Here is a 72,089-nt window from a genome sequence, read left to right on the forward strand (position 1 = left end):
TCAGCTAACATTCAAATTAAGGACATTGTGCCAAGCAGTTGGGGATCAGACGATGATTAGGCAACTTATGAGCCTTATCTTCTAGAAGTTTGGAAGGAGGATGAGAAGAAGATAATTATGGCTATCAACATCTGGTGTAGTTCTGGGAATGAGTATGAAGTCCAAGACACTAGGGCCAAGGATATCTAGGTAGATAACAACTCTGACAAAGAAGTCAAACCGGTGGGTAAGAGTGAAAATGTGAGGGTACAAGAACTAAAGTAGGTCAATAAAGCACCTGAAGGGGATAATAAAAGAGGCTTTAATCCCGACCTTTTCTAGTATAAGTATTAGCACGGTAACTACTCCCAAGAAAATGATTAAAATAGTAATTGACAAGACCATCGGGATGATCACTTTCTCGAATGAAGACTTACCGCTCGAGGGAAGAGACCACAATAAGGTTTTTTATATAGCAGCAGAGATCAATAGGAAAAGAAGTCCATATGTGATGGTGGATGATGGATCAACCATCAATATGTGTCCTTCTCACATACTTCCTAAGTTGAGGATGACTGTAAAAGATATGGAATTATCAGATATGGTTATACAAGCCTGTGATAAAACCAAGAAAAATGTGGAAGGAATTATCTCAGTATTGATAAAGATGGGTCCTATCAAATCTTGGGTGGAGTTCACTATCCTGGATATCCTAGTAACTTTTGCACTAGTATTGAGAAAAATATGGTTTCATACCCTAAAAGGAGTTCCTTCCATCATGCATCAGAAATTCAAGTTCCCTCATAAAGGTGAAATAGTGTCTATTAGTGCTGAAGGTTGTAAGGTTGTCTCGACCATTCCAGAAGCCGTTAAGGAGCTGTAAGCCCTTACTGGATTCCGAGCTATTATTCTCTATGAGGACTACATGGATCCTAAAATAGCCAGCATGTTCAAGAAGATGGATTTCATGCCTGGAATGGGGTTAGGAAAGAACTAGTAGGGTATCACAGAGCTACCAGACATCAAGGGTTAGAAGACTCGACACGAGCTGGGGTACCGTGAGGATGAAAATGAGAGAAAACCAAAGGGTAAGACTCTAAAAGACATATTCATCCAGGAATATAAGCCCTATTCCAAGGAGCCTGAATCTGTTATAATAGCTGGGACTGAGGTGCCATGATTTGAGATATTCAAGAACCTTATAATCGATAGGATAGTCGAGCTGAGCATCAAGGAAATCCTCGACAAGGTCGCCACCAAGGTTGAGGAGTTGAAGTTGGAAGAGTTCATTGCTCTTCTTAAGAAGCTGAGTCAACAAGAGTTAGTTGCCCTAATAGAGGAGCATATTATTGATGTGTTTATGATAATGTAATAATGTCCGATCTTTATGAGGATGATGTTTCTTTTATTTCAAAGATAAATGAAATGAACAAAAAAATTTACTTGTGCGATGTTTTTCCTGATGTTAGTGTATATTTTGATTAGTCATGACATGTGCATGTTTGACGTTAATTCCATATAAATTGATTCATTTAATTTAGGCGTAAATATAAATCCAAGAAACATTTTGATAGCTCATGATATAACTCCTGAGGAGAGGAGAGAATTAGAAAAATAATGAAAAAAAAGAAATATTTGCTTGGTCCTACGATGACATGCCGTGGTCAGATAGAAAGATAGTAGAGCATCACATTCCTATTATCTGCACATGAAGCAAATTAAACAAAAAATGAGAAGAGTAAGACCTGAATGGGTAGAGAAGATTCAGGAAGAAGTTGCTAAGCAAGTAAAAACCAATTTTCTTGATATAGTTGATTATCATGAATGGTTGGCAAACATCGTTCTAGTCCTGAAGAAGGATGGAAAAGTAAGGGTGTGTGTGGATTATTGGAACCTGAACAAGGCATGCCCTAAGGAAAATTTTTTCCTTCCTCATATAGATGTGATAGTCGACAGTTCCACTTCAAGTGTGATGTACTCTTTCACCGATGGTTTCTCCAAGTACAACTAGATTATGATGGTGGTAATGGACAAGCTGAAGATGTCGTTCATCACCGAATGAGGTACGTACTACTATAAGGTTATGCTTTTTGGGCTAAAGAATGCAGGGGCAACTTATCAGAGAGCAGCCACTATCTTGTTTCATGACATGATGCATAAGGAGGTGGAGGTGTATGTAGACAATATGATGGTAAAGTTTGAAACAAGGGAAGGGAATTTTCAAGCTCTTGATAAGTTCTTAGGACAAGTGGAAAGGTATACCTAAGGCTCAATTCGAAGAAAAGGGTATTCGGGGTAACATTGGGAAAGCTGCTAGGGAAATAGAAGTTGATCCAGACAAGGTAAAGGCTATTCAAGAGATGCTAGCCCTAAACATAAAGAAAGAAGTCAAAATATTTCTAGGACGTGTGCAATACATTAATAGGTTCATTTTTAAGCTTACAATGGTTTGTGATCCGATATTCAAGCTTTTGAGGAAACATCAACCTATTGTATGGGATGAACATTGTCAGAAATCCTTCGACATAATAAAGAGTATCTGATAAAGTCGCTAATAGTAAACCTTTTGAAAGATGGAAAACCATTGATTCTATACTTAGCCTTAGAAGAGAAAGCCGTGGGGGTAATGGTAGCTCAATGCAGGCCTAATGACATGGAGCATGTGGTCTATTACCTCAGTAAGAAATTACTGCCTTATGAGTTAAAGTATAACCACATAGAAAATATGTGTTTAGCCATGATATGGGCTATGAGAAAATTGAGACACTACTTCCAATCTTATAGGGTACAAACAGTTTTAGAAATAGACTCATTGAAGTATCTGTTAGAATCTCCGTCTCTTATAGAAAAGCTGACAAGATGGTTGGTACTTCTAACAGAGTTCAACATCGAGTACATCACAAAAAAGCAGTCAATGGTAGGATAATAGTAAAACATTTAGCTCAAAATGCAATTGAGGAGAACAAACCTTAGGATCTAGAGTTTCCTGATGAAAATCTAGGGGCAATCGAGATACATGAATGGAAGATGTACTTTGATGGAGCTATAAATGTGAGAGGTGTCGGGTTAGGAGTAGTTTTGATAATGCTGGAAGGAGAAATGCTGCCAATAGCCAAGAGATTAGACTTTAAAGTGACTAATAATATGTGGAGTACAAAGCATGTTTATTTGGATTAGAAGCGGTCGTGGTAGCAAGAGCGAAGTAGCTTATGTTCTACAAAGACTCTGTGCTAATAGTTCAATAAGCTATCGAGGACGTGAAGGAAGAAAGGTTGAAGCCATATGTTAACTACCTTGGGACTTTAGTCTGCAACCTCTATAAGTGCTCATTCATACACTTGTCGTGATATGAAAACTAAACGGTGGATACTTTGACTACCCTATCATCAATGTGGGATAACCCCTATATTCCAATGAAGCCGTTGGTGAGCATGAAGTCAGGAGGGCCTTGTTATTAAGAGGATCGGGTGATGCAAGTCCGCATGGGACTAAAAGAGAAGCCTGAGTTTTAAGATCTGAAGAGGTTTGTAGATGACAAAGGATATCTTAAAGAAGTAACTATAAAGGAAATATATGTGTTGCGGATATAGGCTAGGAACTACCTCAGCCATGAAGGAGTGCTATACAGAAGAATAACTTCGGGAGTCCAACTTCGATGTATTACTAAGGTGGAGGTACAAGTAGTGATGGAAGAGATGCATAAAGGGGTGTATGGCCCTCATATAAATGACATAGTATTAACTAGAGATGTTATATGTCAAGGTTATTTCTAGTTAATAATGAAAAAGAATTGTATAACTCTAATAAGGAAATGGCATGAGTGCCAGCTTTACAATGATTTAAGTCACATACCTCTGACTGAGTTACACAATTTGACATCCCCATGGCCTATTGCAGCTTAGGGAATTGATATCATCGGAGAAATAAAACCTACTTTAAACGGTCATAGATATATAATAGTAAGGCTGAGTCATTTACTACTGTGGGGAAGAGACAGATGGCTAGGTTTATAGAGAGGAAATCTGATATACAAATATAGAGTCCCATATCATGTTATGATAGATAATGGTGTGCAGTTCATGGGGGGGATTAACAAACCTATTAGCTGAATACAAGATCGAGGCATCATAGATCTTTTCCGTACAAACCTCTGGCAAATGGAGCAGTGAAAGCAGCCAATAAGAACCTAAAGAAAATACTATCAAAGATGGTATGGAATCATAAGAATTGGTCTTCTCGGTTATCCTTTGCACTTTAGGGATATCGAACAATTGAGCGGATGTCGACAAGATAGGCTTCGTACTCTTTAGTTTATGGGACTGAAGCGGTCTTGTCGATCGAATTGGAGTTGAAATCTTTAAGAGTTATATTGGAGGCTGAAATACTAGAATATCAGTGGGTCGAGCAAAAGATACTAGCAATTGGCTCTGGTCGATGAGAAAAGAATGAAAGCCTTATACCATATGCAGTTGTACCAGAAACGGATAGCTAGGGCATTCAATAAGAAAGTGAAGCTAGGGAAGATCAAAGTTGGTGATTTAATGTTGAAGGACACGAGACCTCTTACAGGTGTACATCCAAATCTCTTTTCTTTTATTATTTTTGCCTTAATTTTTTTCTAAGCTGCCCTTTCGAATTTTCAACTTAGCTTTCTCTTTCTTTCTTTTTCGTTTTCTTTTCCTTTTGCAGATTTGGTTACGCGAAAAGCTCTAAATACTGACCATCTCGTGGAACATTAACAAATATGAGGCAAAGCACATGTAAGTTCAATTAATTGTTACCTCATGATGGTTGGATTTCTTGGATGAAGGGCATCCCAAACACGCTTATTCATTGCACATGTCCCTGGTGGAGAATCATGCATGTCACATTTAAGGTATACATCGATTATGTGCCTTTACTTGGATTGCAGGCATCCACTTTCTACACACCTTCGAGACTTTGCCACCAGTATAGGCAAAAGCAAAAAATCTTAGAATTCCTTCATGAATTTGAAGGCTTTCTATGTAGACAAGATTTTCTAAATAAGATGGAGAGACTGTAGCCTCGCCAGGATATAGAGCGTAACCTTGACTTTAAAGGCGATATGATCACAAATGATAACTATAAAGCTTAGGTCGAGCTTCAGATTACCACTTTTTTAAGATTCGCAAGATTCAATAGGACTCGAGAGCTAGCTGCTGATTCTAAAGATGCAGATGCAAATGCCAAGAAGAGGAGAAGATGAAAATATCAGTTTTTTAAATCTCATTCATTTTGCTTAGTGCTTTAGCTTATCTTTTTCATTTCAGTTAGTGCGCAAGGTAATAAACAGACATATGTACATTTGATAAGAATTCTAAACAATTTATTCATTTAATAAAGGCCCGAATATGTATGTAAGAACCTAGAACTAGATCACATGAGATATTGTCCATTTTGGCCCCTACTGGCCTCACGGTTTTGTCCCTTTGGTAGGTTCAAGAACTTTTCAAGACGTCTCCTATAGGGAATTTCTCTAAACCAAGCACGTTTAACTTTGGAGTTCCTACAACTCCACAGCCAAATAACTAAGAGGCGCATCATATGATTAGTTCCAACTCTTTACATATATCTTGTCCCTCAACCATATTTAGCTCTACCTTTGCTAGCTTGGCATTCATGTCAGACACAACATCCCTCGACCTTCCTCTCTCCTTGTTGGATGGTTTTGACCTTTTTGGTTGGTCCTTCTTAGAGTTCCTAGGCTCTTCCATAGACTCACTGTGAGGTTGCCTTACCTTCTCGGTAATTCTGGTAGTCTCATTTGCTCCTGATGTCTTTGCCATACTTGCTTCTTCAAGGATTGTGCTAACCAGGCTCTAATACCAACTGTCACAGACTTGGTCTTACTAACAATGAACTGCATGGCACTAGCTACTTTCTATACTCAAACAAGTAAGCTAGTCAACCTTACTCCTCAAATGCTAGGCAAAATGCTAGCTAAGATAGCAAGAAAAATAATAAAGAGCTTAAGATAACTTGGATAGCTTTTATTACAAGAGAACTTGCTTAATCTTTTTCTTGATATTTGCTTAATGGTTAGAAATAAAGTTCCTAAGGTATTTATAGGCCTCCACCTCCTCAATGGATGATGATGATTGATTTGATCTAATGGCTAAGATTAAGTGTCTAGAATTTTCTATATAATTCTGTACTTATCTGCATATTCTACTTGTCTCCAGATTATTCTAGAATATTTCTAGAATCCTCCTTGTCTTTCAAAGAATTCTAGAGACTTCTTAGGCCTTTGAACCTCATTTTAATTTAGGAAGCTTGTGGGCTGTGGCAATGTGCATTCACAAATGTACCTTCGGTCATCTTGCATCAGAACAATTCCTTTAAGGTCTCATACCTTCCATTCCTTGACTGCTCATTAAACATTTCCTTCAAATGTAAGATGATAGTTTGAGCATCCATATTTTCATGTTGTCCTTGTAGTTTGGAAGTCATACTTCTTAACATCACACAAACAACTTGGCCATCATCTTCTTAACGCTTTTTATACTCTTGGAGCACCTCTTCGAGTGCATCTCGACGAGGAGACGCAAAAGAACAGTGGTGTGTCTAGCACATAAAGTTTCTTTTCTTGTTTGAGAATAATTCTCACATTACAATGCCAATCAAGAAAGTTCGGCCCAGTAAGCTTGTCAGTGTCAAGGATGCTACGCAAAGATAGATTGCCACTCATTTTTGCTTACAACCTTTTAATATAAGGATAAACGAATATAGGTTAATTTATACAAGTAACTAGTAAAGGTCTTGCAACCAGTTACTTATGCTCCCACTTTTTGTTGATACAAATTAATAGCCCTCGCTATCGATTTGGGATGCTTATAATTTAGTTATCCTAGTGGGCTAGAATCCCATCTATTTTAATATGACGTTGAGTTTGCTCAACAAACCATATTAAAATAAATTAGGTAGACAACTGTTTGTCAACTATATCTCTATACATCTTCTAGATCAATTAGACTACAACAATGTTTGTCTAAACATATATTATGATATTCTAAACATCATATATATTTCACCTAATTCATGCCTCTATCTTCATATAATCAAGGCTTTGCACATCTGAATTATATAAGATAGTTAAGTAAGACCCATTAATTAAAATAGAGAACATACTTAGGTAATAGCCAACCCTGAGTTTGTTCAACAAATTGACTTATGAACAAGGTTCTCGTTCCTATTTTAATTATGGAATGCAACTTAATCATGTCCTTAACATGTGACCTAATATTGAACGAGGGATTTATTAAAAAGCAGTGATTAAGGTCTCATACTTTGGCATGAACATACAAATATAGAATGTAAGGGTTTCATGTTCTGGCATGATCATGCATATATCATATGACTAGGATTAGTAAAGTTTGTATGGTCAAAGTGTGGAAACAAAGATTTAATCTTAGTTGAAGAAAGTTGTAGAGAATTAAAATTAATTAAATCAAATTTAGTTAATAACTAAATTTGATTTAAAATATCCTTAATTTTAATTTTATGTCCTTTTAGGATATAAAGTCAAATATTAAGATATAAAGTCAAACTTATGTCTTAGTTCAGACAAACAACCTAGTTATACTAAGACACTAATACATAAGTCCTAAGCTAACCAAAATTAATGAGAGACCTTATTTAATTAAATCAAATTTAAAAAATAAAATTCTCCTTTAGTTCCTTAAATGGTCGACTAGGTCTAAATTTTAGGACAAAAGTCAAACTCTTGTCTTAATCTAGACAACTTCCTAGTCCAATAAGGATTCTAAAATTACAAGTCCTAGTCCCAAAGGGTTTATAGTACTTGTATTAATTAAGACAACCTCTTAACTAATCTCCTAATCATACTAGGACAAATAATTATAATCCTAAGACAACTAGGATATATCTTAAGTCATATCCCACCTAGGATACTTCATCTAGAAATCTCTACAAACATGGACACTCCTTAGTTAATAAGATTTAAATATCTAACAAGGCTAATTAATCACATTAATTCCAATTGAATTCATTAAGATTCATCAAGATCCATCATCAAGAGAATTAGATTTTCTATCAAACAATTCCAGATAATCAAGATTCACATGGCAATCATCAAGAACAAAGCAACTATTCAAGAAACATGATCAAGATTCAAATCAATCTTCAAGATTGCTTTAAGAACTCTTCCTATATATAATCTAGATATGATGTTCTTCCTCAAAAGACTTGCTATCAGATCAAGAATCACACATGTGCCGGATTCTAATAAGCAACCCATACTATGCGTATAACTCATCACATCAACACTTGATTTGTATGTTGTGTACATAAATGGTGTTCATGAAGATCAAAACTTACATTTTTAGAAATCTAAAGGTTCATTATTCAGCTTCTACATCATATTCATTGCTATCCAAAATCAAATCAAAATTCATACATACATGCACATGCCAAAGCCTTAGGATGTGTAGTATTTGCATAGTTTTGCTTTGATCATCAAGAATCCAATTCTAAATTGTTTTGAATGAACTTTTAACATCTAATATTCAAGAAACATTTTTATAAAAATTGCCGATGCAAGTATTTCAATTAATTTGCCCATCCAAATCTGACTAGAGATTAGGTGTTGTTGATCACATCAAAAGCTATCTATATAGATGGTATAGATTTCAAATGTCCAAACCCTAATCAAACGAGATTCAAAAAGTTCTAAAAATACTCTAATCATAAGTTCTATCCCTTAGAGTTAATATGCAATAAGAATCACCTAAAAATTCGAAGTATAGCTATGAAAACCAACAAAGACTCTAAAACAGTTTAGAAATCCCAAATTTGCATGCTTATGATCAATTAATAGTTATGCAACCATAATGATTAAATTAATCAATGGAGGCTCTAATACCTTGTTGGGAATTGAAATTAAAATATAAGAAAAGGTTCAACATAAGCAATTTAAAGTTTTTCTTAATTTCCACCAAGGATCTCATTGATTTAGATAGTCATAACATAAAAAAGAGAGCAAAAGATGGAGAAGGCTTACAAAGGGTGTGGCCTGCCGATTCCAAAGAGTATTTCTTGCTTTGTTGATTCTTAATTCTTTAAGGATAATTGATACACTTTAAAGCTACTCAAATGACTAGCCTCTAATGGTAATCCACACAAGCTTCAAAGTTGGAATCTCCTATGAACAATCATTCGCAAGAGAGAGAGTGGAGATGATGAGGAGTGAATGCAAGTTTCAAGCTAGGTTGAATCTTAATTAATCTTACTAATTAAGTTTCTATGGGATCCTCCATTAACTCTAGCCACCTATCATATACTCCATATATATATACATGGGATTTAACCTAGTCTTATAACAAACAAGGCCTTACTTACTCTTAAGTTAGGCCTTAACTGGGCTTGTTTAACTTAATTAATACATAAGCATAGTTATAGGGGCCTTATAGCGAATATCATAGGCCAATATGTATTAAACTAATTAACTTTTAATTATGCCCAATATATATAAGCTTAAGCCCAATCTTAAGCCTCATTTTAATATCAACTTTAAGCTCATTTGTGTGTGACCCAAAAGGTTTCCAACATATTGACAATGAATTATGAATTAAATCCTTGAATTTAATGCTAATTCTCTAATTAACTTAATTCATATTTCATAGATCAAGATTGGCAACTAGTAATGCATCATGACCACACAAATATAAGGAAGGATTAAAGTTCTTTAATCAACCTTTACAGTAAACAATCTCACAATGTAATTCAGTCCTTTTATTGTACTTTTATCCCAATTAATTTATAGAGCATGGATGCAACTATCAACTCTATAATTGAATCAATCATATTTGTTCTTGATAATTACATATAACATCTTGAATAAGATCTATGAAATACTTTTTATAATCTTTGTTAAAACAATCATGACTAAGGATTTCCATGTTAAAAATCATATCAAGAATCATTAGGATAAGGTCCTGTGACATATTACCTTAGGCAATAAATTCTTTATTGATAATTTATTATCTTCATATGACTATTAGTATACTCGATGACTATCCCTTGAGCGCTGCATAGATAGGAGAACATAAGATAGTATCAAAATATAGTAATCCTCATACAAGATAATATAATGTTATCTCAAGTCTAAGGATCACGTCTTACATGATTGTCACAAGAGTATTGTCCATAGACATTTGGGGAAAATTCCATATAGACTACTCAGTAGGGTCGTGTTCAATGAACTTGTTCCTGTTACAAGCACCCATATGCTTATCTCGGAATCCCTATTCCTTAACCTTTTAAGACAGATTGCTTACTTCACAAGTGATAACACATTATGGTAGTTTCGAGCATTTGATCAATATCCAACGATCAATATCTAATTCTTGATTAAATATCAGTTATGAACAAAGCTTAGGAACATATGTAATGAAAACCTCATCATTATAAACTCGCTTTATAATTTCTCTTACATTTGTATTTACATTCCATGGTGTTCATCTCTAATAGTTTGGATTATTCCTTAATAAAACCTAACTACTCATACTATTAAAGTCGAATAATGTCTCTATTAAATCCTTTTTAATTTATCAGAGGTTTAGTTTGATAAATATCAAAATAAAATCTTATCAAATTCAAATAATTATCAATAACATATCGAAAATCAGGTTAGAGCCAATCATCTTAACATAGAGCCTATTAGCTCAAGGGCAAAAAAGTTCTAAAAAAATTTACAATTTAGTCCTTGAACTCCTAAAAGTTTCCAATCCACTCCTCAAACTAATTTTTTAAAGTCAATTAGGTCCAAATAAATTTTAGAAAAGCAATTTTGGCTTATTTACTCACAACCCTAGCTATGATTTACCCTTCTTGACCTCCCAAGACTCGAGAAAGGCAATAACTCTCATCGAATTTTTCATAATTCCCTTGATATTTAGATCTAGAAAATTGGTGCTGATAATGGCAATTGCTAGAGGCATCCTTAGAGCACTGCAAGATGTTGACTAAGGCCCTGGACTGGATAATGGTATTAGTGCAGGGAACCTCGTAAGAGTTAGTTTTAGCCTTGAAGGAGACTTCAGAAGTAATTTATTTTATGGATGAAGAGCTGCCACTCGAAGGACGAGAGCATAATCAGCTATTATACATGTGCAATGGTGGACAATGGATCAGGGATCAATATATGCCCTTTGAGATTCTTGGGCAAGTATGGACTAGAAAGAGCCAATCTAGAACCCATTTTTACTATTATCAAAGCCCATGATGAATAAAAAAGGAAAGCCTATAGGACCTTCAAGGCCTTGGTGAAGGTAGGGCCTATCGAGTTTATACTCTTGGACATTCCAATCTCATTTGAAATTCTTTTGGGCAGGCCGTGGTTTCATGCCTTGGGGGCATTCCTTCCACCTTGCATCAAATGGTCAAATTCATGTATGAAGGCAGGTAGTAACAATTAAAGATATTAAGGTAGGGGTGAAAGGTAATAGACATCATCAAAGAGCAGGTCTTGATAGGGTTTTAAGTAGCCATGCTAGAGCCCAAGGTAGGGGAAGTAGAAAGGAAAAAGGCTAAAAAAAGTAAAATTGAGATATTATTGGCCCAAGTCCAAGCTAGGGACACCCAACTATGAGAATGATGAGGCAAATTGGGCGGACCCCTAGATTCAGCCTGGTTAGAGGCCACGGTAGAACTAGCTCTTGGGACGACCTGGGAATTGAAGGTAACTCTAGTCCGATCAGTATGAAAGGGAGCGAGCCTCTATCCAAAAAACTGAAGTTCATCCAGTTTGTGAAAGAGGGAGCTTTCTCATTGTATGATGGGAAGCCTGAGCCTTGGGTTGATGGCGAAGGGAGGTCGTGCTTGGGTTTTGAAATCTTTGTGGAAAAGTTCCAAGCCATGAGGTTTGAAAAGGTTGAGAAGCTCTAAGAGAAAAATCTCGCCATCGAAGTTAGGGTAGAGACAACTATCAAGCGGAAGCTAAAGGAAGAAGAGTCGATGCCAGCAAATGAAGAACATACCAATGTGGGCACTTTTATTGAAAGAGCACCACACTTTTAGTTGTGTGGTGTTCTGTCTGATGGTGATTTGCATTTTGACAATCATCATATACGCATACTTGACATTAATTCCATGCCATGACATTCGTTAAATTTAGGCACAACTAATTCTCCTCAAGAAATCCTGTTGGGAGCTAATTTGGTTCCTGAAGAAAAAGAGAGAATAATAAAACATTAATAAAAAGACAAAAGTGCTTTGCTTGGTCGTATGAAGACATGCCGAGGTGGATAGGAGATAGCGAAACACAAGATACCCACCTATCTAGAGGTCAAACCCATTAAGTAGAAACTCCACAAACTCCATCTGAAATGGGCCCAATTGGTTAAGGAGGAAATCCAAAAGCAGATAGAAGCCAAGTTCCTAGAAGAGGTAAAATATTTGACATGGTTAGCCAATATAGTCTCGGTTCCCAAAAAGGATGGGAAAATCAAGGCTTGTGTGGATTATCGAGACCTTAACAAAGCTTATCCAAAGGATGACTTTCCTTTACTGCACATAGATGTCCTAATGGATAGTGCATCATCCTGTACCATGTTCTCCTTTATGGACGAGTTCCCAGACTATAACCATATAATGATGTTAGTAGTGGACAAGCTCAAGATAGCCTTCATCATTGAATGGGGGGTATTTCGCTACAACGTCATGCCATTTAGATTAAAGAATGCTAGGGCTACTTATTAGTGAATGGATGTCATAATGTTCCACGATATGATGAATAAGAAAGTGGAAGTGTATGTGGATGATATGATGGTCAAGACTAAGACCCATAAAGGATATGTAGAGGCCTTGGATCAGTTCTTGGAGAGGGTTGAATAGAACAACCTTTGGTTGAACCCTAAGAAGTGCGTATTTGGAGTTACCTCGAGAAAACTACTAGGATTCTTGGTAAGTGAGAAAGGCATTGGGGTGGACTCGGAAAAAGTGAAAGCCATCCAAGATATGTCAGCACCCAAAATAGAGAAAGAAGTCAGAGGCTTCTTAAGAAGAGTACAATATATTTGACGGTTTATCGCCAAACTTACGTTAATATGCTCGCCCATTTACGAGCTACTGAAGAAGGGTGAGAAGGTGGTTTAGGACAAACAATGCCAAGTGCCCGTTGAACGAATCAAGTAATGCATGATTGCCCAACCAGTCTTGCGACCCCCATAGCTTGGGAGAAGCCTTATCCTATACATAATGGTGGAAAGAGAAGCCTTGAGGGCAATGCTGACACAAGCATCGGAGGAAGGGGTCGAACACGTTGTGTATTACATTAGCAAGAAGTTACTGCCCTATAAGAGTAAGTATAAAGTAAGTGTTTATCGATTAGAAAAGATTTTGATAAAGCCATTTAATTATCTTTAATTCTTAAAATTATCAATAACTAAATGGAGAGTATATCATGTCCTCTAGAGTTTCCTACACTCCTCTATAAATAAATAAAGAAACTCTAAGCAATGGGTTGGCCGTTGAGTATAGAATGATTGGTAAGATTTTGGCATACGCATTTTGATTTCCAAAAGCAAACATAAAATCCACTAAACACTTTAGATCCCTACCCCATCTTTAGATCAATTTCCTCTTCTACTCCCGAGTTTAAGGATCTACTCAATATGGTGACAACCTGAGGGTTTCAAATCATATCATCATCATATCTCTATCCATTTTTTGATTTCCTTCTCATCCTATTTAATTGTTTTAACTGATAGAAACATGTTAGGAATAACATGATTCTATTTCTTTTATGATTAGCATGCTTTAAAATTAGGTTCTTTTATGAATGAATACGTTTATGCCACATGCATGCTTCATGGGATTTTGAATATGATAACATCATGTTTCTAGGTTTTGGAGTTTAATGATTATATGAATAGTTTAATATGCTCGATTTACCTTCCTTTGGTGTTAATTCATGAATATGAGAATGATTAGATTAAGTTTTGCATGATTTGCATGATTAATTAAATTTCTCTAAAACTATCATGTTGAGGTATTTACTTATTGTAAGTTGCACTTTATCTTTTTATGTATTTTTATCTCAAATTTGGTTATTTTACATGATATTTATGTGCCTTTTTACATATACTAATCGTATTTGATGTGTTCTGTATATGTAAATTGAATTTCAAGCGAGGAAGCACCTTAAACCAAGCAAAGTTGGCTTGAGCAAGAGCCTAGAGCCGATAAGTTCAATGCTAAACTGATCGGTTATGCGTTAAGCCGGTCAACTCTGTGATGTCATCAATCAACTATTCATCCTAAATTGCCCTCATTCATGGATTTTTGAGCCTGCTGATTTTTGCTAATCTTGACTTAGTTTAGTTATTTTTCTTAACTTTATTAGTTGTAGGAAGGGTTGTAATAGTTAGTTGTATTGCTTTCTTTATTTTTACTTTATTTTTGCTTTATTTTGATGAATGAATGATAAATAATTGACGTTTGATTGTAAATTAAAAATTAAAAACCTAGACGTAGGCTTAAAATTAGGCTTTACATGAAACATGGAGTCCATTAAGTTAAAAAGAGGTAAACTGGGCTTAAATTAAAATCCATATAGACTTAGTAGCCTTTTGCCATATTTAAAGTTAATTAATTGACTCACTTAAAATAAAAAAATCTAATTAGGTCTTAGCATGTAAAAGAATAGTCCATTTAAGTTAAAGATTTTATAATTAAATCATAACATGTAACTAGGCTAGACTAGGTAGGCTTCATGCATAACTAAATAGTAAAAATAGGCTAACAAAATAAATAGGGATTGGGCTAACTAAATGGGATAGACTTAAGTAAACCTCACATGTTGTAGTGATTTTTTGTAGAGTTATAATTGATGTGTTCATTGGAGAATAGCTCATTAAACAATAAAATTAAAAATGAGGATAGATAAATAAGGAAGTTGGCTTTCAGATCCATCTCTAGATGTGGCGAAGCTCCCTTGTGGAATCTAGAAACGCCACTCAATTATAAAAGTGTGCCGAAGAGTTACCCAGATGGTGACTCCCTTTCTCCGTGCTAGTCTCTGTGATTATTTAGCGTGTTCCCTATTAGGTTGAAAAGTCTTACAATGTGGTAGTCGCTATAGATACTTGGTGCGTGTCCAAAACCGCTGCCCACACACTAATATATGGCCTATTGATATAAAACCCAAAAACGTTCTTAAGAAAATAATGGTTTTTAGTCCTGAAAAGGGTTTCAGGTAGCCCACCATGAGGAGGTGACAAATTAATATTTAGCATAATGCATAATTACACAACTAAACTTTAATCATTAGTTACTTTAATACCTTAACGTTTAGTTTAATATAATAAATACTTAAATTCTATTTTTATAATCTCTTCAATACTCTTAATTTCATTTTAACCTAACAGGTACCCGAACTTTATTTAATGATTACATTAAAACATCTATGCATAATATATATGGATATATTGAATGAACCCACATGTCAAATAGTATTTAAATATGATAAAGTAAATACAAATCCAAGTGTCTATTATGTTAATTTGAAAATTAAAGTATTAAAAGTGACCAAATGGTTAAAATTTAGGTGTCCAGATATGAATTTTTGGCTTAATATTTTAACAATAAAGAAGATATATTAATAAAAAAATTAGTTGTGTTGATTTCTTCATGCAAGACAAAAATATACTTAGAATACATCAAATAGAGACACTAAGGTTAATATAGATATAGCTCTTTGTTATTAGTTCATTTGTTAAGTAAGAAACTTCATCATTCATAGGCTAATTATTACCAACCATGTGGGATGTCTAATATAGATATAAATATAAGAAAAGTTAATTAAACTATAGAATTTAATCCATGAAGCCATGGAGCATTTTTTTCATTATTATTTTTAAAGTGAATTCTCGAGCGAAAATTATTTTTTAATGTTCATATTTGTTTATCTTTTAAAGGTAGAGATTAATTCATACCTTAATGCTTGTGCGATTGATAATGTCACCATCTTGGTGCATCCAATTTAATAGAAAATTTTTTATATTAATAAATAGATATATTCAAATAATCAAATAACTAATTAATTGAATGACTTATAAAAGTATAAATCTTTTTAAATGATATCTAATTTGTATAAATTTAGGTAAGGTCAAAGATGTTATATGGCTTAGTACTAATATTTTTATAATAATTTAAGTTAATTATTGTAGTCAACATCAGCAATACACACACAATTGCTAGTTTTTCTATGTTCATGCTTTACAAGGAAGGGCGCATACTACTATTATATACTCAATTAAAATTTGACTTGACCAATAATAATAAAGGTGCGATGAATGAACCTAATCCACACAAGACATATGAGTTCATATTATTTGTATTTTTCTCTTGAAAAAGTTTTATAATTTAGTAACCATAAAACCACTACGTGCATTAACAATTATTAATCCAAATTATAAGAGACATAGATTGGACAAGGACTACTCTAATACAGATTCAATAATAAGGTCCACTTTAAACCATGCCTAACTTGACATAAGAAATCACCACTCATGTTATATTTTCATGATTAATATAAACAGTAAAACTAGTATAATTAAAAAGTGCATAACTGGAATTAGCTTAGTCAAGTGGAAAAGAAATTAGATTTTATAAAAGACTTAAAAAAAATATTATCAATCATGTCTCCCTATTCATCAAATCCAAAATTAAAGAAACAACAATAGTAACAATCAATACTTTAACAAGCAAGTTATTGAACTACTTTGGAACCAAGTTTTTGAAAGGAGTCCCTATATTCAGTAAATTGTAAAATACATAAAATAATTGCTACTCACTTCATATAAAAAACCTTAAACACGTCAAAGCTAAGAGATATTTTCAAATTACTTGAGAAAAATATAACTAGCACCAAAAAAACATAGTTCAAATTTAATTGAGTTTGCTTGGTTTAATTGCCCTAAATCCTAAAATAAATTCGGATCAAAATCAAATCATCAACATAAGAAAACGTTAGACAATCAAATAAGAAATTTAAAGCATCAATTAAGAAAAATAATCAAACAATTAAATTACCTAATAGCTATTTTGTATTCACAGTAGACTGTTGAGCCTACAAAGTAGATAATAAATAGTGCCAACTGGCAGTTGAGAGGAATAAAGAAACTAAAAGGTTAACAATCAACAACAACCAAGGGCAGTTGAGAGGAGTGAGGAGACAGAAGGTTGACTGTCAATGATAGCCATTGCTAAAAGAGAGGAGTGAGAATAAACTTTTCATTTTTGGAATGAGAGAAGCCTAATAATTTTATGGAGATAAGAGTAAAAATATTTAATTATACAGATTTAAGAATATATATTCTTTACTTTTTTTTATAGAATAGGTATTCTAGAAGAAAATAGAATTGTAATTCTATACTAAAAATGTGAACCAAAGTAAGAAATATTTAATCCTATGGAATAACTATTATATTCCTTGTTAATTTTGTAAACTAAATATGATCCAAATGTAATTGGGTTTATTTATTTTTAGAGACAAAAACTCCTACTTAAAATTTAAGATTTTAAGTGTCTGTTTACTTGTAGAAAATTTTTCTATTTTCATTTTCTATTTACATTTTCTAATTTTTAAGGAAAATTAAAACTTTTCATTTTTATAAAGAATTTATAAAATTTGTTTATTGTCTAAATTTTTTTTTTCTATTTAGGTAACATTTAAGTATAAAGGGTAGACTTGGAATAAATAAAGTGAAAACTTTTTGTTTTCATTTGAAATTCTTATATAAAGAAAAACATAGAAAACATGTTAAACTTATTTTTAAAAGTTTTCAAACTTTAGTTATAACTTTAAAAATATACAAAACTATTTTTTATTTTTATTAAAAAGAAAATATAGTATAAATAAATATAAAATTCTATTTTCTGTTTTTATTTGAAATTTAAAAAAAGAACGGATATAATTTTCTACAATTATTACACAGACCTAAATTTTTTGTTCAGTTCTCATTTTTAACAACGTCACGTCTCTAATTTGAGTGATAAGTTAACTCAAACATAATATCCGTTTTATAGAAGGGTACAAATAATAGAAAATGTTTTGTAAGGTATATGATTCAAAATTTACTCGAGGGGCGACGTATACACCGTAGGGCAAACGTTAGGGGCAAAAATTGCACCTTCTCCGATGAAAGTATTGACTGACGGATATGACTAACTACGTTTAGGGTTTGATTGTGAAATAAAAAGCTCACTGGACCATATTGTAAAAGGGACTGAACTACAATTATAATTTCTCTGATTCAGCTAAATTCAGATTTAGAGTCGGAAATCAAACGGGTTCATAGTTGGAGAGCAAGTGATTTGATCTTAGTTTTAACAAAAATATTCATTCAGCTGTAAACGGGTTATTATGAAATGAAACCAAGCGCTTTTCTCTTATCTTAATCTGGTTATTGCCTCTCTTCTTATTCATCTTGTCTGCTGATACATGTTACAGTCTGATTTCTAACCTTTTTCTTTTGCAGGAAGTAATTGATATTTTTAGAATTATGTTGACACCTCGATTTTCATTATTTGGGAGCGGGGTTTCTTCAAACAAGGTTAACAATAATATAAGCAATCCGGATGATGCCTTGAAAACAGAGGTTTCACCCACAATTAAAATGCAATTAGATAAAGATGTATATAGACCTGGTGATTCCGTTTTTGTTACTATTGACATTTCCTACCCAAGCAACACTGAAACCACCACTCTATTATCCTCTTCTTCTTGTTCATTATTAATTGAAAGGCTTGGCTTTGAAATTAAAGGTATTGAGAAGTTAGATCCTCAGTGGTTTTCTACTCACAAACCCTTGCCTGGATCCGCACATTCAAGAGGTTTTTTTTCTTTCTTATTTCTCTATACTTTTATTTTCATTACTCTAATTTTCTTTATTAATTTTACTTTTTCTTAACTGTTTCAGGTGAACATGTTTTCATGGTCTCTTCAATACCATCATTAGTTTCAAATCAGATTTTGTCCTCAGCTGCCTCAAAATCATGTACGCTTTCATACATTTCATGATAATCCTTAATATAGTGGTTCTTTGATTTTAAAATTGAAGTCAGTCATATTTCTGTTATTATTTAATGGCATTGGATTAAATAAATTTGATGGAATGTAACAGATGTGGTGCGAGTTGAGTTGCCTAGCATTTTACCACCAACTTTTCGAGGTTCTACCATTCGCTATTTCTACTATGTTAAGGGTACATTGTGTGGACGATGGCTAACATTGGAAAATGGCCACTCTCATAGGGAGTCGTCGAAAGATCTCATTGAATTGGTTAGTTTGCTCAGTTATCCTATGCTTCCAAGGTTCACTAATGATAAATGTTAGTTTACTGGGTTTGATATCTCACATTTTGGATTATGCATTACATTTTTCTCATTAGTCAGGCAGCTTTGAATTATTATGTTATAATCCTTTGCTACCAGGTTTTGTTGTTTATATAAAGTGGCAAGTCTATTCTGATCCAACATTGTAGACATTTTTTGCTTCTTGTTGTTAGATATGCAATTTAATTTTTATTTTTCTTTTGATGTTGTTGGTGATTAGAAACTGGCCATGCACTCTCTAATGCATGCACATCAATGTAAAATCTGATGAAAATCCTCATGTTTGTACTATCCACTGCCTTAATATATTTTAACCGTATTTTTTCATATGGAGTTCTTCAATTTCTGGTAGGATGCTCGTGTTCCATTGAATATATGGGTGACTCAGAAGAGTAATGGCCTGCTAATGGAAGAAGATCAAAGTGATGGTGATTAGTTTTCTCAGTCCCATTTACTTTCTTTATTTCTTCCGTTGGTTATTTCTAATGACAACTAAACATTTCTACATATTATTAAATCCTACATCTTTTGAATAAAAACTTTACAAGAGGCATGAATTTTTTGGCTGATAATTGGATCAAAGTTCCTCCTAAATGTTTAATTCTCCAAATGCTCTCAGATTTTGTTTATGTTACTTCTTCAGAGTCTCTGCCCTTGTTTTAATTGTAAAAAAAGTCCATGTAGCAAACAAGTAAGGCTAAGATCAGAGATAGAAGTTTCAATTATATTGACCTCAATTTAGCTGGCAAGCTACTTGCGCAAAACTTTAAATAACAAGTTGTATTGGCATAGAATTGGAAAATTGTTTTGCCAGATAGTTGAAGAGGCCATTCTTGTTGGAGATTTTGACCCTCTATGATCATTATAAAATATTGCAGTGAACTTCCAGCAAATTCAAGTAGCATCCATTTATATGACTTTTAGATCTTTCACCAATTATTAGGGAAATATTGGTCTTGAAATCTAAAATATGAATATTCTAGCATTACTGTTGAATGAGTAGGAACTATGACTTTGCCCTTTAAGTTCTTTTTGGGTATGAAATACTCCTCTCTTCTGATCAATACAAGGTTTAGATTCTTTAGATCCAGAATAAATAGTTAGAGAGATGCTGTCTCAGACTCTCAGAATGTTATTTAACTTCTGTATACTTTCTTTGTACTTTTAGTTCTTTACTGCTTGACCAATGACCAGACCTGGCTGCAATTTTTCTCTGAAAATAACTTGCTTAGCTGTATCCTTAATGACCGCGCAATGCATATATTTTATGCCCAATTACACCACAAAGTTGGCTTTCTAATTCCCTGTTTTTGATCATTCTCTTGATGCTCCTACACGTGAACTTGAGTCAAAGTTTCACGAGATATTCTAATTTCATTTCTCCATATTTTATTGGAAATACTTCAATAGAAAAAAAAGCATTTATGATTAGAATGTGAGATCTAATTTGCTTTTATTTAATGTTATCAGGAATTGTTCCTGCTACAACCCTCCAATTGGATGTGTACTGGAAAGCAATGGATGGAGATTCTGAATGGGTAGGCAGTTTATCATGCAGTCTATTGTGAATGATGTGTGCGTATGATTTGTGAAGCATGCATATGCAAGTGCAGTAGTATGCAAGTGGAGTCATTTCTACCCTCATTTTCATTCACGCAATGTGTTCTGCTGGTTATTTGGAAATATTTGGTCCTATTGACACAGGCTAGAGTAAATGATAATGACGATGGAGTTGAGGAGGGTTATGACAGTTCCAGAGATGAAATCTCATCTGTTTCTTCCTACAACCCAAGTAAAGAAAGCATGCATAGGACCTTTGGAAGTTCTCTGTCCTTGCAATCATTTGCAGCACGTACAAGTTTATCATCAAATGTGGGATTTCCTCGACTATCTGTGGCTGAGGTTTTACATGATCCAAGTGCAGGTGAGTGGAGATTAAACACGTGATAATATCTGTTCTGATGTTGAGGTTTTCATTACTTTCAAGTTAAAGCAATGAGTGTATCAAGATAGAAGGAATTTAACTATAGGTGGTGGAGAAAAGAATTCCTTCTAAACAAAGATGTAAAGCCAACAGATATATTTAAAAAACAGCTCTCCTACTATCATGTTGACTATTGACTGATAGAAACCCCGCTGGTTATACCTGAAAAAGACCACCATAACAATGTCAAGATTAGGGGTGAGAAGAACTGAACCAAAATCGAAAAAACAAACTGAACTGATCAGTTCAGTTATCATTGCAAATCAGTTTTGGTTTGAAAAATTACAAACTGAAATAAACTTTTGTTAAGTACGGTTTTTGTAAAAAGGAAGTCGGTGAAATGGAACCAACTGAAGTGTGTATGTGTCTTTAAAGTGTTTTAATATGTTATACTATATACCTAGAAAAAGGAGAACCAAACCCTAAATTACTATATCTCAGACGCCTCTTTGAAGTCTCATCTCAAATCTTCTCCTCTTTCATTTACCACTAATTGTTCAAATAAAAAACCAAATGGAAACTCCTTCCCTTCTCACTTTGTTAAAACATCCTTCTTGTTTGACTTCACCAAATGAAAGCCAACAAGTCTAGGCCTCCACCAGATTGGAGCAACACGCCATAGAGCACACGAGTCTCAATGTTTTATAATGCAATGGATTCACATTGACCTTATTGAAAATGGGATTTTATTTCATGAAAGTCCAGATTGTTCTTTGTTAAATGAAAATCTTTCTTTGCTTTTTGGTACTATCCTTTTTTCATTTCATGATCTGATTTCATCTTTGCTTTAATTAATAACCTTATCAAAGTCAAAGCCATTTAATTGATTTAGTTACTTGGAATTTTGTGAAAGAATTTCTTGCATGGTGGAGCCACTGCTACATTGGTTGACTTGGTTTGGAAAAGAACATTTCTTAATTTTTTTTTTATATTTTTGAAAAGAATGTCTCTTATGTTGGTGTTCATATTTTTTCTTTCCTCTTTTCTGCTTCCTATCTTTTTTCTTTCTAATTTCATGTCTCTCAGTTTCAACTGTGTCTCATCATTATATATCAAAAAATAAAATGCCAGAGATCCCAGAGCGGCAAACCAAATCCAATCAAATCAACATTATTCAGTTTGGTCTACTTTGTAAATCCGGTTTGGTTTAATAAAATTAGGAAGTTCGGGTTCTCAGTTTTTGGTCTGAACTGAACCAAACCAGCCAATGCTCACCCCTAGTCAAGATAGACAATTGTATTAATTTCCTATGAGCTGCAAAGGGAAATAACGATCTTTGAAAATTCCAGTGTCTGATTATAGATAAACACGCCATTTCACTGCCAACGTTTTGTGCTTCTAAAAGGCCTATAAGTTGACTCAATAATGAGATTCCACGCTTATAGGATTAACCAATTGTTAATTATATGCGAATGAAAAATGCGCCAAGTAGAAAAGAGTGGCTGTTACTCTCACCTGTATAAGAGGGAACATACAGATTAGGTGATGTTCTCTTGTCCTATGCTACTATAGAAATTATTGATGTTGTTCCTATAACTTCTATATTCGGATTTAACAAGTATCCACTTTCTTAGATAGCTGAAACGAATTTTCCACTATATTAGGAAACAATTGAAGCTTATATTCCATCACATTCCTTTCTAAAGCTTTCTGTTTGTTTAGCAGTTACTTTCCATCCAGCTGAAATACATGTTTTTATCTTTTTCAACACACTACTACCACCACCACTATTGTTAATAGCATATGAACCCCATAGCAGCTAGAGACCCCCATCTGCCACCACCACCACCACCACCAGCATCACAAAGGTGTTTCTGCTGTCAGTATTACCATTATCACCACAGTTACACCTGCCACTAAAACACCAACATCAACAGCTCGGTTGCTACTATTAATAATGAAACTGCTATTAGACCAATGTATCCAATGGCATTGTCAATGCCACTGGTACACTGGTGCTGTCATTGTTATCAATACCTACTGGAACCATGTGATCATTGTCTTCCATGAACAACCTCAGCATGTATTACCACTACCACCAGCCTTATCATACTTTAAGGAATAATCCTGATGCTGCCATTGCCATCAGTACCTGCATCAGCAATTCACTGTGTCTACTACTGCCCTTCTTAAAGAGTAATTTTTCCTGCCTAAATATTTAGTTATTTACAGCTTTTAAAATACTTCTATAATTTTTTACTTTCATTTCTCTAATTGCAATATCAATGAAGAAGTAAAAACTACTGTGAACAAAGTAAAAATGAATGGCTTTCTAACTTTTTCAATGAAAAGAAGCCACAATTGATTATAGAGAACTTTTTTCTACTTGTAAACAGGTCCAAAAAAATCCCAAAAGTATTATTAGTCGGGGAAAAAATGGCTAGGAATGGGATTCCTAAAGTTAAAGGTCAAGAGAGACTTGTGTTGAGGGTCCTTGAACTATGTAAAGTCCAACATCCTGATGGGATTGATGGTTTGACCATTGGGGCTACCTAATATGTCTATCTGGTGCCTAAATCTTCAGAAGAAAAATAAGGGTATCATGCAGCAATGGAAGACCATAAGTCTCTGTAGTTGAGGTTTATTGAAATGAAAATATCTACTTGTCTAGAGGATCAAGTGCATATTATTTTGAAATAAGTGATGGGCTTCAACCTTTTGATATGGGTCTTATGATCGGGGCCGTGCCGCTTGCATTTGCGTGGGAACCTATTCAACTTGAAAGAAATATCTGAATATAATGGATGATATAGAAATAACCCCAAAATTTTGAAAAAGCAATTTTGTAATAAATGTTCAAATGAATACTTGAAACCTTATAAAGTAAATTATATCTAATTTCTTAATGATTTCATCCCTTAGATGATGTATGAATCTGTATAGCAGCTTTTGAATTGGTTAGAAAATTATTAGATGAGTTTAATTATATAAAGTGTTAATTTGTTCTAAATTTTTTATATTTGTTCTAAATTTCACTTGCGATTGAGAAGCTCAAATTAGTATATAATTTATTTGTAAATAAGTTTTTTGTTCTTATTTACAAATTGTGAATTATCAAGTTTATTTTTGTAAGGAATAAGGTTCAAATAAGCCCCTAAACTTTGTGGGCGGGGTCAAATAGGTCCTTTTGACTTTTTTGGGCCATTTTAACCCAAAACCTTAATATTTTAACTCAATTTGCCCCTAGATGAGAGAGTGAGAGCCACTCTCCTTTAAGAATAAAAGAAAAAATTAAAGTAAAACAAAAAAAGTTAATGTTTATTAAGATTCATAATTTTTTAATGTTATTCTTAATAGATAATTATTTGTTTGTTAAATTTAATTTTAAAAATTGATTATTATTATATTTTTATTGAATTGACTTTCTTAATACAGATATTGTAATTCACTCTCCTAAAAAAGGGCTAAGTTGAACTAAAAAGGGTAAGTTTTGGATTAAAAAATGGCCCAAAACAGTCAAAAGGGCATATTGGGTCCCACCTGCAAAGTTTAGGGCCTATTTGAACCTTATTCCTTTTCTTAATTGATGACCCCACTGGAATAGAGTTATGACCCAACGCTGCTTGTGATAGCTTGCTTTGCAAGGTCAACTTGTTATGCTATCTATTTGGTTTAAACAGCTTTCTGAACCATAGATTTTCTCTTAAAACAGATGTTTCAAGCCAGCAACAGAACATTGTGAAACCCCAAACTGAAGATGTTGTAGGGGAATCCTCTGCTCATGGAATAGGAACCAATGAAGCTTCAGCATGTAAATTATCGAATCCTATTCTGTCGTTTAAGTTTGTTGATATGTCTCATATCTTTTAGGTCAACCAATATCTGTTAAAGTAGGATGCTGGTTAATTTATTTGTTGCAAACATTTTCTGCAGCAGAAGGCTTTATTCGAGGAAGATCTTACAACATCAGGATGGATGATCAAGTTCTGCTGAGATTTTCCCCAAAGAATTCCGACTCTAATTATTACTTTAGTGACATGGTAATGACAGTTTTATGTTATTTTTTTATTATGCAATTTGACATTCCTACATTCCTAAATTTCTTTCATCCCTTTGCTCTTGTTTTACATAAATGTATTAATGACAGATTGGTGGAACTCTAACTTTTTTCCATGAAGAAGGATGTAGAAGATGCCTTGAGGTAACCGCAAATGACAAGCAGAAAATAATTGTGCAGATGTATAGAAATAATTTGTGAAACTAGAAATACCTATCTAGTGTGAGTTTGATCCTCTATAGTGCTGTACCTTCAATTAATACTTTTAGTGGTATTAAGCGTTGTGTCCAGTGCTTTCTGGAGAGATTGAAGTTGGGAACTATTGTTGTAATTGCGATTGCTAAAATATTTAAGTTCACTAGAAGGATGGTGTCTCGTAGGTCTCAATAACACTGGAAATTTCAGAGACTATAAGTCGGCGCTTTGTTCATTCTTCTCGCAGGAATGCCCCAATTATTACAAAGGTACGATTTCTGGTGTATGCTGATTTCTCAAATTGATTGATTGTTAGATGTGGTATGAGCCATAAAAGTTCTAACTTTAAGAATTAAATTGCCGCAACTTGCATATTTATCTAGTTATGGTGTGAATGATTATTGCTAGTTTTGTCATCAACATCTATCTCAGTGGTAATTCATATTTAATAAATACACACGCAGACACGGATATGACACATACTACTTTTTTGGAGAGCTGACCATCCTTTTGAGTCTTTTCCCATTATATAAATATTTCAAAGCTTAATTAGAACAATCTAATCTCCTCAGTTTTAGTATCTACTACTTATAGGTCTAGCCTAAGAAGGGACACAAAATATACACGTTTACAGCACGTGATGAATATGGTGAATCAAATCCTTGATTTTCGGTGTACAACAAAGATGGTACAGAACTAGCCTGTCATGTGCCAGCTAACATTGACACCTCCCCTCAAATTGATGCTGGTACAGAATCCAGCAGCAATTTGCTAACTGAAAACTCATGTCACTGCCTAGACAAAGCCTTTCTGAAGACGTCAGCTACTTGTAAAATAGTGGAGACATGTGGCAAAGTAATCAGGTATCTATCAAAAGCTTCACATATAGAATGACAATCAACTTCTATATGCTTGAAAGTACTAACTGGATTTACTCCAATTCATATGGCACTTTGTTGTCTTCATGTAGAGGAGTTGGACTAGATTGAATAAATCCAAGTTCAGCAGATAGTCCACATAACCAAATAATTCTAGAGCATGCGACTGACATGGCTCGATATTCTGCTTCTGTAGAGGATTTAGAAACCCTTTCATGAGATCAAAGCAATGCAAAGATAAATAACCACCATGTTGTGGGACCGACGTGTGTTAGGACATCCAACCAATTTGCATCATTGTAGGCAGCAAGAGTGAGGTTAGATCCAGTAGGAAAAGTATAGTCCACGTGTAGGAAAGTTTAGGAAATATCTTATTATTCATCGCACAACAGCCATGTGGAGTTGTCAAGGAGAAGACAAATTGACTAACTTGATGTATTGCATAAGAGATATCTGGCCTAGTGACAGTTAAGTAGACTAGGCTGCCAACAACCCAGCGATACAGGGTAGGATTAGGAAAAGGATTGCCATCTTTTTTCTATCTAACATTCACTTACCAAGGTGTATCAACAAGAGCAGGATCTTCTAAACCAGCCAAGTCAATGAGGTCTTTAGTGTACTTGTGTTGGTTTAGGAAAAGACCTTCAATAGATTTATGCACATCTATTCCAAGACAATAAGTGAGGGACCAGGATCTTTCATTTGAAAACTAGCTTGAAGAGACTCTTGAAATTGAGTAATTAAAGATGAAGCGGTGCTAGTGATGATAATATCATCTACATAAACAAGAAGAATAATAGTTACCCATGGAAGTCTTGTGCAGAAAGATAAAAGTATCATATTGGCTTTGCACAAAGGAAGGCCCGAGAATAGTTTTCCTAAAATTTTTCAAATCTGTGGAGCTTGCTTTTACCCATAAAGAGACCTTTCCAAGCCGCACACAATAGCAATAGGGGTACTTGTCACCCCTAGAGGAAGACACATATAGGTTTCCTCCTTCAATTGCGCATGAAGAAATGCATTCTTCAAAATTGATTTGAAAAATTGGGCAGCCAAAACAAGGATTGTACGAAGAGAGGTAACTTTTGCCACGGGAGCAAACTGCACAGTCCGCTCCATATTCTGGACAATTTCTAGGAGCTACAAGTCTCACCTTTTATTTGTCCAAAGACACATCAGATCGTAATTTTACAGTGTACACCCATTTGCAGCCTATGGCTTTAACTGAAATTGGGAGTTGAACTATGTCCCATGTATCGTTCACCTATAGCATTTAACTCTTGCATTGCTTGCTGCCAGCACTCATGTTTTATGAGTATAATAAGAAGGTATAGGAAGAGCGGACAAAGTGGCAACCAAAGATGTAGCAGGCTATCCATACCCATCAGGTTGCTTAGTTTCACGAATTTAATTGCAACGTGGTTGTGGGGCTAGTATAGATTCAGGTTCAGGTGTTGGAGTTGAATCTTGCAAAGGGTCTTCATGACGGGCACGTCTTTCATACACAACCTGGTTTAAACCTGCCGTAGAAGATTCTAAAGGTGGAGTGTTGTCATTGGAAAAATTTGACAAGAAAGATACTGAATTACGTAGTAGACATGAAAAAGTACTGATTCTCAAGGAATATGACATTTCTTGAGACAAGTATCCTTTTATTTGTAGGATCATGGCATAGGAGCCCTCTTTGACGAGGAGCATATCCAAGAAATATACACCTAACAGATTGGGCTGAAAGTTTCTTTCATGTGGCGGTAAATGGACAAAACAAACCGACCAAAAGTGTGGAGACCAGAATATCGGGGATGAGAATGTAATAGAAATAAAATGGTGACCCAGTAGTGCAGTTTAGGAGTTGGAAGTCAATTAATAAGATAAACTGCAATACTAAGAGCTTCAACCCAAAACTTAGATGGAACAAATAACTCAAGTAGCAAAGTTCGAACTATTTCAAGAAAATGGCAATTCTTTCTTTAGCAATGGCATTTGTGGTGGAGAGTATGGGCATGATCTTTAAGATATAATGCCCTTTTGTTTTAGAAATTTTTGAAATTCATGATGCATGTCTTCTCCACCTAAATATGATCTTAAGGTCTTGATGTAGGCAGACAATTGGTTTTTAATAAATGCCAAAAAAACTCATTAAATACATCAAAGGCTTCATGTTGGATTGAAGAAACCTGTAGCATATTGCACATCACGATGCCTTTGTCATAGAACTCTTTGATACGATGTTGTGCTTGCTGTAATTTAGTCCTTATAGGAGCCAAAGCTTGATCATAAGTAAGCAAGGAGACATGGCGACTCCCATACACAACTCTAAAAGGTGTACTCTGTAGGGCGGTATGAAATGATGTATTTGTAGCAATATTCAGCCCATGGAAGCCAATCAATCCAGCTCTTAGGATTTTCCCCTATGAAACAACAAAGATACATTTCAATTATACGATTCACCACCTCTGTCTGATTTTCTGTTTGCTAATGGTACGATGAAGAGAAGGCAAGCTTTGTACCACTCAAGCGGAAAAGTTCCCTCCAGAAATTGCTGGTGAAATCACATGCGATGACAAGTAATTGTCTCAGGAATTCCATGGAGACAGACAATGTGCTCCAAAAAAATGTTGGCAACTCTAGCGGTAGTAAACGGGTTGCTTCTAGTTGGTGGTCCAAACCGCAAAGAATAGTAGTCCTTGAATCTGGTTCAGTTGATTGTGGGTTGCTTCGATGCCAATTGATGGTACCGTAACTGTGCTTTACCGAGCATGTGGAAAGCAGCCAATTCCACTTTATCCCCTTCCTGCATATGTTGGTTGACAAAGAACTTCTCACACCGATGTAACCAAATTAAAAGATCTTCAGAGCCGTCAAAAGTTGTGAAGTCCAACTTGGTGTAGCGGGAAACGACTTGGTAATCTGGTTGTGGCGCCAAACTTTATTGCTGGTTCCCTGCGTGAGTGCATGAAGAATTCTGTAGTCATGGGTTGCAGCTTGTTGTCCTTTTGTGGCAGTTCCCATGCCACGATTAAACCCATGTAATAGCTCCTTAAATTGCGATGATAACTCCTGCAGCTGACTACTCAATCGCTGTTCAATCTCTACTGCACGTGCTTCATTTGCAACTTGGGCTTCCTGTAGCAGCAATCACAGATCTTCTTTTGTTGGAGAGTCGCCTATTGTGTTAGGCTCTGATACCAATTTGTTACCTCTCTTAGCCAAGGATGTCATCGGACGATTTACCGAGAAATCTGATTCTGAATGCTGCTTTTTCCCTTTACTATGATTTTTTCCTTGACCTATAGTGAATTATTTTCAAACTCATTAAAGGGAGTTTGACACCTTAGACCTCATTAGGGAGAGCTCCAATCTCAATAAAAGTGATTAAAATTTTGTTTAACCTTTTATTCAATTTCAGAGTCCTTTAAATAGGAGTAGTCTTCTTATTAACATAGGAACCTATAGTTTAGGTGGCTGTAAATCAAGGAAACTCCTAACTAAGAGATAATGATAAAACAAAAATAAAAAAACAAATCTAAGCCATTTAATTCTAACTACTTGCCACATCTTTGATAAGAATGACCTACAAAGGAGTCCATAACAAAAATATATCCATGTGAACCTATTATGGTCGTCAATGAAGGTCACACGGTACGTATATTGAGAATGACAATTAACAGGAGCAATACCCAAACATCACTAGAATATAAAGAAAAAGAAATTGTGGAGAAGGAATTATGAGTAGGAAAAGGCAGAATTTTCCTACTCATAGGCTTCATTTTTGGATTGAAGAAAATATATCCATGTGAACCTATTACGGTCGTCAATGAAGGTCACAATATACTTAAATTGAGCATAAGAAATAATAGGAGCAATACCGCAACCATCAATATGAATAAGATCAAAAAAGTTTGTGGAGAAGGAACTATGAGTAGGAAAAGGCAGAATTTTGCTTTTACCTAATTTACAGCTAGAACAATCAAACACAACATCTTTGGAGGAATACTGAGTTTTATTATCAACTAAACCAGAACTCAATACATGAAGCAATGTTTTTGAGTTTGGATGGCCTAAATGAGTATGCCACAATTGACTCTGGTTTTTGGCAAAAATACAAAGGAGAGCAAATTGGAATCATGAACAGTAGCGGGTATGTGTAAAGGATAGAGTCACCCCATTTAGGTCCCTTTGCTATCACCTTCCCCAATACCTGATCCTGCAAAATACAATCAGATCCAGAAAATAGGACATTACAATTATTCTCAATCAGTTGCCCAATAGAGATAAGGTTACTAGTCCAACCAGGAGATAGAAAAACATCTTTCAAAGAGGAGGATACATCACCAATGGCTGTAATTAGTGAAGAGTCCCTATTTGCAGTATGGATTCCTATATACTATTATATTTCTTGATATTAGAAAGGCTCTTGGAGGAGTTGGTCATGTGACTTGAGGCTGCAAAATCAAAATACCAAATATTTGAAGAAGATTTCTAGTACATGAAAGTCCAAATGCTGAAAAGGCGGACAAAATGATCTCCTGTACCATTTCAGGTGCTGACCTGGAATAGTAGCTGTAGATGAAGAAGTTTGTGAAGAAATAGTAGTGAAATAATCTGAGGTTCTGGCAGCTGCATGATAGGGCATGGTGGACTTAGAATGGATGGAATCAGCAGCTGTAGTTTGGAGATTGGCTTGGAAGGCTCTATTATTTTTTTTTTGTGGCCTAAGTGGGCATGTTCTTATGGCGTGCCCCTTTTCTTTGCAATATTTGCAAAATCTCCTTGGATAATGAGTTCCAATGTGTCCAAACTCATTAAAATTATAGTACTTAACATTCTTCATGTCTCTGACCTGTTTGCTTGCTGTATACTGCATTGGCAGAGGAATCTATAGTAGTCCTTTGCTGTTCTGTAGCTGCTTGTGTAAAAGAATGCTGCTCCTCTTTTAGAAGTTCACCCAAACAAGCATCCAGAGATGATCTTGGAGATCGACTCATCAAATTAGATCAGAGAGTTTCAAAATCTGGACATAATTTCATAAAAAACTGATCCCTTTTGCTAGATTCATGGACTGCTTGGGTAGCTGATAATGACTCTGTAGGGACTTTAGCATACACAATCTCAAAGTATTCATTCCATTTGTTGACAAAGCCATAATAATATTCTTGCATAGACAAGCTTCCTTGAGAGTAGTTTGCAATATTGAATTCCAATTGGAATCTTCTAGCACCATTATTATCTTGATTGTACACATGTTTCAAATAATCTCATATCTCCTTAAATGTTTTATACTAAGATTCAAAAGAATATGAGGTTCTACAAAACTCAAGATCCAACTCACTATACGTGCATCCTTTACCTCCCACTCAGCCCCTTTGGTGACATCTTCTGGTCTAGAATTAGATCTATCTAGATGTCCCCATGGTTTTTCCCTTCGAGATACATTTGAAATTGAAATTCCCAATCAAAATAAATTTTTCCCCATAAAACGAGTGTACAAAGACTCAAATCTTTCGAAAGACATGGTTGTTATAATAGATCTTTTGACCCAAACAGATAATAAGTGTATCAAAGCCTAGCAACTGAAAAATGAAAGTCCCAGATAAACTTTGAATCCTTTAGCCATGAAAATACATAACTAATTCTTTAGCTTGCAAGACAGAGAACAATGTAATCACAAAATTAATTACAAGCTCTAATACCATGACAATGTACTACTTTTGTGGAAAAGCTGACTGTCCTTTGAGTCGCTTCCCCATATATAATTAATCAAAGGCTTAATTGCAACAATCTAATATCCTCAGTCTAGTTATCAACTTATAATTGATATTTTGATCCAAACAAATAATAAGTGTATCAAAGCCTAGCAAGCCCATAACAACCCGAATAACCAGCTCAAGAATACTCTGACAACTGAAAACTTAAAGGTCCCAGATAAACTTCGAATCCCTTTGCCATGAAAATACATAACTAATTCTTTAGCTTGCAAGACAGAGAACAATGTGATCACAAAATTAATTACAAGCTCTAATACCATGCAATGTAATACTTTTGTGGAGAAGCTGACCATCCTTTGAGTCTCTTCCCCATATATAAATAATCCAAGGCTTAATTGCAACAATTTAATATCCTCAATCTAGGCATCAACTATATATGGATGTAGCCTAAGAAGGGAACAAGATATACACATATTTACAGCATATGATGAATGTGCTAAATCGGATCTTTGATTTTCAGCATACAAGAAAGATGCTAGCCTGTCATATGACAGCTAGCATTGACACGATGTAGTGTCCGCTTAGTAGTGTATTTATATGCTTTAAGAATACTATTAATGTGCATAATACCGAAATCCTCCGGTGGAATTTTCAGATTTTTGAAGGGTTTGGACCTCTAAGACCTTTTTAGCAAAGCATCCTTTTCTATGAATTTTTATAACATTTCTTTTCAAGGAAAACATACAAATCAGCCACTATCCCAGACCCATAAAGATTATAGGAAGTGTTAGAGGAAAATATTAAAAAGTTGATGCTGGTCTTCTTTAGTATTCAGTGTGAAATTATTGTATCCAATGTGTTAACTTTTGAGAACCCGAAACATCTGGCAGTGTGTAAAAGTAGTAGGAATTTCTGGTGTAAAGATGCTAAGGTCTAATCCTAGGAATATTTTGGTGTGCAACTCTCCATCAAATCCTGATAATTATTTTTCTTGATATCTTTATTTCTATCTGTTTAAGATATTCCATGAGGTTAATAGAGAGAGGGTGTCCACGAAAACCTATACTTGGCAGTTGGCAGTAACCAATTCTGGTTGATCATAGTCTTTTACCTTCTAATTACAATCTTGTTTGTCACTATACTACACTTGTCAGTTCCAACAATGAAATGACAATAATAATCTTTTACTATCTAATCAAGCATAACATTATGATACCAAAGTAGTAGAGAGCTAAATATGATACTATATGGTGGCTAAGAAAGAAGCAATTATGTACTGTTCTGATCTTATTGTGTTCTATTCTTTTGGAATGCTATGCATCAAGCAAAACTTTTAGAAATGTTTATACAAAATGTACTTATATTCTTTTATGCAAAGAAGATAGAAAATGATCCCTCTAGAAGTACATTCATGAGATTCATATTTGAACACCTAAACTTTGATCACTTAGTCACTTTAACCCTTTAACTTTCAAACTAACTTTAAAAACACCTAACCTTGTTTCTATAATCTCTTATTCACCTTTAATCTTTGACTTAACCTAACAGATATTTGAGCTCTTTTCTTGATATCATGTGCACAATACACATGGACTTATTGAATGAAGCCACATGTCAAAAAAATGTTTATATTAATAAACAAAAAAATAAGGTGAGGTATCTATTAGATTGTATTGAAAATTAAGGTGTTAAAGTGACTAAATGACCAAATTTAGGTATCCAAATATACATTTGGCCTATATCTGTTTATCTCGGTAATTTTAGTCACCCATGCTTTTGTATATCAATCTGTGCAAAACTTATTCTTTTGCCAATTGATGAAGAAAAGAAGCATGTCAAACATTGTTTGTAACCGAGTTATCATTATCAAGAGTGCAAAACTGATTTGATGTGTGAACTTGTGGGAAGTGTCCTTTCCCCTTTTTGCTGGAAAATTTAAATTTAGTGAATTTCACTTCCGGCATATAGAGTGTGGGACTAGAGCTGTTATTTGCCTAGTGATGCTCCTTTTAAGTTTTTTTTATGGTTCATATCATCCTTGTAGGTGCAGAGTGATCATCATGAGGTTGTCGCAGATTTGGTGCAGACCAGCTTTCTCTTTTCAGTTCCCTTGGATGGGCCAATGTCCTTTTCCACTCCACATGTGTCTGTGCAATGGGCTCTACGATTTGAATTTTATACCACTCCGAAGAATGTGGACTGGACCAGGTATTTTCATATGACATTTTATGAAAAATGTGTTAAGAGGTTCTTTTGATCTTTATAGACTTGCACTTGGTTGAAGCTTTTTTGTTCTTAAAGACTGTAGGTTTATACCTTGTTAATAATTGTCAGGAACAACAATACTATCTGTACTTTAGCTCAGTTTTGACTAGCTATTAGTTGTTAAGTTGAGATAACAAGTTGAATCTATGGCACATTGACACCAAATTTACAGAAGAATTAGTAAGATACCTGTTTAAGCATAATATAAGTAGAATTACTGAAATCTTGACCTGCAGAGTTTAGCTTTATTAAGACAGTTTGGCATTCCTACAGGGAATATGCTTAATTAGTAATCATGTTGTTGAAGTTTTCTATCCTCAGGTAATATTATGTGGTGAATTACTATTTCCCTCCTTACATTTGGCAAAATACATTAGTCAGTTCCTCATTTTTCATTCAGCAATTTTTTTTTGAAAGGTCCATTTAGCATTTTCAATATTAGCAATTTTCATACTTGATGTTTGTTGAAGATGTAACAGTAATGTCCTTCTGTTAACTGTTAGTATTTCATTATTAATGGCTGAGGTGCCCCTTTTCTTGAATTATATTGATATAATTGCCCTTCTATGTCAAAGATTTTTTTTTTTTTCTCCTTTTCACAAAACAGCCAGATGAAACATTCCTTTTAGTTTTCCTTTGTGTGTGTGTATATGTGTTTGTCTGTTCCTTTCCCTCAATGAGCCAAACAACATTTTGGTTTCTTTTTTGTTTCCTTTTCTACAATTTAGTCAAAGAACAACTTTCTATTTATCTACATTGTTTTATTCTTTTTCTTAATTTGTTTTTTTTCCAATTTATCCAAATATCTTCTTTCTTTTTATGTTTTCTTTTAATCAAATTACAGAAACCTGCTCGACTTTGTTTGAAGAAATTCACAATTGTCTCTTGTTTTGGAATTGAAATAAACCGTCCTTCACGTTTTACTTTCAATACATTTTATTCCTTCAGTCAGAATAATACTCCCTCCGTCCCACTTTGATAGTCCAGTTTCATTTTACACACAGATTAAGTAAATTAGTAATTTTTAATGTCATTAATTTTTGACATTTTCTCCTATAATACCCTTGTTAATATTTGTAATGCAATGCACAATAATCTAAACAGTAGACTTGCCAACTCATCCATTATCTCATTTTATTCGAATAAAATTTGAATCTCCATCCCATTCATCTATTAATCATGAGTGGTAATACATATGCTAATTAATGAAGGGTATGTTTGACAATAACTCATGTAACTAACAATTGTAAAATGAAAGTGGACTATATATTGTGGGACAGACAAAAAAGGAAAAATGGGCTATCAAAGTGGGACAGGGGGAGTATATACTTTAGTCCTGGAGTTTTTACTTTGAACAACATTTAAATCCCAAGTTTTGTGAGATATTTTTTTAATCCCCAAAAAGTTGACAAAAGAGGGAAAATGTTTTTTCATTTGAAATATGAGGGATTAAAATGTGATTTTTACTTTTAATATGGACTAAAATATAATGTTAGGACTAAAATGTGCAACTTTTCAAAAGTGGAGGATGATTAAGTTAGTTCTAAAGCAAGGGGAATGTAAGTGTCAATTTCCTCAAAGTCTAGGGGCTTTAGCAATTTGCTATTTTTTACTCAGTTTTACCAAATATTTGTCTATATTTTTCTGTCTTTTTATTAAATTAGCCGATTTCTTTCCCTTCTTTTTTTCAATTGAATCCAAATGACCCTCCCCTGGACAGTGGAAACCAGTGACTGGCATCTCTTTGCTAAAAATGGCTGCGAAGAAATTTTTGGGCTTGCCTTTGAGCCATGAATGCTCCCATCTAAAGCCAGTCTTGATTAAAACAAAATGAGCTCTGCAGTTGAGAGCACAGGTGATGCTCAACTGATGGCCAGAGGTAGAAAACAAAGGAGCAGGTTTAGCTGAGTGTTTTTAAGAAGTCCAAGAAATTATCAAACATCAAGCTAACATAACGATTCACAATACATAGAGAATGAAAGAGATTTTTGTTGCAGGCTAGGGATCTTAATTTTAGGAAGAGAAAGTCAGTTTAAGAGAGAGAGAGATCATGGGATCGATTAAATGGATTTATTGATTAGGGACTAAAGCTGATACTTCTGAAAATTCTGGGACCAATATATTAGTTAACCTTAAAATTCATGGTAACCAGGCTGATTAAGTGTGGTTCATTATGACTTTGTTATCCATTACCTGTTCATATTCTGCTATTCACAGCCCTGGTATTTGCTCAGTCAAGGGGTGAATAAACTTGCCATCAGTCTCTTCACCATCCCGGTTCCTCATTTCCCTTTTATTTTATTTTATTTTTTTTTTTTTTCTTGCAGCTTTATATAATTTGAGTCCTTACTAGTTCTGGGAAAAATTACCAATCCACGTTACATGTGTGGATGAAATAGATCCATGTTTGTGTGCTCAAAATTATTATGTTTATTTTGTCATGCATGCTTAGAAAGTTATGTAATAAACTTTGTAGACATATGTATGATTAGTTGCTTCTCAGCAGTAATTTAGTATATCTACCATCCCTTTGGTATTGATACTCTTGATCTTTTGAATTCAGATACGAGCATCCTCTTCTGGTAGAGGGTAGAGACAAGAGTGAGTGGGTTCTGCCTATCACTGTGCATGCGCCTCCACCTGGTGCGCTGGCTGCGCATACACGAGATGCGAAGCATTTCTCTTTGGAACCTTTGTGGGTTCGTACTTGAAGGTATCAGTTAATCTTGTTACTTTGGTCATTTTGTCATGGAAGATAACCTTCTTCAGAGAATGGGTTAACATTCTCTTGAGGTTTATTTATAAGAAATTAGTTAGCTTCTGATAATTTAGTAGTAGGCTATTAGCTAACTAGGACCACATATAATTTAATTTTTTTTGGGTTTATTTATATGATGAGAATCCTTACAAGCTTCCATCTAATTCTTTCTTGATATTAAATTCCTTGTCTTTGCTTATTGGGATCTTTTTATTCTGTAGTAGCAGTGCTTTTCATGGATTTGGCGGAGAATTTTATTTTATTTGGGTGTTTAATGTTTTAGGTATAGGAGCTGATCAGAAAAGCATCACAAGCATAACTAGATTGTCATTAGGGAGTTGTGGCTTATGAGGAGGAAGACCCAAGTGGATCCTGATTATTGCCGCGCAAATATACTTACTGTTGCCTCCGACAAAAGATGGGCAAATGACATTGTAATCATCACATAAACCTTACATTTGGAGCAAGTTTTAGTAAATCTCTGGATTCTAAGAGCTTGAGCCTTGCAAATGTGATTGGTAAGATTTTGAGGTGAAAATGTAATTTATTCAATGTTTGGTTAAAATTTATGAAATTCAGTTTGTGAATTTAAAATTTATATACATTAAATGGATTGAAAGTTAATTTCATATTCTATATAATCAAATTTGGTTATAATTATAGTAAATTTTAACAAAATATGTAAAATTTCTAAATGAATTCCACATTAATACATTTTATAGTACTAAAATATTTTTTAATTTTATCAATTTTTTTTCATATTATTTTTTTTAAATGAAATAATTTTTTTTTTATAGATTTCAACTAAATATAATGATAGTAAATTGGTAACCTCTTATAACTATTGTCTCTCGAATGAAAGTATTTTTCTAAATATTCTAGTAATCACTATATATTTTACACATCAATTTTCTGTTTCTTCTTTTTTCTTTAAAAATACAAAAAAAAAAGAAGAAGATTATATAGATTTTCAGCTTGGCTTGTTAGATATGCTTTTGTTTGTTAGTTTTAAACTTTTGAATATTCAGATTGTTTAAATTGATTTTATTTTTAGTGGAGAATGATAAATTTAACTGTAACATGAATCAAACTTTAATAGAAATTATACGTGCTGAAACGAAAATGAGATGTTTGGATTGAAATTTGCACGGAAATAACCCAAATTTTGAATAAAATAAATAAAATAAAAGGGTTTTATATAAATACAGGAAGGTAGAGGTAAAATTTTATTTTTATGATTTTTTTAAAGAGAAAAGTTTTATGACTTCTTATTATACCGTTTTTCTAATAGCGCTATTTAATATTTTATTGGCATCTTTTTAATATATTTTTTATTTTCAGTAAATAACTTATTTAATTTTATCTTCGTATATTTTAAACTGCATTTGATATACTATCATAGATTTTTTAGAATATATATTTTCATTATCATCAAAATATATTAATTGCTATAGAAAAATATATAAAATTATCTATTTATTGATACTAAATATAAAGATATAAAATTAAATTGATAAATACACTCTATTTAGTTTATTTACAGTAATAAAGGTTAAAATAATATCCTTCAATATATTATAGATATATTTTAAATATTTAGATGGCATTTTGAAGATAAGAAGTTCATAATAATATAAATTAAAATATAAAATTTTAGTTTTTTAGAAAGAATTTTAAAAAAATAAAAAAGATATAAAATAAAATAAATTAAAAATAATATCATTTTGATATTTTTTAAATATACTTTTAATATCTTCTTTTAGACGAGATCTTTTATAAAAATATTTATAATAATACAAGTTAAAAATAAATAAATTGTGAGTATATTAAATATACTTTTACTATATTGACTGTTAAAATTCTAAAAAAATAAAAAAGATATAAAATAAAAACTAACTTTATAATGATACAAACATTATACCCTTTCGGTCTCATTTATATATAAATAAAATATATGAAAAGATCATAAAGAATAATTTTTGACTGTAAAAATAATTTTTTAAACAAAATAATATCCGTGAAATTTTTCCAAAATAAAATAAAACTCAAAACGGTCCATCTCAATTTACTTTTATGGCTGAAATGGATGGAATTAATAACTTTAGTTTGAATGTAGTTGTTTAGTTTGCAATTAATTTTTTATTTATCAATCTTAGGCCTTATATGACCAATCAGGGTTTACATTCAAATTCTAAAATAGTTCTTCAGCCATTTATGTTTTCTATAAAAGTATTTAAATCATACTTGGTCAAGTCTCTTTTATTTTGGTGCTGCAGTTAGAGTTCGAGTCTTGTCTCAAAGTCTCATCTCAAGCTAAATGTAATTCTGAATATTTTGCCGTGGAAAAAAATCTATATAATTATGCCCAGCAGAAATTGTTAGTTGTTAGTGTTCTCTCTTTTCTTATGATAAAAAAGAATACTTGATAAATTCATTATATATAAAGAAAATAGGTGGGTATCAAAATACCGACGCGAGGGATCCTCACCTGGCGTAGGGGTTGTCCTCTTCCCCCAAATGGAAGGGTGAGGCTAGCAAATGGTCGTCTTACGATCATGATACTCGGAGCCTGAAGTGAGCTCCCGGTAGGCTAGGTTAGGTGTAGCAACCTGACGACACGGTAAGCACCCAAAGTCGCCAAACGAATTAGCCTCTCCTTCTCTCTCAATATACTTTCAATAAGAAAAGCTTGGCGGTTACATAATCTGGCTTCCAAGCCATAAAATCTGGTTTAGTATGGTAAATTTCTTTTTCTAATTCAATTAGATCAATATCGGAGTAGCTATATGTCCTCTGTTCCATGGCAAAGACATCTATGAAATTTCGCTTTCCAATATGAGGCGCACATGGGGACAGAATCCTGTTTTCCTTCAATTAGTCTCCTATTGAGGTTGAGAACTTCAAATTTTTGTTGAATATTTATTTAGATGCTTTGTATTTGTCTGAAGCTGTAGAGTCAATGGGAAACAGGGGATCGTTCAGTTTTTCATGTCATTTTCTATTTCGAGCCTCTAAAATGACCCATGTCCACTGCATTTCTTTCTGACGGTATACCGGAGGATTGAAAGAGAGCCAAGCCGGTCTGAATATCTCATTATTTAGGTTCAGCTTAATGAAGTTATATTACTAATTAAAATTAACTCGAGTGATTAAATTTTATAGAGCTTAAAGGGGTTACACAGTGAGTCAAACAAGTTTCAACCATTTAAAATATTAAAATGTTTAACTTTTTACTTATTTTTATTATATAAATTGATATTAATAAAAGTAAAATAAAATTTATTAATATTCAAACTAATTGAAAAAAACAAGTAATAATAAAGTGAGTGATAGAAAAACCCCACAGAAGCAGCTAGATAAAAATATTTGATAAAAAAGACTATACAGAACTAGATAAAAAAAATTTATACACAACTAGATAAAAATATCTTATTTTATTGAACTAGATGAAAAAAAAAAAATTATGGATAATAAATAAATTTTTTAAAAATGCAATCTTATTTTATTATCCAGAACGAGTCTAAAAACTCATAAACATACCGAGTCGATAATTTATTTTTTCAAATTTAACTTGAATTTTAACAAATTTAAAAATAAAATCAAATTTGAATTATTATATTTTTTTTAGACGACCTCAAACAAATAAAACAGTTAATAGAATCTGAATCAAATTCAAACTGTTCAATTCGTATTACACTTTTACAAAAAGATAAAAAATTATTATGATAATTTTCGATTATATTGGATGTCTATCATTATGTCTATGAATATATATTTTTTTGTATAAATAGAACTATCTTTGTAACCCGTTACACCTATAAATAGGTGTTATAATCAATAAATAACACATATACATATAGAAAAATTACTCTTCATTCTCTCTTTATTTACTTTGTTCTTAATCTTGATTTTACAATACTCTTTATTATTCTTTTTATTCTTTATTTTATATATGTTATCAGTACGATTGTTTAAAACAAGATTCAAGGTAAAATTATTTTTTTCTTTTTATATTTTAAAAAAATTGCATGAAGCTATACTCTATTTTTATTGAATTCATTATTAATTTCACAAGGATCCATTTTGTTTGTCCTAATGAATATATAGCACCTATTTTTTATTTTGGTTTTGTGGCTTTTAAATTTTTATTAAATTCCTTTGTTTTAGTTAAATACTAGTTTATATTGCAATTATAATTCTATCTGCATTCTTTGTAGGATCATAGTTTTATTTTATTTCTATCTTATTTTAAATAATTTATTATAGATATATTATATGATATTAGTTAATGTTAATTAATTTCTAGTTCCTAAAAAACTTTTATTATAAATTGTTGTTACTGAAAAACTTAAATTATAAATTTTAGTTCCTGAAGAACTTGTATTACAAATTTTAGTTCATGAAGAATTTGTACTATAAATTTTAGTTATTGAAAAACTTGTATTATAAATTTTAGTTCCTCAAGGAACTAGTGATATATAGTTTTTAGTTCATAAAGAACTTGTATTATAAATTTTAATTCTTGAAGTACTTATATCATAAATTTTAGTTGTTGAAGAATTTGCATTATAAATTATAGTTCCTAAAAGACTAATATTAGTTTTAGTTCTTGAACAACTAGATAAATAAATAACTAAAAGTATAAATTTCTGAAGAATTTTGATCGTAAGTTCCCAAAGAACGAAGTATCTTGAAATCTAATATTTCAATTAATTAAGAAATTAATATTTTATGTTCCGGAAAAACTAAATATATTAATTTTTAAGAGATTGATACTAAATGACGTATTATTTATTTTTCTTTGTATAGAAAGGTAAAATATTATGGATCCTACTAAATCGTTAGTAGGATTAAGAACTAATTATTCAGATTTATGTCTTGCACATAGTGCTACCACATACACCATATTAAGAGATAATAAATATTTTTCTCACTTAACAATGGGAGAAACTTATGTGAATACAATATCTGGTAGTAAAGAATAATTGAAGGCTCCGGAAGACCAAATATATTACTACCTGGAGGTATATATTTTTTATTAAAAATGCATTATTCTCCCCAAAATCTCAGAAAAATTTATTGACCTTTAGAGATATTTGCTGAAATGGATATAATATTAAAAATATAGAATATCTCTATATTACAACCTTTACAATGGGAAAGAAATGTGTATTGGAGAAATTATTTATTTTCTCTTATGGCTTATATTACACACACACACACACACACATATACATACATATATATATATATATATATATATAATCGTTAAAACAAATGTGGTAGTAAACCATAAGTTTACTGACCTAAATATTTTTCTTATTTAGCATATGATCGATTAGATCATCCTGGATCAAAAATGATGCAAAAAATTATTAAAAGCTCTTATGGCCATCCATTGAAGAACCAGAAGATTCTTCAATCTAATGAATTCTCATGTTTAGCTTACTTTTAAAGAAAGCTGCTTATTAGGCCTTCACCAAGCAAAATTCAAAATGAATCACCTAGATTTCTAGAACGTATACAAGGTGATATTTGTAGACCAATTTATCCACTATGTGGACCATTTAAATATTTTATGGTGTTAATAGATGCATCAGCAAGATGGTCACATATATGTTATTATTAATTCGAAATTTGGTATTTGCCAGATTACTTGCTCAAATAATTCGATTAAGAGTACAGTTTCTAGAATATGCGATTAAGACAATTCGTCTTGATAATGCCGGTGAATTTGGATCTAAGGCCTTTAATAATTATTGCATGTCAATTGAAATAACTGTTGAACATCTAGTAGTTCATATTCATACTCAAAATGGTATAGTAGAATCTTTTATTAAATGTCTTCAATTAATAGCTAGACCACTACTGCTTATGAAAACAAATCTTTCAATAATTGTTTGGAAACATGCAGCAATTATTATTCGCACCAGGCCAACTAGTTATCATAAATTTTTACCATTACAGTTGGTTTCTAGCCAGAAGCCAAATATTTCCCATTTGAGAATTTTTAGATATTGTTGTTTACGTCCCAATTGAAACCCCCCCCCCCCCCCCCCCCCCCCACATCGCACAAAAATGGGACCTTAGAGGATATTGGGAATATATATTGGATATGAATCTCCATCTATCACTAAATATCTTGAGCCATTAACAAGAGATGTCTTTACTGCAAGATTTAATGATTGTTATTTTAATGAGGCTTTGTTTCCTAAGTTAGGGGGAGAGAACAAGCAATTAAAAAAATAAATTATTTGGAATAAGCCATCATTAAATCATCTTGATCCCTATTCAATACAATGTGAACTAGAAGTTCGAAGGATCATTCATTTGTAAAGTATAGCAAATCAATTGTCATGCATTTTGTGATCCAAAAGAGTTACTAAATCTCATATACCAACTGAAAATGCTCCAGCTAAAATTGATATCTCAATAGGACAACATATTAAAATAATAGCAAATGAGTCCATGACATACCAAAAGTGTGGTAGGCCACTTGGTTCTAAGGATAAAATTTCAAAAAAGAAAAGGAAACAAAATTAATGTTCTTGAAGAGTCTATAACAAAAGATATAGATGAACAAGTAATTCCAAAAGAGGTCCAAGTGCATGAAGATGATAAAAATAATGAGATATCAATCAATTATATCACTTTAGATAAGAGATGGAACTGAAGTGAAACTATTGTTGACAGTATATTTGCATATATAGTGGCAATTGATATTGCAAAAGAAAGTGAGGACATTGAACCTAAGTCCGTCATTGAATGTCGACAAAGAAATGATTGGTCTAAATAAAAAGATGCAATCCAGGCAGAATTAAACTCATTAGAAAAATGCCAAGTTTTTAGGCCCATTGTTTTTAACACTTGATGATATTAAGCTAGTATGCTATAAATGGAATCTTGTGCATAAATGTAATGAGAAAAATGAGATTGTGAGATACAAAGCATGACTTATAGCATAAGGATTCTTGCAAAGATCTGCATTGATTATGAAAAAAGTTATTCTCTAGTAGTGGATGCAATTATATTTAGATTTTTAATTAGCCTGACAAGTTTAGAATGACTTCATATGCATCTTATAGATGTCGTTACAATTTACTTATATGGATCACTTGATAATGACATTTATATGAAAGTTCCTAAAGGACACAAAAGGCCTAAAGCATGTAGCTCAAAACCACAAGAAATGTATCCAATTAAGCTACAAAAATCCTTGTATGGATTGAAACAATCTGGACGAATGCGGTATAATTGAATATCTTTTGAAGAAAGGATATACTAGCAATTCAGTTTGTCCATGTATTTTTATTAAGAAAACAAATTCTAGTTTTGCTATAATTGCAGTATATGTTAATGATTTAAACATCATTAGTACTCCTGAAGAGTTGACAAAAAAATAAATTTAAAATTAAAAATTTGGGACGAACAAAATTTTTTCTCTGCTGCAGATCGAATATTTATTTGGAAGAATTTTTACTCATCAGTCAACTTACATTGAAAAGATATTGAAACGTTGTAATATAGATAAATCTCATCCAATGAGTTCTTCTATGATTGTTAGACTCCTGGATGTGAAAAAAGACCATTTTCATCTTTAGGAAGATGGTGAAGAAATACTTGATCCAAAAGTACCATATCTTAGTGCTATTGGAGTATTAATGTATCTCGCTAATTGTAGAAGACATGATATATCATTTTCTATGAATTTGCTAACAAGATATAGTTCCTTACCAGCTTGAAGACATTGGAATAGCATGAAATAAATTTTTTATTATTTACATAGTATATAAGATATGGGCTTATTTTATCCATAAGACTCGAAGTCAGAATTAATTGGATAATGCAGATGTTGGATATTTATCTAATCCACATAAAACTCAATTACAAATGAGTTACTTATTTACATATGGTGGCATTGCTATATCTTGTCGTTCTATTAAATAAACTCTAATTGCTACATCATTTAATCATGCTAAAATATTGACAATGCACGAGACTAGTAGAGAATGCATATGGTTGAGATCTATGATCCAACATATCAAGAAAACATGTGATCTTCCATTTGATAAAGGAATCCCAACAGTGCTATGATAATGCTGCTTGTATTGCCCAACTTAAATGAGAATATATTAAAGGAGATAGAACCAAGCACATTTCGCCAAAATTTTTTTTTTTTTTTCACACACGAGCTTCAAAAGCAATGTGTTTTAGATGTTCATCAAATTCGATCTATTAATAATCTGATAGATGTGTTTACAAAAGCACTCCCTACAACAATATTTGAGAAGATGAACAAAATTGGCATGCACAGAATAAGATATCTTTATTAGAAGTCATATTTTCATGAGGGGGAGATTTTAATGCATTGTACTCCTTTTTTTCTTAGCTTAGGTTTCGTCCTGTTGGATTTCCTAGCAAGGTTTTTAGCAAGGCAATGTTATGGCGCAAGCTTCTATATGAATAATGTACTATTTTTTCTTCGCTAAGATTTTTTCCCATAGGATTTTTCTTAGTAAGGTCTTAACGAGGCATATTCATTGTAATAGACATTCAAGGGGGAGTGTTATAATAATACTTGAGTTATATTGGATATTTAACATTATTTCTATGGATAGATTTCCTTGTGTACATAAAACTCTATCTCGGTAACCCTTTAACCTTTTACATCTATAAATAGGTGTTACAATCAATAAAATGAAACACATACATACATATAGAAAAATTACTCTTCCTTCTTTCTTTATTTACTTTGTTCTTAATCTTTATTTTACAATACTCTTTATTATTCTTTTTATCCTTTATTTCACAACCAATATAAAAATAAATGAACTGATAACAAAACAAGTTTGGCTTAATAATACAACAATAACACATTGATTGAATCAATAAGATGAAATAAAAAACTTAATTAATATTGTTAACACTTGAAGTAAAAAGAATCTTTTAGTTAAGAATTTTTTTAGGATAAAGTTCAAAAAACTATTATGTGGTTTGACGCTTTTTTACTTGAGGGATGGAAATATTTTTTGTATCAAAATATTACTACGTGTTTTGTTTTTCTAATATTTTTTAAATATATATTTATATTTTTATTATTGCTTACATAATTTTGCATGTATTTAATATGAACTAATACTAAATTATATTTTTATAAGTAATGCAGTATCTAAAAATGCATTAATAAATTCATAAATATGTTAAAATTTTATTTAATAAAAATTATTTTTTTATTTTAATTAGAATTAAAAATATATTTTTTAACATTTTTATAATCACAAAATATCTAGCTGGATGCTAAATTAATTAAAAATATTTATTTTATTAAATATTTATAATCTAAAAAATAAAAAAATATTAAATATATTAAAAAATACTAAAGAAATCAAACATATGCTAGTTATTTGATGTGAAAAATACATGTCTCCCTAGTATATAAAAGTATCAAACCACCGGATTGATTTTTGAGCACTAGTTTTTTTTATTTAGCTGGTTTACTTGAAGCCTCATTTAAGTCGAAGCATACCTGCTATGAGATGAAACTTGTGGGTGGGATGGATAGTCTTGATTACCTGTTTTGAAGGGCTCTTGCCCAAGTTAGCAGGCACACAATGGCCCACATTTAAATCAGCCTAGAGAAATAGGGATTTTTTAAAAATATTTTAAATTTGTAATTTATAATATATATATATATGAAAGACAAGTAAATTCTTAAAATAGTTAAAATATATTTTTAATTAATTACTAATTATATAAATTAGAGCAAGTGTTTAAGAAAATTAAAGACGAAAATTTAAAAAAAAATTTTAATTTAATTTTATTAATATATTAATTAATATATTCATTATTATTATTATTATTATTATTATGCTTCACTACTAGAATAATTGTAAGTGAATTATTTTATGTAGTCAATATATTTTTATATATTAAATTAATTAATTATTAAAATGTTTATATATATATATATATATATATATAAGTTTCATTGTTATCTATTATTAAGTTAAAATTTATCAAATGTATTATATATTTATGAATTTCTACTATAACGATAAAATAGTAATAAAATAGTTAAATATATTTAATAAATATTATGTTATATTATATTATCAAATATATTTATATAATAAATTTTTTAATACTAATTTATGTGCATAATGGGTGTAACAAACAATATTAGTATATATAAAAACATGAAGATGATAAATTCTTTAACTGATTAAAATACCTATAGAGTTAATCAATAATTACTAATCTTTTCTATCTTAATTTTATATGTAATTAATTTAATTTTTTTAATCCTAATCCTAATAAAATTAATTAGTCATAAATCTAATTCAATCGTAATTCTATCAAAATTTCATAAAAATACTATATTGCAATAAATATATATATAATATATATGTGTGTGTGCAATGAAGTTTAAATAACTTAATATATATGAGTTCCTACTATCTCACAATTTTTTTCTTATAAAATAGTTAAATAATTTTAACAGGTATTATATTATATACAAATTTATTTTATATAATTTATATTATAATTTTATAATAATAATAATTTATGTATGTAATACACGTGATGAGCAATACTAGTTAATAAAAGATATATCATTTTTACTGTTTAAATATTTTCTTTAAAAGCACAGATTTATTTATTTTTTAAATATTTATAGTTTTGTTATTTTTTTAATTATTTTCAGTTATTTTTTATTTATTTTGCAGTAATTTTCGGTTATTCAGTTATATTATAACAAATAATTAAAAATAAAAATAAAAATCAACTAACTGAAAATTTACAAAATATTGAGAAACTATATTTTGGTATTTTACCACAATAAAAATAAAAAAATATAAATTTGATAAAAAAATAAAAAAAACATGAATATTTCTTATATCTGAAAAATTGTTGTGCAACTGTCTTACGTAAACCTGATGTGAACAACTAATGAATATCAAAGACAATGCTAATACTGTATTTATGATTTATTTAAATATAAAATTATTATAACTATTATCAATTAATAATAATTTTATTATTTTTTATAAAATATATGTATATATTTATATATATATATATAAATAAATAATTAATAAAATAATAAAAGAATAGAAATCTCAAATGTAGATAATTGCTCTTGGGACAGACAATAAAGTTTTATATTGTCCAAAATTTGGACTATGTTTCTGCTTAATATAATCTCTTTTCTTTTTCCTAAAAATAAATAAATAAATAAATATTTATGAAAAACTATATATTTACTTATATCCTAAAAAATAATTAATTTTCAATTTACATGCATATTAAACAATGTAGATATTTTTAAGGCTAGCTAATATTTTCTTGTAGCATTTTTTTATATTATAATAGTGATCTCTTAATATTTAAAAACTATATATTTTCATTTTTCTATTTTATAATTTAACAGTAAAAATTCTTTTCGTCAGAATTTCAATTAAACAATCATTAACTAAATTTGATTCTATACTATTTATCTCCTGATTTTTAGTGTAATATACAAGTTACCTCTTATTGTTTATTTATTATACTAGAACTCTCGTCTTTTAAAATAACTAATTGTTACTTCTTTCATCTGAAATCAAGACAGTTAAAAGACTAAATCGACAAAAAAAAACTCAATTTATTCATTAAATTTTTTTTATCAAGCATTAGATTCTTCTAAACTTATTTTCAAATTAAATGAATCTAAAATTATATTTTTTTAAAAAACTAATTTGTGTTGATGAAAAAATAATTAACTAGCATTACAAAAAATTTGTGGTTTAGCGACTAACGAAATCCATCGCTGGAGGTAAAACCGTTGGTAACTACAATCAGTGACATAATTACAACAAGAATATTTCCATCGGTATATTGATCCTTGTTCATCATTTAGTGACAGATATTTTATGTCTATCGCTAAATCAACGACAGATTTAGTGATGGAGAGTTGTCATTAAACGGTTGGTAGGATTTGAACTTGTAGCCATGAACCTACTCATATTAGCAACGGATGGACGAGTAATGACGCTATTAACTGAATATCGATGGACGCATATCCCTCGCTAAAGAGCAAGGGACAACCCCTCGTTATTTACTAGCCATTAGCGAGGGATATTAATCTGTCGCTATTTGTTATGACAATAGCAAGGGATGTTCCATCGCTAAAGGCAAGTATGTCCATCCGTCGCTAATAAATGATAGGTTGTTAGGAGGTAGTCTAACGCATGGCGTTATAGTCACATCATATTTGGGTGTCCATCGCTAATTTTTGTTAAAATAACTTCGCTTCTAATCCATTGTTAAAATACTTATGGGCGACGGTTTCGGGTGCGCATCCAAGTGCATCTAGATTTATTTTAACTCATTATGCATTTTGTACTCTTAAAGATAAAAAAATAAAAAATAATGTGATCAAACATAACCTTGCATGAATTTAAAAAATATACATTTTCTTAAAAAGCGTGCTTGCAGTTTAGAAAGGCACTCGCGTTTTACGGGTCTCCATGAAATTAGACACTGATTTCAAAAGCATGCTTGCGATTGTAAGGCGCAACTATGGTTTAGCAAAATTATAGCTGTTGTGACTGCTTTTTCAATTATGCTATCGCACTTGCTAAGTGTGTTCGTGCTTCTCCTCAATTTCTGCATAAATCTAGTCATTACAGTATTTTTAAAAAAGGTTTTTAATGCAAATCTAGCCATTTTTACCTCCTTAAGGCTATATAAAGCTCATTTGATGGACATTCACTATTTTTCAAAAGATCACTGTATTTTAAACTTCAAATTACTCCTTTCTACTTTCATTTTCTACAATCTTCTTTAACTTCTTTCACAACCATGAGGTCAAGAGAATCTATTGGGAGAGGTCTTTTTTCTTCTCAAACCATTTAAGAAAGAATGAAGAGCATTGATGATGAGGCAAGGATAAAGTTTATGACAATAGAGAGGAAATAGGTTCAAGCTAATAGATTTTTTTTTTATAAGGAATCTCTTATCAAGCTTGGAGTGTCTCAAGAGGTACACACTTTATTGGATAAATGGGTTTAAGAGACTTCTTTTTATCCCAATCTTTAGAAATAGAATATGAGAATATCATCAAAGAATTTCTCTCCTCTTTGGTGATCACCAGAAAGGTGATAGGAATGCATACTATCGGATTGTATTTAGGTTGTTTGGAGAGAAAAAGAACCTTTCTAGAACTCAATTCTCCTCTATTTTTGGGTTTAAGAGAGAGGCCCTATAGGAATAGTTAAATTTTTTATTGACATGCCTTTCTCTCCTTCATAAATTTGGAGACAAATCTCCACTAAAGTCACCCAAAATAAGACTCCTCCTCTCTCACATCGAGTGGTGCATAGCATATGATTGCCTCTAACATCCATGCAAGGGATAATGGAGTGGAGAAAGTACCCCAAAAGGATCTTCTCTTTTTATATGCCATGATTCACGGTAAAAGGATCCTAACCTAAAATTTCTTTCTTGACCACCTCTTTCATCTTGGGAGTACTCCAAAAGGGGGCTATTCTTATGTCTTCCCACATCACAAGAATACCAAAACACATTCAACTCCTTACTCTTATTAACAAAACCTATCTCACTACTCCAATAGCTCCCATCTCCTTAGGTCTACCTTTTTTTAAGCATGCTAAGGTCATTAGTCTTGGACCTAAGTGGGAATCAGATGGTGAATTTTTCTTGCTAATTAGATAATTTGTAGATGATAGGAGGAAGAGAAAAAAAGACTATAGAATCCCAAGTGATCCCACCCTTTCTACCTTTAAAGGCCAATCATGTTTCTCTTTTGAAGATAAGATTCTCAAACCAATAGAGAGAACTTGGAACTATCTTTATTATTTGCATGCAGACTTAGAAATTCAAAAAATTCACAAGATCCCTCATTGCCATGTTGAAGATTAGGAGGAAGAAGAAGAAGAGGCAACAGCTCCCCAACTCATGCTAGTTCAAGGAGTAGAGGCAAAGAAAATGAGCATATGGTTCAAGAAAAAGAGAAGGATAAAGAGAATAAAGAAGAAGATTGACCATCCCTTATATTTTCTCTTTATTATTCTTTTCTTTTCTTTTTAAACATATCTTTTCATGCATTAGCCTTTCCTTGATCACACTATTTCTTTTGTTATTTTTTTCATTCTTATTAATACAATACTCACTTCCTCATTTGTCCTTCTATGTTATGCTCTTTCTTTTATCTTATTCTCTATCTTTTTGCTTTTGCCAAAGCGGTAGAGAATGACATAATTGATTATTTAAAAAATAAACTAAGGACAATAATTAAGGGGGGAGAAATAAAGATGAAAAGAAATCTCATTAAGGGGAGCAATTTAAATATGCTTTTTCTTTTTATCACAATATAGAACTCAAAGAGATTTCTTTCTGACTTTTGAAGCTTATTCGTTACCTATCTAATTATACTTATAAACATTCAATTTTATCTTTCTTATCAATTTGGTTGTCAAAATTAAAAAACGAGAGATTGTTAACCTAAGGATAAATTGATCTTTATTTTGATCTTAACATCAAATTGAATATGGCTAACATCATGTTTGAGTGTCTATTTGACAGTAAATTAAGGGTTCTTTCATAAGGTAAGATTTCCTCAAGCTCTCAAGTAAGGTTTTAGAAAAGACTTGAAAAGTGCGAGGGCGCTTTTCATATGGTCAAAGTTTACCAGCCACGTGGAAAGACCTTCGAAAAACTCCCAAGGATGGAGAGGTACCTAACAGTCAATAAGTCAACCTTGCAAGAAGTATAAGGGCGCTTCAAAAACGCGAAGGCAGTTTAATTTGCATCAAAAACATTAAAGTAGTAGGCGATTTTGCGATGAGAAGCGCGAGGGCGCTTCTGAGCACGCCCATGACCAGCACAAGCACAACATTGAGGCGTGAGGGCATTTTTTGCATTTAATGCGATGTTAGTGACTGTTGCAACTTTAGCCACCAAGTCAGAGCTATGTGTTTGGAGTCGTTAGAGTCTTAATAATACTTTTTAGAAAGCACGAGGGTACTTTTCATGACTGCAGACAGCTTTTTTCCAAGTCATTAAATTTGCGTTTAATGAGCTTTGGGAGTATTATAACATCTCTAAGAGGTTGGTAAGTGTATAGATACTCCTCATAAACACTCAAGCTATAAAAGAGTGCATTTATTTTACCCAAACTCTTATAAATTTATTTCTCACCTTATTACACTTAATTTTCTTCTTTGTAAAATGTATTAAGTTGAATCTCTATATTCAACTATTTTAAAGGGTTGTTGTGTGAGCCTAGGCATTAAAAACATAAAAAATTGGTTGTTGAATAACTACTTAATATTCAAGGGTTAAGAGACTTAGTGAGGGATTGGTTCACTAAGGGAAAAGATTTAGTGTTAGCCTTGAAAAATACCAAGTTATTGAATGAATTTGCAAAATCTAAAAGTTGTAAACTTGAAGATTTTAGTAGAATTATCAAGTGTGATATTGAGGAGTAGATGTAGGAAGGATTATTCTGGAACCACTATAAACTCTTGTGTAAATTTCTCTAATCCTAACTCTCATTTAAATTTCTTTATCCTTCTTAAAGTCCTTTTTATGTTTCTTATCTTAATTTATTTTCGTGATTTGAGCTCACCAATTCAACCTCCCTTCTTAGTTTCAAGGAACAACAGTGGCAAATTATATGCAGTCATAATAATGGGCCATGAAGAATATTGTTTCGATGATTGCCCAAACAGTTGAAATCCATCAGTGCAAAGACCTAGCCTAACATTCCTTCTTTCAACATCAAAATCTGGATGTAACTGGTTGAAATACATCAAAGTAGGAGAAATTTGAGCAATGCCACTATTAATACCCATTTTTTGAATTTAGATATCTAGGGAATTACGAAAAATCCGATGATGAAAGTTCCTACCTTTCTCAAGTCTCGAGAGGTTGAGGATGGGGAATCCCAGTTACGGTTGAGAATAATTAAACTAAATTATTTTTCTAGAATTAACTTGAACCAAATTAGAGGAAAAAAATTAAGTTTTAAGGATGAAACGACAATTTTTACAAGTTCAGAGACTAAAGCATAAAATCTTCAAAATATTTTTCCCTCTAAGCCAATCGACTCTGTGTATAGCTGAATCGGCTCTACACAATCCCAATTGGCTTATTTTCATTTGACACTGTTTTGCGTTTGTTTTGACCTAAAATGCAAAAATGGTAAAAAAGAAGCTTCTATAAGATATTTAATGATAACTATTGGGATTTTAAATATTTTATTTTAAGAGATTTTACTTTATCATATATTAATTTATAACTTAAATGATTAAAACATCTAATAAAGGAAAATAATTTGTTCTTTTAAACTTAAAATCAATCAGAGTTTATCTACTCATCTAGGGTTTCCTAAAACCCTACTACTGTAAATAGAAAAGGATGTTCTAGGTCTAGGGTTAGCTACTGTGACTAGAAGAAAACCTACGTTGATTTAAAAAGAGAGGATTTTTGGTAACTAGATAGCAAAATCATTAAGAAAGAACAAGATTAGAAAAGTTTTTCTTTGAATGACAAAAGTTTTTTCTCAAGTCAAAAAGAATACTAGATTCTCATATGATCTTTGATTCAATCACTTCATCATCTCTAGGGACTTGTAAATTAGCAAGCTACAGTGACAACCTAAGGGTTCCATAATCCAGCATCATCAACATCTTCTTCCCTTTCTTTTAATTTTATGATTTTAGAAACATATTAGGATTGATTTCAAATATTTTATACGATTTATGTGATCAGGTCTAGGGTTCTTAATAGTTTTATATGTTTCTATAATGTTTATGCATGTTGGATTTTGAATATGATAATATGATCTATGTATGGTTTTAAATATGATAACATGTTCTTATTAGATTTTGAATCTGATGAGTTAAATAAGTACTTTAGAATGTTAGATTTATTTTATCTTTATGATAATTTATGAGATTATATGATTAGATCTAATTTTAAGATTGCATGATTAGTTTTAAGATCTACCATGTGAAGTTTCTGTCTCTTGTTAGTTTATCTCTTTTTTATAATTTTACATGTTGTGGCTTTATTTTAATCAATTTTTATGTCTTTTATTTTCCTTTTTTATATATATTAATCATATTTTTATCTTCTGTACATGTTAAATCGACTTATATACGAAAGAATCGAGGAAAAATTACAAAATCAACCATGAACAAGTCCTAGAGCTGATCGGTTTTGTGTAATGCTGATTCGACTTTGCGTCGGTCGACTTTGCACTAGTTTTGCTCTAATTTCGAATTTTTATGCATTTTGGTCTATTTTGTTTTATTTTTATGTGTTTTTCTTTGAATTTCTTAATTATGGGAGAGCTCTAATAGCTAGATTTAATTTTCTACACTTTAATTTATGTATTATAATGGATGCTAAATATTTGTTGTGTGAATATTTAATTAAAATTGGATACATAGACTTTAGGCGTAAAATTTGGACCTTAACATGGAAAAGTAGTCAATTAGGTTAAAAGATGGTAAAATGGACCTAAATTAAAATTTATAGACTTAGTGAGTTATGTCATGCTTTAATCAATTAAATAGGTCACTTTAGAATAAGAATCATCTAATTGTGCCTTAGCATAAAAGGTAGTCCATTAGATTTAAAGGCTGGAATTAAATGCATAAACTTGTAATTGGGCTAGACTAAGCAAGCCTTCATACCTAATTAAATAGTTAAGTAGGTTAACAAATCAAACAAGGGTTAGGCTTAATAAAATAAGCTAGACTTAAGAGGATCTCAATGTTGTAATGGATACTTGTAGAAATATAGCTATCACATTTATAAGGAATAGTCTGTTAAATAATAAATTAAAGACAAAGATACACAAATAAGGAAGTTGGCTTCCAGATTCATCTCTAAATGTGGTAAAGCTTCCGGATCCAATAACGTCGTTAGTGGTTCTTTGATTCCATTCGAACCTTAGAGTTATGACACTGGCTAACCATCACTCATAAGTAATGAGTAAGTTCCTTCATCGCATGGACCCTTGAGTAGGGAGACGAGCCAATGAATGACATTTTTACCTGTAGGAGCCTTACCTAAGAATGAGCTCAAGGTAATGAAGTAGCAATCTTCATTAGGAACCCATTTTACTTGCTATTTGAAATGTTTATCCTTATAAGTACTTAAGCCCACATATTAGCAAGCCTTGGCCTATAAACATATGGAATCAGGCCTTAGGCCTAAAAATATGCATGCCTTATACTTATACTGAAAACATCACTTTGTTTGCTTTTAATATGCTTTGAGAGCTTTTGGCATGCACGTTGAGCCTACTATCCCCTGTTGATAATAAGCCCAAGCCCAAAATCCTAGAAAAGAGAGACTCACCTTGAACCGTGTGTGAGAGTAATAAAGTTGGAAGGATGATTGTATAGTACTTTGTAAATTTCTTTGTGATTGCTAATCTTTGTGCATCTCATGTGCATCATGCATGCCATGCATCACTTTAACTCTTTATCTTGAAGCCATTTGATATTTTCATTCTTAGTTTTGGATAAGACAATAATGGATATCAAGAGGGTCCATTTCACTAGTAATCAAGACAACAAACTAAGAAGTAACACTTCAAAAGATGAAACAAAGATAGCTCACAAGTAAGACAATGATGCTATCAAAACTGCAATCATGGCTAACCTAAGGATTGTGATTCGAGAGGAACTCCAATAAGATTTGGCTGAGATTTTTGGGAAATAGACTATCCAAAAGACTATTACTACCCTTGCAACTACTATAAAGATTACTCGTGATGAAGAAGCACATGGTGAGAACCTCTGGAATCTAGATGACTACATGCTAGAACAAGCTAAAGAAAGAATATGCTCTTATTGTAAATTTTGTTATAAAATCTGAGATTATGCATAGTCTAACTAAAAGATTCACCAAGATGCAAGATATGCTAAAAGATCAAGATTTAGATTCAACCTTTGATTTTGATGAATTGATATCGATTGGAGAAGACAAGTTGCCTCTAAAATTTACATGCCTGAAATGCAAAAGTTCAATGAAAATGGAGATCCAAAGGTGCACTTGAAGTAATATACTACTATCATGAGTACTAATCATTTGGCTAAGACCTAAATTATCAAGCCGTTTGTACTCTCATTTAGAAGGGCTAGCTATGATTGGTACCATAGGTTGGAAAGACTCATCAAGTCTGATTGGAAAAAGCTTTGTGATGCTTTTGTGTAGTAATATGACTATAATACTCACCTAGAAGTCTCTATAAGAGAATTATAATTAATAAAGTAAAAGCTCAATGAGTCTTTTTTCCGACTTCTTGACTAGATAGAGAAATAAATCAAGGTTAATAAAGAACAAGCCTTCTGAAAAGGATCAAGTTTGAATGGTAATTTGAAATATTTTCCCATCTTAGATGGAAAAGCTACAAATGATGAATCCCAAGACCTTTGCATGCTTGTATGATGATGCTTACAAGTAGAGGAGATTGAAAATACTAAAGCTGGAGGGTACATGAAAAAATATCCAGCTAGAGAGATGAAAGTCCTACCATCTGAAAATGATGAAGCTTCGCAAGATTCAGATGTTGATTTAGAACAATGATCTTAATTATAGGATCAATGATATAACTCAGTTTTGCTTATTTTATAATGTTTATCTTAATGTATTTTGTATTACAATGATTACTACATGAGTATGTTTGACATTAATTCTATTTGAATTGGTTTATTTGATCTAGGCACAAATGATATTTCTAGGTAAATTTCTACTACACATAATTTAACTCTTGAAGAGAGAGAAAATGAGAGAATAATAAAAAAAGAAAAAGAAAAAAACAAATAGTATTTGATATGCATGATTGAATATAAGGTAGTAGAATTATTCACCAAATTGGGAGCAAATCAAGAAGGCCCAGTTCATCCTTACATTAATTACAACCTTAAAGCAAAGACCTCCAAAGATAGAAGTGATTAAAGATTGGTGCTTTAAACTTGAAACATGCAAGGCTCGTAGAAATCTAGATCGAGTTAGAAAGTTTCATATCAAAGAAAGGAAATATTATGCTTGAAGATGCTCAAATCTCGAGGCCAATAATTTCACAAGGCAATCTACACCGTTTTAGATACTATCTTTGAAGAAAAAGAAAAGAAGAAAGAAAAACAAATTCTGCTGACTAAGGGACCTGTATAGGCTAGTCAAGAAAAAGTTAAGGAAATAAAAGGCGATAGAAAAATATTCGACTAGAAAATATGAGAGGACTAGTTGATAACAAAAGTGCTATTATGAGAAATAGAAAATGCATCCGTTTGTGGCCTTATTAAATAAATGAAGTTTGATTAGAAATTTTGATAAAGTTGCACATTAGTTTTCATTATTGTGCACTACTAGAAGGAGAATACAAAATAAGAAGCAAAATCTATGAGATCTGAACAGAAGTAAGATCATTTTCTTTAGCTCTCTTGTAGGAAAATCCAAGAATTTGTAGTACTCAAGTCTCCATCAATCTTGACATCATACACAATCAATCGGTAGAACTAGAGTCTTTCAGCTTTCATTCAAGAAATCTTATCCTCAGGAGAAGTCTTGAGAATCAGTAAAAGAGACTGTGAGTACTCTAGTAACCAAATCAGTAAAAGGAGAAAATAAAGAGAAGTATAAATAAAAAAAAATGCCAAGTTGAAAATCTGAAAAGACGGCTCAAGCAAAAATAGAGTCTGCTAAGTTGGAAACTCAAAAGGGTGGCTTAGACAAAAATTAAGACATTAGCCTGCTAAAGTTGAAAACTTGAAAGGGCGATTTAGGCAAAAGTTAAGGCATAAGAGTAAGAAAAGAAAAGAGATTTGGTTACTATCTACATGAGATTATAGCAAAGCCAATTGTTATTACACAAGTATCACTATAGCCCCTAGGTAAAATTATTCAGTCCTTACATGCTTGAGTTATCTAGATCTACACTTCTTGTTGTCACCATAACTTTCAGATCCTTGATCAATTAGGCTTCATACCATATGCCTAAAGAGCAGATGATTGAACTCTCAAAGTGTTGATGTTGAGGGGCACCATAATGCATATGTCCAAACTAAAGGATGACTTTTAAAAATGCATTATATGTCATACATAACATGCATATCACGCACCCTTATTACTTTTTTCATAATGTATTCTATATACACTTCTATATGTACCACTAACCTATAACAGAAAAATGAAGAAAAGTTTAAAATAAAAGAAAATGCTCGATGTATAAAAATCTAGCTGCAACAAGTGTTGATTTACACTCGGTTTACTTTCTAAAGCAAAAGCTCACAAGTTTACACCCTGAAGCGGAATATGATTAGCTCATTCCCCGAAGTGGAAAATCAGGTTACTTCTTGAAGCCGAAAATCTAGAATTGAGATATCCATCAGTTTATACCCCAAAGTGGAAGATCACAAGCCTATTTCTCGAACTAGAGAATCAGTTCAAGCTCTAAAGAACAAGTGTACTTCTCGAAGCAGAAGATCTCAAAGTGGATAACCAATCTACTCCTCGAAGTAGGAAAAAACACTATTCTTCCTAAAGTGGAAGTTATATAAGAAAATAAGGAGATTACCTATCCAATACCCGGAAGTGAAAAATTTACCAAATCATAACCTGAAGTGGAAATTATAATATAATTGCATCCCGAAGTAGAAAATAACTAATAAGGTAGATAAAAAGTCAGTACCAACTCGGGCCTACAAAGCATAGCTTCTACAGCTCACAGTTATCTTGAAAGGTGGTCTTCAAGATGTGATGGGCGTAGTCCCTAAATCAACATATGACAGACGTAATTCTTAAATCAGACAGGCATGCTCCCAAAATCATTAGGCATAGTTCCCAAATCAACGGGCATGGCCCTTAAATCATCGCGCATGGCTCCCCAAATCAGTGGACATTTTCTCCAAATCAACGGGCATAGTTCCCAAATCACAAGCATATTCCTTCAATTAAGCAAGGGAAGTCCTTAAAATTAAAGCAGTCGAAATCCTAAAAAATTAAAGCAGGCGAGGTCCTCAAAACTTAATCAATGTGGTCCTCAATTCAAACAAGCGTGGTCCTCTAATCAAAAGAGCATGGTCCCTACACTAAATCTAATTTTTTGCACCATCTTAGACTTATGAAGTGTGGCTTCTATAGCTCACATATCCTTTTTGCTGTGTTCTTGATGTTTGTGCTTTGTATCGATTTACTTGAAGTTTATTTGTATAAATCTTGACAAACTAGGACAGCTATAAGCACTCATTTTCTAGATTTAAATATCAAGGGAATTATGAAAAACCCGATGATGAAAGTTAATACCTTTTTTAAGTCTTGAAAGGTTGAGGACGGGCAAGTCCTAGTTAGGGTGAAATGGCAATTTTTTTACAAGTTCATGGACTAAACCGTAAAAAATTTTAAAACTTCTTGCCTCTTAAGCCAATTGGCTCTGCATACAAGCGAATTGGCTGTACATACAGCCAATCCATGTTACATAGTCCCAATTAGCTTATTTTTTGATACTTGAAACTGTATTATGTGTTTTTTTATCTAAAATACCAAAATGGTAAAGAAAAGAAACTTCTAGAAGATATTTAATGACAATTATTAGGATATTAAATATTTTATTCTAAGAGATTTGATTTGATTGGATATTAATTTAAACTTAAATTATTAAAACATTTGATAAAGGAAAATAATCTATTCTTTTAAATTTAAAATTAATCAAAATTTATCTACTCCTCTAAGGTTTCCTAAAACTCTACTACTATTTTCACGACCTGATCTGTGGGCCCGTGATCGGCACTAGGGAATGGGTAGGCTTAAGGCCATCAAATCCCATAGTAAGCCTCACCATTCACTAACTCAAATAAAATGCAATCCGGACTCTATCCATTGGTACTTTTTTACAATTAAACTTTAACCATCAGATATTACAAATTAAATTCGGTCTGCCAATATAATTAGGTAAGACTTGAATTTACATAAAATTACAAAATGAAAGTCTAAAGTTTTTACTGCGGAGATTCTAGAAGTTTAAAAGTCAAACATACTAAAAAATTAGTTACATTTGACCCGAAGATGAAGGACTCGGGCTGCTAGAGGAAAAGAACTATAGGAAGACTAACAACACCTGAAAAATAATTAAACTGAGACTGTCAGTTTTGAGAGTGAGACTAAATATATCCCAAAAATGAACACAAATACTTCAATAAAATATTAATTTAATTTAAAATAAAATATTAAGTCATGCAAAAACATGTATCATGCCATGCTTCTTATAAAATAATTTTTTTTACATATTACGGGATGGAGTACCTCAGTAGAACCATAATCCCCATTACTAAACAGTCTTAGCCTTTCGTCTCTCTCGTTCCAACAGAACTGGTGCCTAGAGAGTGAAGCTCGATCAGGGTCCTTAAATCTAGTCTGGTCACTTAAATTTTCAACAAAGCCAGCGCCTAGAGAGCAATGTTTGACTAGGGACCTTTACTCCGACAAACTCACTCTACTCAGCCCAGAGAGTTAAACTCGACCAGGACAAATCCTAAATTTATCTTTTTAATTTACCTACTATCTTTCTCAGATTCATATCGGTGCGCACGCAGTCCTGATGTAACCCTCATGTGGCATGTTCTACTACCGTCTCATCCCAAGTCAACATGCATTCACAATAGCCATAATTTAGAAAACGATACCTATATAAACAATAATTAAATCAATAATTAAAATCTTAATTCATTTAATCAGAATTGCCGTGTAAAACTTTAACATGACACACATGTGAAGTAGGTATATGACTTTTAACTCACAGTTCTAACGACCTCCTAGACTTGCTCCGATGCCTCGGGTGGAGCGAGTCGAACTAACGGATTTATCTAATCACGAGAACAATTCAATCAGAAAAAGTAAAACATTTGATAAATAGCCCTAGGCCTAGACTCCTAGAATTAACTGTCTAAGAATTTCGATCCGGGTAAATTCTACCGAAAGTTCGACACAACCTCTCCTAAACACATACATTTACCCCCCGTATAACGGATCCAGGGCCTGCCAGAAAGTACTTCAAATATACTGCGATTAATTAACGGGAGTCAGGCCACCAAAACTGCATTAATTTTTTTCTGACTCTACAACACAACACAAATCACGATAATTTGTAGACGGTCCGACAATTTATTATTTTTACTAACCTCACAATATTGTTTCTAATGCTCAACACAATAATTAATCACATAATTTTCTCAACAAACTCTAAAATCTACGGGCTAGAGAACTACCGAGACGCTTGATCACTCAATTGACTCGCCTCCAACTGCCGGAGTCCGATTGACGATCTGAACACGCCTACCGACTCGAAACAACGCACTGGTGATGATTTTAGCTTCCGATCCTCTGATCCGACCTCCGATCATCCGGAGAAATTTATGGACAATCTCTGTCGTCGATTTTCAAACGGAGTTTGATCGCTGCTAAACTAGTGCCATTGGAAAGCTTGAGCTTAGGAGAGTCCGAATATATGTCCTCCATTGTCGGAATCTCAACGGCACCGGCCAAAAAAGTGAAAATTCCAAGCCGCCCCTATTCTTTTCACCTCGTCGGATCTTGCAATTCCGGCAGCCTCAAGGGGTGGCGATGGTTGGAAAAGGAAGCCTAGAAGTTGATGATCATTTTGAGCCTAAGAATACTGCAAACGGTCATCGGAAACTCTATGATCGGTGGCAAGAAACGGCTGCCATTTCTAGCAATTTTCCATCGCCGTCACTGATAGCGGCACCACACAAATGAGCCTCCATCGCTGCCGCCATTGATGGCAGACGCCCCTTCCTCCTTCTTCTTCTCTTCCGCCATTGATGACCGACACCCCATTTTTAAGAAATTCTTTCTTTCTTTCTTTCTTTTTCTTTCTCTTATCGACTTTTGGTCCCTGAACTTTTCTTCTTTACCATTTAGTCCCTCAACTTTTTAATTACTAATAATTTCATCCTGCAAAATTTCAGATTAATCCTCCAACTTTACTTTAGCTTTTCAATTAAGCCCCTAACTATTAAATTCGGGCCAAATAAAATTATTAAAAATATAGAATTACTTATTTACCCTTGCTTTTAAAAGTAAAATTACTAAAATACCATTATCGACACATTTAATTACAAGAATACCAACCATACAAATTTTCATTTAGAACTCCAAATTAAAGCAAATTATATTTTTAATCCTTATTCCAGAATTAATTGTCAATTTAATCCTAACACTTAATTAACTTAATTAATTAATTTACTAACTATTTGCTAATTAAAGTCAATATCATCTATATAATATTCTTTTATAAAATATTATTTAGTAATTCTTTTATAACTCTCAAATATAGAAATTTAATTCATATACTCATATGGAGAGAAAATTAAGTCACCGAAAATATAATTTATTGCCCAAGAAATTTACTTAATTAATTTCTTGAAAATCAAACTAATTAGATATAGAAAAATAACTCTCTTATTTTTATCTAGCATTGAAATTCTATTTTAAAACATCCCAATTAAATTAATTAATAATAAAGTAATATTAATTTAAATAAAAGCTCATTATTAATTGTTACTAATATCATTATTATTAAAAAAAAATTCCAAGTATTACAACTATAAATAGAAAAGGATGTCTTAGGTCTAGGGTTAGCTACTGTGACTAGAAAAAGACCTATGTCCATTTAAGCATAAAGAATTTTTAGTAATTGGAGAGCAAAGTCACTAAAAAAGAACAAGATTAAGTTTTTCTTTGAATGACATAAGTTTTTTTCTTAAGCCCATAAGAACACTATATTATCATCCAATCTTCGATTCAACTACTCATCATCTCTAGATACTCGTACAATAACAAACTACAATGACAACTTGAGGGTTACTAAATCCAGCATCATCAACATCTTCTTCCCTTTACTTTAATTTTATGATTTTAGAAACATGTTAGGATTGATTTCAAATGCTTTATATGATTTATATGATCAAATCTAGGGTTCTTAATAATTTTATATGTTTTTGTAATATTTATGCATGCTGGGTTTTAAATTTGATAACATGCTCTATATGATTTTGAATCTAATAACCTGGTTTTATTAGATTTTGAATATGATGAGTTAAATAACTAGGCTAACATGTTATATTTATTTGGCTTTTATGATAATTTGTGAGATTATTTAATTAGATCTTATTTTAGGATTGCATGATTAGTTTTAGGATCTCCCATGCGAGTTTCTGTCTCCTGTTAGTTTATCTCTTTTTGATAATTTTATATGTTCTAGCTTTGTTTAATTCAATTTTTATGTTTTTTATTTTCTTCTTTTATATATGAATCATATATAAGTCTTCTATACATGTTAATTGGCTTATGGGCGAGGGAATCGGGGAAAAAATGCAAAATCAATCGTGACCAAGTTTGTCCTAATTTCAGATTCTTTTGCATTTCAGTCTACTTTGTATACTATAACTTATTTTTTATGTGTTTCTCTTTCAATTTCTTATTTGTATGAGGGTTGTAATAGCTAGATTTAATTTTCTATATTTTAGTTCTATATTTTGATAGATGCTAAATATCTGTTGTGTAAATATTTAATTAAAATTGGACACGCAGATTTTAGCCTTAAAATTTGGACTTTAACATGAAAAAGTAGTCCATTAGATTAAAGGATAGTAAATGGATTTTAGTTAAAATTCATATAGATTTAATGGGTTTTGTCATCCTTTAATTAATTAAATGGATTACATTATAATAAGAATCATTTAATTGGACTTTAGTATAAAAAGTAGTTCATTAGGTTTAAATGCTGAAATTAATGTATAAACTTGTAATTGGGCTACATTAAGCGAGCCTTTGTACATAATTAAATAGTTAAGTAGACTAACAAATCAAACAAGGATTGGCTTAATAAAGTAGGCTAGACTTAGGAGGACCTCACGTCTTGTAATGGATGCGTGTAGAAATACAATTGTTGCATTTATAAGGAATAGCCCGTTAAATAATAAAATTAAGACAAATATACTCAAATAAGAAAGTTAGCTTCAGAATCCATCTTTAGATATGGCAAAGCTTCCTTATGAAATTGAGAAGTGCCACTCATTTAGAAAAAGTATCCTGAAGAATTACCTGGGTGGCGACTCCCATATCTGCGCTAGTCTTTGTGACTAATTAACATGTTCCCAATTAGGTTGAAAAGCCTTGCAGTGTTGTAGTCACTAGAAACACTTAGGTACGCGCCTGAAATCGCCACCCACAGCCGCATAACACCATCTTTAATCTTATGCTCAGCGTGCCACCGCATTTCTCCAACTATTTCATTTGACGCATACAATCACTAGAGACGATGAGTTAGGGGATAGTTATACATCTTTTTATAAGGTTGTGATGTTTTGCATCGATTACCAACTTCTCGACGTTACCTCTTATACCGAGGATGACACAAAACTTGCAACTACTCAAATCATTGTCTTCACCCCCATATAACATGTAGCCGTTAGGACAATAATAGAATCTTTTGTACTAATAGCCCTATACCTTGCACTAATTGCTTAGTACTGAAATAATTTTCAAGCACACGACCATTAACAGGAGTAATCCTTTTCATCGATCATACCATGTCATCAAAATTTTATTTAGACATATGATGTTTTGATTTCATGTTCATCAATTGAGCTACAAGCGATAACTGTGATTGCTTATTACAACCATGATAGAAGTCCTGATCTGCAGCCCTCAGCCTGTCATAAAACTTTTAAGCCTCATAGTTCAATAATACCTCTATGTAAATGGGATTAAATTCAAGACCTGCAACATCTATTACCATTATCTGGTATGGATTGGATCCATATGACTAGGTCCATATGCACAATATCCATACATATGTAGAAAATTTGGCAGCATCTCCCTACAGTTCTATGAATGCACATATGAAATATGTGCTCATTCATATGACAAAATAACCCACTTGTGATAATTGCATAAATCAGTACATATTGCATAATGCATCCGAAAAACAATAAGACATATTTCTGATTTACTACATATGTATGAATACCCTTACATCCGACCAGTTGACATATAAACGTCGTATTCCCAAACTGTCTAATTTGGACAATTTGTTGATATCTCACTATCTAGTGAGAGACACTAAATGAGCTTCTAAGGCTAAATATACTACCTTAATGGTGTATAGTTGTTTTTATTTTACTTTTATTTATATTGTGTTAATTTTAATTTTAATTATTAGTCTAACTATTCTACCGAAAAGTCAATAGAACCTCCCTTATGCACACAATATTTTTCACGTAAAACGGGTCTATTTTCTAATGAATAGTTTAATTTTAAATAAGTTAGTCTAAGTGTTCTCTCAAAAATTTGGCATAACCTCTACTATACACACATATTCTCCCTCCCTCCCTCTTCCCCCCTCTCCTTCTCGTAAAACGAGTCTATTTCCTAATAAACAATTTAATTTTATGTATATCACATAATAATATATAGTATCAAATAATATAAATAATGCTTTTACACAATATTCCCCTCGTGTCTTTCGCCTCCAGTTCTTCTCGAATCACCAGATATCCGACAAAATACAGATAAATTTATAAAATATAAAATAATCACTAAATTATAAATTACATTCAATAAATTGATAACTCTTTCAAATTTGTTCATGGAAGTATGATCTCCTATCTAGATAAATTTTAGTTTAATTATCACCAATGAGCTAATATTGTATCACAATAATAATTATTTTTAATCTGATTTAATTTGATTTTAAAATTTTTAATTATTTTAATTTTAGTATTTTTTAACAATAATAATTATCACTGATGAGCTAATATTGTACCACAATAATAATTCGTTTTAAATCTAGTTCAATTTAATTTGAATTTTTTTTATTATTTTAGTTTTAGGTTCTTTTTTTAACAATGATAATTATCACCGTTGAGCCAATATTGTACCGCACATGCCTGACTGGTCCATTTCTCAAAAGGGCTTGTTATCATCACTAGATCATTTTCTAATATTTTCACCGAGCTAAACAGGATCTTTCCACACCACTATATTACCAAAATTTTTATATTAAAGAACAAAGGCTGCTAATTATTAAGGGAAGTTATTTTTTATATGATTATTTTTAAAAGGCAAGAATTAATCAAGATTTAATGGAAATCTTTATTGTTTGTTATTTTCAATAAAAAACATTACATTATTAATATACACAATGTATTCTTTTATTAAAACAGTAAAATTTTAATCCTAATTAGAGTAAAAAATTATTAGTTACTATCTAATTGGATTATGATTTTAATTCTAAGAGTTAACATTTAATAAATTATTTTTTAGTTAAACTATAAATTTTTTATTTTTAAAATATTAGATCCTATTTTTAATATTAATTTACATAAATATAATTAATTCTAACAATATAATCTTTTTTGTTCTATGTTCTTATGGAATGGTACTTTTAGCATAAACTATTTATTTTAGCAAATGATTATTAAAAGAAACCAACATATAAATAGAAAGAGTGCGAGCGAGAGAGAGAGAGAGAGACGGTGAGAGAAGGAGTCTGAATAGAAAAGGAAAGAGAAAAGGATGAGTCAGGGTTTGGAAAGGACGAAGGAGAAAGGAGAAAGAAGAAAAGGTGATGTCATTTATTACGGAGTCTGTTGCCAAATTAAGTAGAAACGACAGCTCCTGGTGCCATTTAACTTGAGAAAATAGTATGGGGTCTGTCACTATCCAATGGATACAAATGGAAGCTATTCCTATCATTTATCTATAAAGGATAGCGATAGACTATGCCCGTCGCTAACTTATTCCAAATGGTGCCACCCAAATGCATCGAGTACAAACAAGCTAGCGATGGATACTAGTCTATCGCTAAACAGAGACAGAGTAATCCATTGTTACAAGGTTCTAACCTTTAGCGCCAAATTGCCACCAAATATACCGATGAGCAGGTAGTCCGTTGCCAGTCCGTCGGTATTTCCTAAGTATTCATGACAACATTTTTTGGCACAAATTATGCCTATGAGATAGCAACAAATATCCTTTGCTAGAGTTGTGTCACTAAGTAGTCGGTGTTCTGTCGCTATTTGTGTTAAAAAAAATTATTTTCTATTTTAGTCACCAATTTGTCGCTAATCAGTAATAAAGTAGTAAAGGATTGTGTGGGCGGTGGTTTCGGATGCTCACCCAAGTATTTTTAGCGACTACGGCACTGTAAGGCTTTTCAACCTAATCGAAAACAGCTAACTAGTCATTGAGACTCACACGGAGGTAGAAGTCGTCACTTAGGTAATCATCGGGACATTTTTACTAATTAGTAGTGTTTCTCAGATTCCATAAGGAAGCTTACGTCATTGAATCCAAAAATGGATCCGGAAGCCAACTTTCTTATTTGTGTATATTAGTCTTTAATTTTATTATTGAACAAATTATTCTTTATAAATACAAGCAATTCATACACATGCATGGCAAAACAACACATAATATATCTAAATCTAGTCCATTTTATTCAAACCCAACCCACATTAGAGTTGTTGATCTAGTTTACTAACCAATTATATGTGAGGCCCACCTAGTCTAGCCCAATTACATGTTATGCTCTTGAATTCTAGCCATTAAGCTTAATGGACTATTTATTATGAGAAGACTCATTCATTGCGTTCTTAACCATAACTAAGTCCAAGTCCTAACTAAGCATGCCAAAGCCCACTAAGTCTAATTAGATTTTAGGGTTTTAGGCCTAGTTAAAGTTGATTAGCCTATTAGACTACCGGATTCGTGTTGGATCAATTTTAAACCCTATGTCAGCTCATTTTAATTAACCAATCATATAATCACATATTTAGTTAACAAAAAATAAGCAAAATAAAGCATAAAGTAATCTAATTATTACAACTCGGCCTGCAATTACGATTGCGAGAAGAAAAGACCTAAAAACTATACAAAGGCTGAAAGTACATAAAAAATAGCCAAAAAACACAAAATTAGAAATCTAGCTTGAACAACCAATCGCCTCTACATGAAGAGCATATCGGCTCAATGTAGAGCCAATTGGCTCTTATTGAGTCGATCAGCTCCAGGGTCCCCAGGTTGATTTCTTCGATCGTCAATACAATTTCGCATCTCCATAACTGAATTTCACATGCACATACATTAAAAATCGATTAGAATGAGAGAAAATAGATTAAAAAATTAAAATAAAAGAATCAGAAGTCAATTAAACAATAAAATCCCCAAATTGCTAAAAACTCTAAATAACATAAACGAATACAAGACAAATCATAACAAAAGAATCATGTTTAACGAATTTAATTACTTGATCATAATGACACTAAAATCTAAATATTGATCCTATGACATATTTCTAATTAAATCTAAAATATCATATCTTAAAATCCTAAGTTATTATCATAATCAAACCCTATTAACATGCATATTCATAAAAAAGACCCTAATATAATTATACTTATCAAAGATCAAAATCCTAATCATATTTCTAAGAATAAATAATAAAATAAGATAAAAGAAGGAATGAAAGAACCAATTTTATGATGATGATGAATGATTGATTGAAGGAATCTTTAGTTTATCACTGTGAATATTGGATCTGCGAGTCTCAAGCAATGAGGATGCAGTTGAATCGAAGACTTGGTAGGAATTCAGTGCTAGATCTGGCTTTAAGAAATCTTCCATCGATTAAAAAAAGTTTTCAAAAATGATCTTTCTTCAGCGGTTTGTTTCCTAAAATGGTTCTTTCTTTAGTGGCTTGGATCTTCTAAGGACGACTAAAAACGACAGTGTTTTTCTTTCTTTTCTCTCTATTTCTTCTTTCTCAGTATTTCTCAAATATTGATCTTGCTTACTGCCAATTTTCAGTTCTTGATTCCTTCTCTCCAGACCTTAAACATCTTTTTCTATTTATAGAGGTTGGGTTTTAAGGAAAACCTTAAAGAAAGCGATAGATTTTTAGGAATATCGATAAATATCTCATTTTATTTTTTAAAATTTAAATATCTATCGATTAAAAGAATGATTATCATCAAGAAAACCTTCTAAAATCTGTATCTCAATGTGAAATTGTCACAAAAAATGACGTCGAAGTGTGAAAGTCTCAATCTGCACTATGTAGAGCCGATTAGCTCTACGTATATCGATCAGCTTTACACAGGAAAAGTTTATGAAAAACTCATAATTAAGTCTCTGAATTTAGTAAAAACTGTCGTTTTAACCCTCAAACTTAATTTTTTCTGACAATTAGGTCCAAATTGATTTCAAAAGAAGATAATTCCAGTTGGATTAACCTTGATCCTAGCCTCGGATTCATCTACCATTCACCTCTCGAGATCCGAGAAGGCAGTAACTTTCATCACAGGATTTTCTGTTTTTTCCTCGATTTCTAGATCCGGAAAAGGGATGCTGACAGATTGAGGCTGTACTTTTTTATAATGTGGAATTATTTTACTTACTATAGTTTCTATTATAATTAAATCATAGTATTATTTAAACATTTTAAAGATACTTATATTTATGAAAATATTGAAAATTCGTATAATTTAACTTTAGATGTTTTTTTTATTATTAATTTTGTTATACTAGAATTATAACTTTGATAAAAAGTTTGAGGATAAAATTATATATTTTTGGTCAATTTAGTTCTTTAATTGTATTAACTTTCAAAAGGTAAAAACACTTAGTATAATAAATAAAATATAGGGCAATTTTATATTATATCAAAAATCAAGAAGCAAATAGTATGAAAGTCAAAGTTAGTTAAGGATTGTTTAATAAAAATTCTAATGAAATAGATTTTTAGTATAAAATTATAAAATAGAAGAATAAAAAAATATATTTTTAAAATATTAAAAAATAAGTAGTATAATATAGAAAATTACAACAACTATATAGTCACTGTCTCTTTTTTCTAATTAATGTTATTAATTCTTATCACAATTCCTCTAATGACTTTAGTTATAAGTATAATATGTAAAATTAATTATATGTTACAATATTTATGTTAATTAATGAAATTAAATTAACAGTTATAAAAAGAAAGTAGACTATAATTCGTAACAAACTAAAAACTAAAGCAAGGTCTATCCTTTTGTTATATAATTATAATTATTCATTTCAATTTTCAACAATTTTAATTAATTAAAACTCTCTATTAATTGATCATTTGATGAATTTAGGTTTATTCTGTTAATTTAAATTTGAGAAGTTATTTAAAAGATAATTTCCCTTGAGTAAATTTTAACACAAAAAAATAGAATGAAATTTAAAAATTCTAAAATTAAGAAGAAAAAAAATTTAAATCAGAAAAAAAAATTTATACTATAATGATTTTTTAAATACACCATTCATATTGACCTAGTTGGTGCATTTAAATCAGATTTCAGAATACTCCTTAACAGAAAATATAACTCTAATTTCTGTTTTTGTCCTTTCAACACTCTATTTTTACTTGCTCAACTCCTGGACTGTCTTCAACTCCTACCATAAAAATGGCTGGAAAGTCTCTAACAAAAGAAAGAAGGAGAAGAACAATCAGAGTGAATAGCAGCAGGGAGAAAAGGATGGCTGGGATGGATTTTGTTGTAAGAGATACACGGGGGGGTGGGGAGTGTCTAACCGAGTCAAACTCCGACTCGACGCGTTTACTCATCTTCTTCTCTTTGACTAAAATTTTTGCTGCAAAATGCAATCAATATTCGATGGACATGGACACAATCTGTGTCTTTCATCTAACTCAATAGCAGTTTCTATATCGACCTAATATAGAATTTCTCTCTCTCTCTCACACACACACACACATATATTAATAAATATTTTATATTTTATTATCAAATAATTAATATATATTTATATCAATTATATCTCAATTCGATATATAGATGGACATGAAAATTTATTTATAAATTAAATTAATAAATAATTAATATATATTTATTAATTTAAAATAATAAAAAATAATAATTATTTAATATTAAAATATATTATTATTTATTTATTATTATAAATATCTTAAGCTTACATAGCCATCAAGAATAACGTTTCAAAGTGTCAAACCCATCACATTCAACTCCTATTTTCCCCACATCCTTTTTCTTTTCTATAACACGGTTTTATTTAATTTAATTTCGAAAAATTGCCTCATCTTTGACCCAAATTTGGACTTACTATTTACGATTTTCTTGAGTTCCCCAATCGTGTTTGAATTGAAAAGGAATAAATTCATAAAAAATATTTATAAACGGAAAGTTAACTAGTTTTTGAAATATTATATTCTTAATTTAAATAATAAAAATATAATATATATTTTAAATTTTATAGCTATTTTATATTTATCAGTCATCCAATTATAAAGTATAATATAATGAAAATAAATAATACAGTATAAATATAATTAAAATAAGTAATTGATCGGTCCGAATTATATATAGATATTTAAGAATATTTTAGAGTTTTAATGATATATTTTTATATATAATATGGTGAAAATATGTATAAATATAATATTGGCCAAGAGAAGAAAATATGGAACTAAATACTTAAAAAGAACCTTAATTTGATATGTTCGTGTCAACGTCCAAGATTAAAACGTATAGACTGCTATTTATAAGGCCTCGCCAAAGATTATAAGGCCCAAAGAACATTTTAGTCATTTTGTATAATTATTAGGATGTATATTAAGAGTTATTTATGAGTTAGTATTTAGTGAAGATAAATATACTCAAAGTCTTATCTATTAGATAGACTTATATTTGGTATGCATCTCTAGGGAGACTTATTTAGAGGAAGAATCTTTTTTATATATATCTCTACAAACCTGATTCTAAAAAGGAGGAGGAGAGCTCTCTCCTATCTGCTCTCTGCATCTGTCTACCATTATTTTCTCTACAGTTCTTCCATAAACACT

At 31.9% G+C, this 72,089-nt stretch overlaps 1 protein-coding gene across 2 annotated transcripts; it reads left to right on the forward strand.

The window, feature by feature from the left end:
- Window positions 1-18,094: 18,094 nt before the first annotated feature.
- LOC8258066 lies at window positions 18,095-37,770 on the forward strand. 2 transcript variants are annotated; one of them, XM_015718665.3, is made up of 14 exons: window positions 18,095-18,424; window positions 18,501-18,855; window positions 18,942-19,019; window positions 19,146-19,303; window positions 19,709-19,784; window positions 20,827-20,894; window positions 21,061-21,280; window positions 24,993-25,091; window positions 25,214-25,320; window positions 25,428-25,481; window positions 25,718-25,801; window positions 34,163-34,326; window positions 36,947-37,096; window positions 37,425-37,770. In XM_015718665.3, the coding sequence occupies exons 2-13, from the start codon at window positions 18,525-18,527 to the stop codon at window positions 37,092-37,094; spliced, it is 1,587 nt and encodes a 528-aa protein (XP_015574151.1). In that variant the 5' UTR covers window positions 18,095-18,424; window positions 18,501-18,524; the 3' UTR covers window positions 37,095-37,096; window positions 37,425-37,770. The 2 variants fall into 2 exon arrangements, with proteins under 2 accessions (XP_015574151.1, XP_048227916.1); XM_048371959.1 differs by having other exon boundaries at window positions 18,096-18,855.
- Window positions 37,771-72,089: the final 34,319 nt, after the last annotated feature.

The sequence above is a fragment of the Ricinus communis genome, chromosome 3 (genome assembly GCF_019578655.1).
Source record: "Ricinus communis isolate WT05 ecotype wild-type chromosome 3, ASM1957865v1, whole genome shotgun sequence".
Taxonomy (NCBI): Eukaryota; Viridiplantae; Streptophyta; class Magnoliopsida; order Malpighiales; family Euphorbiaceae; genus Ricinus; species Ricinus communis.

What these genes read in the sequence shown, in the direction of transcription:
- LOC8258066 (XM_015718665.3), top strand. Translation starts at nt 18,525, where the DNA reads ATGTTGACACCTCGATTTTCATTATTTGGGAGCGGGGTTTCTTCAAAC. An exon ending in GGAAGAAGATCAAAGTGATG is followed by an intron (nt 19,785 to 20,826) that starts GTGATTAGTTTT and finishes TAATGTTATCAG; the next exon opens with GAATTGTTCCTGCTACAACC. An exon ending in AACCAATGAAGCTTCAGCAT is followed by an intron (nt 25,092 to 25,213) that starts GTAAATTATCGA and finishes CATTTTCTGCAG; the next exon opens with CAGAAGGCTTTATTCGAGGA.